The sequence below is a fragment of the Rhinopithecus roxellana genome, chromosome 9, assembly GCF_007565055.1.
Source record: "Rhinopithecus roxellana isolate Shanxi Qingling chromosome 9, ASM756505v1, whole genome shotgun sequence".
NCBI classification, from domain to species: domain Eukaryota; kingdom Metazoa; phylum Chordata; class Mammalia; order Primates; family Cercopithecidae; genus Rhinopithecus; species Rhinopithecus roxellana.
The window spans coordinates 102,661,786-102,733,874 of NC_044557.1; the positions used below are offsets into that span (position 1 = coordinate 102,661,786).

The following is a 72,089-nucleotide window of genomic DNA, read 5'->3' on the forward strand; positions in this document are numbered from 1 at the left end:
TGGTGGCAGGCACCTGTAGTCCTAGCTACTCAGGAGGCTGAGGCAGGAGAATCGCTTGAATCCGGGAAGCGGAGGTTGCAGTGAGCTGAGATCACGCCACTGCACTCCAGCCTGGAAACAGAGTGAGACTGTCGCAAAAAAAAAAAAAAAAAAAAAAAGAAAAGAAAAGAAGAGAAAAAGTAAAATACTGCCACCCACCGGAAGAGAAAAGACTGCAAACGGAAGGAAGGACAGAGATGAGGGCTTTCCAAGCTGCTATAATCCCCAGATCCTAAGCTGTCAACAGAAACATTGGCACCTTGCCAGAGTCCTCACCCCAACAGGCCAGGGAGTTGGACGGTGACATTTTTTAAACCAGCGATAAGAGATAGAATTGTTTTAAAAAGTTTAATTGGGTAATTGTGCCCTCTTGGTACTTCTCGTAGTTGATTAACAACACCGTTGTAAATCCATGGTGTTGCTCGAAGAACAGAGAGCAGCAATAATGTAAAGATACATTGCTATTTCAAACTTCTGCCTAGAATTAAGTGGATGCCTGCTTGGAAAACTAAAACTATGCATTGGTTTCTCTCTTAGGTAAAACAGACAAAAACAACAAAACACTTTAAAGAGACTTAGAATTTACAGAGCTTTGTCCCTTTTCTCAGACACTAAGAAAAATCACACATTTGATGATTTAAGCCTAAACAATGAGCCTCGTAAGATTTATTCAGACCAAAGTTCATTATACTTTAATCTGCAGACTTTTGTATTAAGAAAATGAGCGACTCGTTCATAGACTTTATTTTTAAATAGAGCAACTTTTATTTTATTCTGTTGGGATTAGGATGCCACTAATCTTCAAGATCTTTGAAGACAATTTACTTGGCTGGAGCTCATAGAATACAAGGTATATTAATAAAAAAATTTTTCGCCAACATTTAAAGTACAAAATACTTGATATATTTTTTAAAAACTAACTTAATTTTCCTGACTAAATTCTAACTTTATTTCTGTAAAGTGGAAAAAGCCAGAGATCAAGCTTCACATAGAGTATTCTAAATTGTTTCAGGTGTTGACGTGTGCCTGTGCATTTCTGTTTTTGTGTGTGGGTAGGGATCACTGGGGGAAAAGTGCTGCATGGGAATGCACCAAAATGTTTATCTCTGAGTAGCAAAGTTATGGTTGATATTTTCTTCCTTTTTTTTTTCATTTTGCAATTTGTCTATATTGAATGCTAATTATTTCACAGTCAAAAGAACTCTGTAACTTAATAAGCTTTCTAAAAATAAAAAACTTAAAGTAATTGTATAGGCCATGGCTGATGGCAATTTTTAAATATTTGCACATTCCTAATTGCTGAAACAGCCAGAATTGAAGGTGAACAGTTCTCAAACATTTTGGTCTCAGGATTCCTTTACCAGCTTATGAATTATTGATTATCCCAAAGAGTGAGTTATAAACATTGTTATTTACTGCAATAGAAATTAAAACAGAAAATTTGTTAAAATATTTAATTTAGTTAAAAATTACAATAAGCCCATTACATCACGTTACCTAAACAACATATTTTATGAAAAATAACCATATTTTCCAAAGCAAAAGTAACTTCATGAGAAGAACAGCGTTGTTCTACATCTTTGCAAATTTCTTTAATGTTTGGTTGACTAGAAGACGGGGATTCTTATCCACTTCTGCATTTCATCTGTTGGGATATGTGATTTTGATTGACATATGTGAAGAATATCTGACCTCATAACAAATATGTATTTGGAAAAGGGAGGAATAATTTAGTAACCCTTTCAGATAACTCTGGATCTTTCTTTTCTTTCTTTCTTCCTTCCTTTCTTTCTTTCTCTCTCTCTCTCTCTCTCTGTCTCTCTTTCTTTCTTTCCTTCTTTCCTTCTTTCTTTCTTTCTTTCTTTCTTTCTTTCTTTCTTTCTTTCTTTCTTTCTTTCTCTTTTTCCTTCCTTCCTTCCTTCTTTTTTCTTTCTTTTTCTCTTTCTTTCTTTTCTTTCTTTCTCTTTTTCTTTTTCTTTCTTTCTTTCCTTTCTGTCTCTCTCTCTCTCTCTTTTTTTGTTCTTCAGAGTTTTGCTCCTATTGCCCAGGCTGCAGTGCAATGGTGCAATCCTGGCTCACTGCAACCTCTGCCTCCTGGGTTAAAGCGATTCCCCTGCCTCAGCCTCCCAAGTAGCTGGGATTACAGGCATGCACCACCACGTCCAGCTAATTTTGGAATTTTTTTAAATTATACTTTAAGTTCTGGGGTACATGTGCAGAACATGCAGTTTTGTTACATAGGTATACATATGCCACGGTGGTTTGCTGCACCCATCAACCTGTCACCTACATTAGGTATTTCTCCTAATGCTCTCCTTCCCCGAGTCACCCACCCTCCAACAGGTCCTGGTGTGTGATGTTCCCCTCCCTGTGTCCATGTGTCCTCATTGTTCAACTCCCGCTTATGAGTTGAACATGTGCTGTTTGGTTTTCTGTTCTTGTGTTAGTTGGCTGGATAAAGAAAATGTGGCATGTATACAACATGGTATACTATACAGTCATGAAAAAGAATGAGTTCATGTCCTTTGCAGGGACATGGATGAAGCTGGAAACCATCATTCTCAGTAATTTTGTATTTTTAGTAGAGACAGGGTTTCACCACGTTGGCCAGGGTGGTCTCGAACTCATGGCCTCAGGTGATCCACCCATCTTGGCCTCCCAAAGTGTTGAGATTACAGGCGTGAGCCACCACGCCCAGCCGGATATTCTTTTTTTTACTACACCACTGTAGGTGCACTACACATTCATGTCTGTCCCAGGCCAAAGGGGGGGTGGAAGGGAAGTCTACTCACTGCAGTCACAGGGCACCCAGGCTGATGAGGCACCCATCATCTTAAATGTTGCCAGTCACCTCCCTAGAGGGAAAGGAGAGTTCTAGAGGATCTCATATTGGTAATTAAATCTTTTGTCCAGAAATGACACCATTACTTCTACTCACCAATGACCATAGGAGTCACTTGGCCACATCTAACTACACAAGACTGGACCTCCTACCATGGCTCAGGAAGGGCAACAACTGGAAATAGTTGGCAACTAGTCCTAATGGCCATCACAACTGTATTTCAAACGAATTTTCATAATTATATATGTGTATATACATATATATAACAATTAATTGTTGGAAAAGGTACCCAAACCGAAGCGATCTGATAAAATTAAAGCCACATCCTTTGCCCTCCCAGCTGAATTGAACACCCTCCCCAGAGATAACAACGCTAGTGTCCATGAACTCTCTCAGTACTTAATCTATTCAAGATGAGATTCACCATCCAGCAGCAAGGATGGTTATCTGGCAACCTCTTCCCAGGGTAGTTCCCAGCCAATGACTGAGCCAGAGGAAAGAGGATCCAAAGAGAGTAGGAATGAGATGAGCACTCTATGTCCAAGCAGAAGGCAGAGATGGCCAAGTGGAAGGTAGAGACAGCCCACAGGCATGCCATCCCACAGGCATGCCAACCCTCTGATCCCCGAGGCTCCATCCGGCACATGTACCACCCCAGTGCCAGTGGCTTCCTCTGAGAGTGGAACTGCTGTCCCCCGAGGAAAGAGGAGGGAAGGAAGGTGGCGAGCCTGTGCTTTCCTTAGGGAGCCCTGAGTGTCCTAGTAGGAAGTTTATTGGTGTGGGAGGTCCACATCCTGGTCCCACGGCTCTCCATGCAGACTCTGCTCCTTCCCTCTTCCTTCCCAGGCACTACTCCCCAGCAAACCTCCCGCACTCTTAACTCTGTCCCAACATCTGCTTCCTGGAGAACTCGACCTGTGACAGGAAGAAAATTAGTCCATGTCGTATCCAGAAAATACTTTATCTCAGGTTGAAGATTTTCTTCTGACTCAATTTACAGAGTTCTGGCAGGAGGTTTCATTTTTATTTAGTAGTCATTACCAGTTTTCTTTTTACATCTTCTGGGGTTGGTGTCATCCTTTAAAAAGTCTTTTTGTATGCCAAACGTATGAAAAAAAAAAAAAACACCTGTTTCCACTTTTATGTTAACATTTTAAAATATTTAAACCTTGATCCCTCTTAAGTTTTTGGTGTAAGGATTGAGGCAGAATTCCCCCTATATTTTCTCCAAATATCTGCCAGTTACCCCCAAACCAGTTACTAAATGATCCACAGACATTCCTGGATACCAATCTGAAATGCCACATTTGGATTCTTGTGTATTTAGTTGTGGTTTTTAGTTTTCTGCCTGTATCTGAATAATCTGTCTGTATCTGAATTAGTACCATACCGTTTAATCACTTTAGGCTTATAATACATTTGATTACACCTGCTGGGATATTTTTAGATTTTTCTTTTACCTTTAAGTCTCCACTGTTTCTTCTTCCAGGTTGAGCTTTAGAATCATTTTGCCAAGTTCCAAAGTTGAAAGACGAAAACAAACAAACAAAAAACCACCCACTGGTATTCTGAAGGAAATTGTGCTTAATTCATAATATATTTAGGGGGCATTGATAACTTGACAATATTGAGGCTGCCTCTCCAAGAACAGTTCTGATTTTCTATACATTCAGGTTTTCTTTTTTGTCCTTCAGGAGTGCTTGAAAGTGTTCCTCAAGGATATCTTGCAAATTTCTCACTAAGCTTCTTGTCAGGTGCTGTGATCTGAATGTGTCCCCCCAAAATTCATACATTGAAATCATAACCCTCAACTTGATGGTATTACGAGGTGGGGCCTTCAGAAGGTGATTAGGTCATGAGGGCAGAGCTCTAATGAGTGAGACTGGTGCTCTTATGAAAGAAGCTTGAGGGAGCTCATTTGACCCTTCCACCGCGTGAGGACACATTGAGATGGCCATCTATGAACTGGGAAACAGGACCCTCATCAGACCCTGACTCTGCCAGAGCCTTGACCATGGACTTCCTAGCCTCCAGAACTGTGAGAGAAAAATGTTTGTTGCTTCTAAGCAACTGTGGACTTTTGTCTACCTGAACTGAACAAACTAAGACATCCAGTATTTCACTTTATTTTATATTTATGCATGGGTACATATTTATTGAGATTTTTGTTCTATTAAGATGTTTTTCTTTCATTATATATATAATTTTTGCTATTAAGGTAGCTCTTTTCTTTCATATCAACAATATAACTGGCTACTTACTTGTCTGTTTCTAATTGTTTCAGATAACTTTTGCATCTTCCTAGTATACAAGTATCTGAAAAATTGTAGTTTTTCCCCAACCTTTTAAATGTGACTACCTCTTATTTTATTCTTTTGCCTAATTTCATCAGCTACTAATGACAATGTTACATGCCTAGTAATGGTTTGGTGGGGATACTTGTGCTTTTATGTCCTGGGAGACTACTGATTCCAGAAATTCAGAGTTAAAAATGATTCTGAATTGTTTATAGAATAAACTATGTGGTATCCAAATTTTGCCTTAAAATAATCTAGTGGTTGGGGAATAGTATTGTGTGTATGTTTATACACAAACATAGATACACATGTAAGTAGTCTGTTTTGTATATATGAAATGAGGGGCTAACCATGAATCACTGTGGAAACTGGGTGATGGATGCATGAAGCTTCACTATACTATTCTCCCTTCTTTTGTATATGTTCCTTAATAAAAAGAAATAAAAACATGAGGCTGGGAGGATTTCTGCTTTGAAAATGTTTAAGAACTTTCTGCTCTTCTCCTCTTGGCAACCACCCACTAAAACCACAAGGAGAATGATAAACAGAAACAATCACTGATGAAACTACGAGGGGTTTGTAATCCAAACCACAGGACATGAAGACGGAAAGCAGATACCTGCAACTGGAAGATGGCTTTGCAGAGCACAGGAAGAGGAACTTAGCAGAAAATAAGAGTTCATTATTAAGAGCATTTAATTCCCTAAATCCCACCTCTTCCCCATCCAGCTAGGATACTAAGGGAAAGCTGAACCAGAGAGGCTGAAATGGAGTGAGGCACAGGACTGGAAAGTGAAAACACTGAAGCTGTACCTGGGTTCTTTTTAAATTATAACATGTTTCTTATATATATGTGTATATATATAGAATGTTTAAAATATATATACAAAATATAACATGTTAAATTTAAATTAGAACATCCATTTAATGGATGGTTACAGTATTTTTTCTAGTTTCTGGTGCTCCCAGCTGTGCTGGGAGTGCTCCTTACTGACATGTAGGCTTGGGTACAGACTGCGGAGACTTCATTTCCCTCCCCAGATCCCAGAATTTTGTAGCTGTACTTAGAATGCCTGGAAAAGGAAGCCAAAGGCTCCCTCCTTGATGTCTCCCTTAGCCTAGGAAGAGCACAAATATCCCGCATTATACCGTTATTACGGACATCGCCTGGACCCATGTAACACCTGCAGATCATACAGCTGGGAGCACCAGAAACTAGAAAATATTGTAACCATCCATTAAATGGATGTTATAATTTAAAAAGAACACAGGTATAGCGTCAATGTTTTCACTTCTGAAGTGTATCTAAATATCTACATATAAATGTAACACAATCATTTGTTCATTCTTCTATTTTATGTTCTAAATTTTTAATTGATTTTTTAGAGCTGAGGTCTTGCTATATTGCCCAGGGTAGCCTCAAACTCCTGAGCACAAAGGAGTTCTATCTTCAGCCTCCTGAGTAGCTGGGACTACAGGTGCACGCCATCATACCCGGTCTCCTTTCTATTGACTTTTGGATTGTTTCCAACGTTTTGCTACAATTACACATGATGCTGCTACTTGCCTCTTAAGACTTTCTTAGGATTAGAACTGCTGGACCTCAGGATATGCAAATGCTCAACTTTACAAGATTGTGCCAAACTGTTTTCTACAGAGCTTGAACCAACTTATAACTCACCAGCAATAACAATTTATAGCTCTCTCAGCTCCGAGAGTCTCACACATGTGTATATCTGGGGATCTATCTTAGAGCTATTATATGGTATATGCTTTGAATCAGTGACCAGCAAATGGTGCTGCCTCTCCAGGTATTCTCCGTAGCCAGAATACACAGGCTCAGCAATAGAAATGGGAGGATCTTACAGTGGAAGAACCTAGCAAATACCATCTTACCCAATAAAGAAACATCACCAGTGATATTGACATCATGTACCCTATGATATGTTGTACTGGTGGGAACGGCACATCACCTTTGTAGTATCCTTTCTGATAAAACATAGCCTCAATCTGATCACACGGAAACATCAGACAAACCTACACTGAAGGACGTCTTACAAAATAACTGACCGGTACCCTTTCTAATGTCAAGGTCATGAAAGACTGAGAAACTGTTACATACATTGGAGGAGATTAATGAGGCACTGATGACTAAATTCATGCGATGTGGTATCCTGGACTGGGTCTTGACAACAAAAAGACATCAGCGGGAAAACTAGTAAAAGCCAAATCAAGTATACAGTTTAGAAAATACTAGTACCAGTGTTAATTTCTGAGTTTTCACAGACCTGCCACAGTTTACAGGTGTCCACATTAGGGGAAGCTCAGTGACGGGTACAGGGAACATCTATCTTTGCCACTTTCTGTAAATCTGAAATTACTACAAAATAATTAAGTTTTTTGTGGGTTTTTGTTTTTTTTTTTTAAGTACAGGAAAGCCACAGCACCAAACCATGGTTGTATTTAAAATTAAGACAGGAACTTTCAGAAAATTAAACACATTTTCATAGTAACTTGATCAACACCACAGTTTATTTGTAAACATGTTATATGTGTCAATAATCAAATTGACAACACTTTATAGATTTCATTGTATAATATTAACATCCTAACAGAAAACGATCCACTGTACTCAAGTTACAGTTTGGTATTTTAAAATCCTTAAATACAAATTGTATTTGAAACACTGAACACAAAAAAGAAACATGAATGGCAGAGAAAACTGAAAACATCAAGTAAAAGAAACCAAGATTCCGTCCCCCTGCAAGAAATATAAAATCATCTGATTACACAATTCAAAAAAGAAATACAAGGAAATCAGATATTTTTTAATGATATAAAGTTGCATTTCTTCAAACCCATTTTAGACGTGAAATTGTACCATATTAAATTCTATGTCTTTTTTGATATTTGTTCTTTTTTTTCTCTTGGTTTCTAAAGAATGTTTGCCAGGGTTTAAATTACATTAAAGAAGTGGGGAAAGAAAGGAAGGAACGTGGTAAAAAGTCAAATGAAATTAACTATTTGCAAAATAATTGGATATAAATTTTTCATGAAATTTCTTTGGCAAGTAACAAAATCTGCATTTTCAATTTACCTTTTTGTTGAAATGGATCAATACTTGTAAGAGTTAAGAGATTACATGAGTTAATGTATAAGTAAAACAAAGCCAAATTCACAAAGCAAAGCGCAAATATCAGTTTTTCACATTTTGCTAAAAGCTCTAAAAATGCACTCTCCCTCCTTAAGAGTACGAGAGGTCTTCAGCTCGAAATCAGATGACTGCTCTTGCCTCATTCAACACAAGAAACCAGAGGGGACCCCATGGTTTTTCAGTACTTTCCCTAAAATTCATGATCACTATTAGGTTCTATTTCTTCTTCCTTTATCTCTCAAAGGAAATATAGCAGCAAAACACTCCCATATTTTAGGCTTTAAATTCATAAACAACTGGGTTCACTGCCAACAACTACAAATGTTCAATTGTTTATTAGTGTACATGTCATTACAGTTGGTTTAGATGGTTAATATAGGAATAAATAAAATAACTACATTCAAACAAAGGAAATTAAAATGAGATTGAAGAGCCCTGATCAAAAAAAAAAATACTTACAACTTTCAGCTGAAAAACTGTAAAAGTTACATACATACATACCTAATGGCACTAGGAATGTACAATATCAATTATTGGAAAAATAAGTGAGTGACTCAGAGTCATAAGAAATTATTTAATATTAGTATTTTTTCTTTTATAGACAAACATAACATACACATGGTTTCTACCTTCTATAAGACAAAGTAGAAAAACCGTTACTGCATTTACCTCAAACACAGCACTGACTGTGCCACAGATAACATGGTCCAAAATATTCAATTCTATAGATAGGCCATGGTATTGAATGCATGGTTAAGTTTTAGGAAAGGCATATATTTCCAGAAGTAAGTATGTTAAATACACAAATATCTATAAATAACAAAAAGTTATCAGCAAAAACGTTTAGGTTATAACATTCCCAAACTTCCTAACATTTTAAGTGTTTTAGATATATGTTGTCTGACCAGTTCGTTTGGTTACAGTTTTAAACTAGCAAACCATTACCCTATAAGAGGAGCTAACTAAACTATAACACTGCACAAACTTCCCAAGGAAGGTAACTTGAAAAGTCTAAAAAGTGATTCCAATTATTCTAATTAACATTTGAGATGCTAAAAGAATCAATGACTCAAGAAACAATTTGAAATAATTCCATTTTTCTTTATCATTTTCTAAAAAAGTACTCACACAAATTTAAGATCCAGATTGTTTAAGAGTATGTTTTCAAAGTAGGTTTATCACTAAAGCATTCTGATCCAAAGACATAGTCTTAATGCTTCCAATATGTAATTCTAACCTAAAATCACAATCCTTGGTTTGAAAACATCGAAGCTAAGAAACAAAACAATAAATCAGGGTGAAAATGTGCAGCAGCTATAGCTACAAGAGTGGAAAATAAACTCTATTTTTTCCATAAAGACTCTATGAAAATATAAAGCCCAAAGTCAGTGACAACAGAAGCCCACATATAAATGGTGTTTAAAAATAGAAAGTTTTCTAAAGCGTCTCATGAGATGTCAATGAATAGTCATAATCTGAGTTAAGACCTTAAAAATCAAGGTTAAGTTATACATAACTATGCTGATTTACATACCTTCTACAATGTCCAACTGACATACATAATTTACAGACACCCACAGGAATTCATAATGCCCTATCATATCATCTCTCAATACTGGATGTTTATTGTTTTATAGTTTTACTACTTTAAGTACCAAGAAGCCTTTTCAGAGGAAGAGTTCCATCTCTTCCCTTGATCCCCCAAAGTATAGGTAACAAAATATAAAATTAAACAAGATTTATGTTTGATAAACTAACATATAAAATTACCATTGCAATTTTCATAGTGACTGCTTATAAACATAACAGTCATCATAAAGCCTATAAAGTATATACTTAGTTTTATAAAAGAAATGCAGATTGTCTCAAGGTAAAAAACATAGTGCTGGCTGCTAAAAAGCACTTTGTTGCAATAAGATGTGCAATAATGAGCAAAACTTCAGAAAACATGAATATGTTCCCCAAACTTTTTAATATTAGTTAAGCAAGAATTGCACTGCAGCAGCAGGATGCTTTTTAGTGGCTGACACTATAAAGCTAACGTTAAGAAAGAAAAAAGGCAGAAAGTGTGAGCAACAAATGGTGTAACCAAATTATTGCAAATGGAGATTAGCAATAAGAAGTGAGGAAGGTGACCGTCCACTCCATTCTGATAAGACACCATCTTTAAATATTAAGTTTTTCGCAGGAAGTGGAACACCCATGTCAGCATACGATGACTGTGAAAGCAAACTTGAAAACCCAGGCTCTGTGTGAATATCCAATGTTGAAGCACCTTCCTAAAAGATCAAGAAACAAGAGAAATGATATTTAATACTTTACCAAAACCACTTAACTCATGAGAAAGAGAGACCTTGATTACCTGAGAAGTGTTAATGGATTGCAAAGCAGTCCAGGAGATGCACAGATCGACACTGTGAGCCCGAAGCAATCAACGACAGGTATGAATATGTGTAAAAATGACTAGCAAAGTAAAACTGTAGTAAGTCCTTTTAAATAGAAATAAGAGGCTATGAGACTGTGGAAAAAGCGAAAGTTCATTTTTAGAAGACCTGACCTACCCCAAAGCGTTACCTAACAGGAGAAAAATCTCTTTAAAAAAAAAAACAAAAAACTTAACAAAGGCCAGGTGCAGTGGCTTGTGCGCCTGTAATCCCAGCACTTTGGGAGGCTGAGGCGGGTGAATCACTTGAGGTCAGGGTTCAAGACCAGCCTGGCCAACACGGTGAAACCCCTTCCTACTAAAAATACAAAAAAAATAGCTGGGCATGGTGGCAGATGCCTGTGATACCAGTTACTCGAGAGGCTGAGGCAGGAGAATGGCTTGAACCCAGGAAGCAAAGGTTGCAGTAAGCCGAGATCGTGCCACTGCACTCCAGCCTGGGCGACACTGTCAGACTCCATCTCGGGGAAAAAATAAAACAAACAAACAAAAAAACCTTACAAAACACTAAGCACCAGAATAATCCATCTACTCCACGCTTCTCAGATTCATATACTCTGCACAGATCTCTCCCCAGGACTCCAGGCTCAAACATCCACCTATCTGACACTTCGTTTCAGATGCTTCCCCATGCACTCTATACTTAGCATGCCCATCATTGAACTCTCAAATTTTTCCCTCACCTCTTCCTCCACAGTCTTCTCTGTTCACATATCCAGCTAATCAAGAAACACAAGAATCATTCATGATCCCTCCCCTTCCTTCCCTTCACAGCCCTAATCTTTTCCTCACATTTAATCACCATCAAGTTTTATCAACCTATCTCCAAAATATATCCAAATTAGTTTACTTTATTAATTCACTATGGCCAAGGCCTTCACTGCCACAACAGACAGCCCAGTATTGACAGAATTTTGAAATTTTTCAGTTTATTGCATCCTTATAAAATTTCCATTTTTGCCTATTTTTATAAAATAATCCATCAGAAATAACATCTCTCCCCTGTTTAAAAGTCTTCAATCATTTCTCTTTGCACTCAGTGTAAAATACAAGTTCTCTAACCTATGCCAGAAGGCCCTGCACACCGTGCCCTGGCCCTCTTCTTCAACCTCACCTCTTGCTTCTACCTCTCTTTCATGAGGTTTCTGCCACACTGGCCTTCATTTGTTTCTTTGTTCACTGGACATTTCCCAGACACAGGACGTACAGATCTAAGTTCTGCCAGAATATTCTTTTCCAACTTTTTGGATTCAGCTTATATGTTATCCTGTACCTACTGAAATTAGTTCTACCTGCAGATTTCATCTTTCATCTTGGCTCCTTCAAAGTACTTATTAAAATATTTTAGAACTTATGTATCTTAATATTTATCTGATTACTGTCTCCCACAACACTCTAAGGTCCATTAGTATTTTACACATCACTGTTTCCACAGCACTCAGCAAAGAGTCTGGCATAGGTCAGGGTCAAGCATTTACCAACTGAATGAATGAAGTAAAACTCCAAAATATTGATTTCATAATGTTGAATCAGATATTCTGAATAGAAACATTCTATTCTAAAAGTTTACCTATAAATCAAATCTAGAATATTCTTTCTTTCCTTGGGGACGGGGGGAAGACAAAAAGTCCAGAGCACTGGCCTTTGCTGCCACAACAGACAGCCCATCCTGGCAGCGGAGAATCGCTTTAGTTATTGGGAAGTGCACCTAGCATGGTACACGGCCCATAACAGACACTTAACACATTTCTGTTCAGTAAAGCACCATCACAGAACAAAGAGATCAAGCTTTGGTCTCCAAAGACCTGGCCAGTGAAATGTGCAAGTAAATTAACTTCTTGAATCAAATTAATGTTTATTTCATATCTTGCTGCTGTGGTGATCAAAAACAAACAGAAGTGTTGTGCATACTTAAAGCTCTGTACAAGTACCATTTGGACTTTTTGGTTTTTGTTACCTGGAATGAGTGAACAAAGTTAAGGACTTGCAGAGAGAGTTTTCTACTGGAATGTAAGAGGTTTTGAAGGCTGGAAAAAAAAAGGCAAGAAAAAGTTTAAACATAAAGGCAAGAATGAGTTTCTCATAAGAGTTTAATTTTTAGCAATTTAAATGCATCTATACATCCTGACCAATCACAAAACATTTTAAAAAACAATTTCAATGTTTCTTATCAATGAAATTTTTGCTTGTTTTAACAATAGGGAGTAGTCATACATCAAAAGTCCATTTTGAGCCGGACACGGTGGCTCACGCCCTTAATCCCAGCACTCTGGGAGGTCGAGGTGGGAGAATCACGAGGTCGGGAGATCGAGACCAACCTGACCAACATGGTGAAACCCCGTCTCTACTAAAAAAAATACAAAAATTAGCCAGGTGTGGTGGTGCACGCCTGTAATCCCGGCTACTCAGGAGGCTGAGGCAGCAGAATCACTTGAACCTGGGAGGCAGAGGTTGCAGTGAGCTGAGATTGCGCCACTGCGCTCCAGCCTGGGTGACAACAAGACTCCGATTCAAAAAAAAAAAAAGTCCATTTTGAAATAAAACATATAATGTAACTAAAATCAAAGTTATCATTTTAAAAAAATTCAACTATTAGTAAACATAAATGTGAAATGAAAGAAAACTTTTCAAATGAAGATTTAGGCACTGTGAGGAATGACAACCACGACATAACCTTCAAACAACCAAAGTAACTGCAAAAGACAGCCTGGTAACAGATTAAACACACACCAACCCACCTAAATATTTTTCAAATATGTAAGTCAGTAAAAATTATAGTGGTAATCTTTAAAGTTCTATAGTATTTCCATTTTTTATTTATGTATATTATTTTGTTTTCAGAGAATAGACGCTGAAATTGTCAACTGAGTACTCTTCATTTTCTGATAAAAGCCACATTACGCCACTTAAATGAATTATGTCCAACTTCATTTTCTGAAATAAGTCAAGAAGATCTTGACTTGTGGATTTCACCTCTCCAAGCCGCCTATCGTGACAATTAGATTCCATTATGTTCTTTCCTGCTAACCCAGTTTGCCTCAGAACCTTTACAACATTGCCTCTTAGCAGCTACTCACAACGGATCTGTGCTGGCATGTAAGATAAAACCTACATGTCATCTTTAAGGAAGAATACATATTCATTTTAGAAAATGTAGAAAGTGAAGCAAATTTTGTAAAATCACCATAATTCCACCTCAAAAACCAATCACTATTAACAGAATATAACATGAGTGTGTGTATGTTAGGAGTGAGACAAATGCAGAGACATTTTCTGCAGACATACATTTTTTAAAACTTAGGTTCATACTCCACATCGGCATGCCCGTTCCACCACACCCTCACCTCACCTAGATTACTAAATAAATATAATCAAAACATGTGCCCAAAATGTTTGCCTGTGACTAATTTCTGATCTAGTGAAATTTAATTTTGAAAAATACAGCAAAACCCTTAAACTAGTGATCTCTATTCAGTCAACAAATATATACAGAACAATTACTGTGTTCATGTGTGGAATAAAAGAAAGTAAAGATATAGTAACTATTCGCTGACTACTTAAAAACTGATATGAAAATATGACAGTGAATATAAGCAAGCCCTCACCTCTCTTTTCTGCAAAGGCCATGTGTAGCAATTTTCCTACAAACTTTCCGGTTTAATTCAGAACTGAACAGTGGAATTCCAAAGCACAGCTCAAGAGGAACCCAATCTGCTTCTGTTGTGGCACCTAAGAAAGGATACATAAATTTACTTTTTTATCATATATATTATATATAACTGACAAGGTTTCTTAACCTGAGGTTCATAGATTACTCCTGCCCCACTGATATCTACCAGTGGGCTTGGCAGGGGAAGAAGAAATTGGAGGGGGCCAGTTAATCTCTAAACAGGACAGGCATATTTTGGGTATAAACGTGTCTGAGAAGGTACACAGCTTTCATCCAATGTTCAAAGTAGTTATTTGCCCAAAAAAGAGTATTGTAAGACATCCGTAAGATGAGAGAATGAATCAAAACATTTACCACAGGAATAAGGTTATTAATAAGTTATTTTCAAGTCATAATTTTATAATACTTGAATTATTTTTCTAAGTATGTAAAAAGGCTTCCTAGAAAACTCTTATTTAAAAGTCTATTATGAATAATAAGAACAGACAAATGGCATGCAAATATCTTAACATAAAAGTTAAACCTCAGAAATTAGTCTAATCAAATTGCAAAAAGTTTTAGCGCCATACCAGAGGTTTGCTTTGTTGCTGACTCTATAGCTGCTTCCTCAATGACCATTTCAAATGACTCTGTACTCCCATTTACATCTGAGCCAGAAGCCAAATCAGGTTCTCCTTACAATTAAAGTACACACACAATATTAGGATTCTAGCAGTTAGCAGAAGCTGCCAATAAATCAGTCTTAACATGGAAAAGACTTCAGACAATAATAATGATGATAGAAAGAAAATGCATAATCCTTGGCTTAAAGAAGTGGTTTTAAGCAGGGGAGCAATTTTGATCCCCAAGGGACATGAATGAAGACACAGATGCTATTCAATGAATGCTAAACATCCGACCATACACAGGACAATCCTCCACAAAAAAGAATTATCCAGCTCAAACTGCACATAGTGCTGAGGTTGAGAAACCCCAGCCTAAAGAAACCAAAATTCAAAAAGAAGGACACAAGTTACTGAAGCCATTAGCACCCCTGTGGAAATACATAGCCTGATTATGTTATTACTCTTCACAGTTCTATTCTGACTCATATCTTTAGCACAGAAGATCCTCCAAGACCCCTCAGACCTTACCTACTTCTCTACTCTGATCTTCTACTACTGTACAACAAATTCTTTCTTTTGGCCACAGTGAACTACTGTTTCCTAATTCCCTCTGCCTGAAAGGCTGCCATCCTCCAAAAACACATTATCTTTTGTCTACCTAACTCTTCAATTTTCAAAACTCAAACTTCACCTTCTCTAGGAGGCCTTCTCTGTGCTGTGTTAGCGCTTTATGCAGACCCCATCATAGTCAATAACACCACACTGTATACTGACTCACGCATCTCCTCTCTAGGGTTTTAATCCTTGGAACAACATTGTCTTTTTTATTTCTTTTTTGTGTGTGTTTGTAGAGACAGGGTCTTGCTATATTGCCCGGGCTGGTCTCAAACTCCTAGACTCAAGCAATACTCCTGCTTTGGCTCTCCCAGAGGACTGGGATTACAGGCGTGAGCCTGTACCTGGCCTGGTCTTATTAAATTGCTCCAGCACCTAAGCAAGTATTCCATAAATGTTTGTGGAATGAATGACATAAAAAAGGACAGCTGTAATAGACATACTTTTAAATGACTGCTTAATTAACAGCCCTCTTCTCTAGAAAATGTCCCTACAATATTTGGCAGTCAACTATTTGGCCAAAGAGAAATGAGATAGGGGTAAGTACCTACCTCGACGGGAGCCAATCCAATCTACTGGATGGCAAGTAATCAATCACATTTTCTCAGAATTTCAAACTAAGAGGCTCATGAAATACTGTCAATCAATGGGAGATAATGAAAGATCTCCCAAAGTCAATGGACAAGAACTGCCACCATGGCAACCCAAACCACATATATGCCAAAATTATGCCAGAGCAGAAACAACTAGTAAGCATGAGAAGGTGATTTGGAAATGGATTTTCAAATTAAAAAAAAAAAAAAGTAAGTGGTATCTAAGAAAAATTAGCTATTGTCAATACGTAGGACAGATTGGAGATAGAAAGGAGAGGCCAGAAAGGCTAAGCAGGGAACGATTGCAACAGCAAATGTTAAAGGTTTAAACTTCAAGACCCAGACAAGAAGAGCAGTCATAGAGAATTTAAAATGAAGAGAAAGGGGATGAAATGGACATGAGAGACTTATCTAAAGCCTAATCCACAGAACTTCGAAACTAACTGAACATAGTGGAAAAAAGGAAAGAATGAGACAAAGGTAAGATTTCAGACCTAGATAATTAAGACAATGGTGACTTTTGACAGAAAAAGTTGAAAGGGAAAACTATTAAGTCAATTTTGGAAACATTTGTATAAAGAGACTAGAGTTTTGAAACCATCACCCTATAAAGCTAACTTAATGCAAAGCCTTATAAACACAGATATGACAGTAAAGAGCCCAAAAACCCCAAACCATTCTGTACCCCAATCCTATTTTCTTCATTTGAACAACTGATATTTGTCCAAATGATGTTCTAAAATATTTCCTCATGCTTCAGTGAAAGAATATTGAGTATTCAATAACTCAACATCCCCACAAAGGTCTGCAGCTTTTCATATAACACTGGGTTAAACTCAAAACCAATTATCTTAATTCAAAGAATCCCAACTATTGGCTAACCTCTCTCATCAGAAGCATCACTGAGTTTTCTATTTGCAAGTTGGCTGGAAGCATTCAACATGGTGACATATCCACAGAGATGCTGTAAGTCCACTCTGTTTCTTAGTATCTGCAATGCTTTATGAACACCCATATTGACATGAGTGAACTCTACGAACAGAATGGACATCACATTAGTGAACAGTTTCTAATAACGCAAACAGCTTAAACATACTTTATTAAACAACTCTTAGAACTACTTTTATACTTTAATACATCATAATTGATTCCAATAAAGAAGTATATAAAGTTGTTATTCTTACTGAAACTAAAGCTAACAATGTACTTGAAATCACATGCCTAAATTAATTGTATCTTAACTCAAGTTCTCATAAATATGTGAACTTATAAAAAAGAAAAATGCTCTATATTCAAATATAAAGAAATCTCTTTTTTATAATTCACACAATAATCCCCCATGGCAAAGGATCTACTAAGCAGTTTTTGAGATTTTATAAATTTTCAGATCCTGTTGTCATTATCTGCATCTCCAGGTAAACAATTATTTTTTTTCCTTAGACTTTATGAAGTATTAGACAGTTGTGTGAATGATAAAAAAGGAGAAATAGAGAAAAGTCTTCCGTCTAGGCAGATACCTACTTATTCTCTTTATTCCCAAGACAGACTAGGAGTCTTTCAAAAATCCTAAATGGGTCTTATTCTAACAGTTCTTTGTGGATGGCAAAGCACACGACAAAAAACTACCTTTTGCCAACACTCTTTAATAGCAAAGAACCTAGAACCTAAAAATTTTAAGATTTCCTGCCATGTTTTCCACCAAACTGTTGACATGAGTAATAATTTAAAAAAAAAAAAAAAAAAAAAGTCAATAGATACAATTCAAAAGGTACCTCCTTGTAGTTCTGTTTCATCAAATGGAAATGGGACATGGACAGTTTCTCCTATCCCATGCAAACCATGCCCCTAAACATAAACAAAAGTTAAAAGGTATACAAGAAACCTTCACTTCCAATCACTGATACTCAAAAGTAAATAAGATTGTGTCACATAATAGTATATTCCATATTAATACCTCATCAAAATTCTTTCAACAATTTTCTATTTTTCTACAGCAAGCAGTGATAATCTTACATGTGTAATAACCTATAAGGCAATGTTTCTCAAATTGAATGTATAGGCCAATGCAAAAAAAGGAGGCTAATTTAACAGGTAAATCAGGTGTTAGCCAAGTGAAGAGTGAATGAGACCAAGTTTATTCACACAAAGGTTAGCTAGAGTTCTGAGAAGGAAAAGTGGCAGAAGAATCCCCATAATCACATAGCGTACCACAGGTTAAGAGTGCAAAACTCAAAAACCTGCCCTGAAATAAAATATATTCAGAATAACTTGCTACAATATTATAATTACATATAATTGGAAACAACCAAAATGTCCACCAACAGGGGACTGGTTAATTAAATTAGGAGACATAACTTCAGTGGAGGTGCATAAATGAAAGAAAGCTATGACCTACAATGGAAAGATCTCCAGCTGCTAAATGGAAAAGGTAAGGAGCATATCTGTGTGCAGATACTTGCATATGCATAAAGACACTCTGGAAGGATACAGGAGAAATGAACAGATGAAATTATCTGATTTGGAAGAGAGATGGGGAGTGGAAACTTGGTAGACAGGGTTAGCAGGGGAGTAATACTTTGTTTGTCTGTTTTTTTTCTTGCTCTGCTACCCAGGCTGGAGTGCAATGGCACAATTTTGGCTCACTGCAACCTCCACCTCCCAGCTTCAAGCAATTATCCTGCCTCAGCCTCCTGAGTAGCTAAGATTACAGGCACCCGCCACCACACCCGGCTAACTTTTTTTTTGTATTTTTAGTAGAGACTGGGTTTGTCCATGTTGACCAGGCTGATCTCAAACTCCTGACTTCAGGTGATCCACCTGCCTCAGCCTCCCAAAGTACTGGGATTACAGGTGTGAGCCACTGCACCTGGGCTCTATACCTTTTAATAATATTTTATTTTTGAATCATGTGAATGTACTATTAGTTCAAAAATTAAATTTAAAAAATCTGAGTCTACCCACTTCACTCTCATGTTGCAAATGGTAATTCAGTTTCATGTATCACATTCAATTAATATTGTTCATTTGACTTAAAGCTTTGCTTATATTTAATTCCAAAATTTGACTTGAATTTGTAGTTGTGTAATAACAAGCATGAAGAATTTAACTTAACATCTACATGTATTTAGAACTGTTATAATAGGAATTTAATACTGAGGATCTGTAAATTTTTCCCTTTAAGAGAGACCCATACATTATTCAAGTTCAAGAAACCCTGATATATCCGAAGGAAAGCATACTCTTTCCGTTGTTTCATATAACAATTTAAATATATTTCTCAGAGCTCTCTTTGATTCCCTAAACCAGATGGCTGCAATAAATTACGGTTTTAACTAAAAATCTTAAATTTGTAACATGTTTAAAATTCCAATAAGGTAAATTTATTTCCATCAAATTTAATTAAAAAGGCATTTTTCTTCAGCAAAAGCAAAACTCCTTAATAAACACTTTAAAAACAGTACTGTCAGCCTGGTGTGGTGGCTCACACCTATAAGCTCAGCACTTTTGGAGGTCAAGGCAGGTGGATCACTTGAGCCCAGGAGCTCGAGACCAGCCTGGGCAACATGGTGAAACCCTGTCTCTATAAAAAATTAGCCAGGCATGGTGGCGTGAGATTGCAGTCCCAGCTACCATGGAGGCTAAGGCAGGAGGATCTCTTGAGTCTGGGGAAGTCAAGGCTGCAGTGAGCTGTGATCATGCCACTGACTTCAGCCTAGGTGACAAAGTGAGACCCTGTCTCAAAAAAATAAATAAAAACAGGTACTGTCTGCTGATTTGGTTGTTTTTCTATCCATATTTTGCATTAGCCCCCACCCAAAAAAAAAAAAAAAAAACACCTAATTTAGCTTGACCTACAGAGTACCACCTACAGAAATGACTTTGGCAACCACCACTCTCATTTTACTTTATTCAAAAAAAGATTTGTTACTATAAATTAAGACAGGGTTTCACTATGTTAACCATGTTGGTCTCCAACTTTTGGACTCAAGCAATTCACCTCAGCCTTCCAAAGTGCTGAAATTACAGGTGTGAGCCACTACACCCAGCCACCCTTCATTTTAAAGGTAAGGACAACTGAAGCTCATAGAATCACCCATTGTTCCTTCACTCTACTTCTACTGCCACTACCAACACAGTAACATTTTCTGAGATCTTCCCATGTGCTAAACACAGTGCTCAAGTCATTCTTTTCAAAAACCTTAACAAGATAGGAACTTTATCTCCAGTTTATAGGTAAAGACACAAAAGGTATTTAACTTACCCAAGATTACTAGTAAATGATGGAACCAAGATCTGAGTTTAGGCAGTCTGACTTAAGTCCATGTCTAGCCCATTCTATGATGCTATCTCCCATGACTACCCCATACTACATATTTTCCCTGCCTAATTTCATCCTCTCATGGTTTCAACTACCATCTACCAGCTGATGCTGACACACTTAATCACTCTTGTCTAACCTCTCATTTGAATTTCAGAATATTTCCAATTACCACAGGCACCACATAAACACAATGCATCAACTGCCCCATAAATGTGCTCCTCCTCCTGTGTTCCCCACAGTAGTGGTATCACCACCTCCTGTGATATCACTACCTCCCATGTTCCCTAGAGTACTGGTATCGTGGTAACACCACCTCCCGTGATATCACCTCCTCCCGTGTTCCCTAGAGTAATGGTATCACCACCTCCCGTGATCACCTCCTCCCGTGTTCCCTAGAGTAGTGGTATCACCACCTCCCGTGTTTGCTAGAGTAATGGTATCACCACCTCCCGTGATATCACCTCCTCCCGTGTTCCCTAGAGTAGTGGTATCACCACCTCCCGTGTTTGCTAGAGTAATGGTATCACCACCTCCCGTGATATCACCTCCTCCCGTGTTCCCTAGAGTAGTGGTATCACCACCTCCCGTGTTTGCTAGAGTAATGGTATCACCACCTCACGTGATATCACCTCCTCCCGTGTTCCCTAGAGTAGTGGTATCACCACCCTTCAACCGTCACAAGCCAAATACCTCAGAATCTTTCTTCCGTCTTCCCATCTCTTTCTCAGATACCTGATCAATTCTACTAACTGTATATTTGTAGTAGTTCTTAAATCCATTTTTCCTTTCAATTCTTATTACCATGTCCTTGATCCAGGCTATCTTTATCTCTTATCTAAACTACTACACACAGTTCTAACTGGTCTTCTTGTTTCAGGTGTCTCCCCACTCCCTTCCATTCTCAATATCATCCCAAGGTTGATTCCTAAAACACATTTGACCATGTTAATCCCAGTTACCCCCCTGTAATTGCTACCATCAATCTACAGGTCAACGTCTCAGCTCCACAGCAGAACACCCAAGGCACGTGGCACTGCAGGGCCCACCTACTTCTTCAGACTCATCTCTGACCACAACTCCCTCACACTCCAACTCACCCCTCAAAAACAATGAACAGCTATTGGCCCTGGCATGCTATGTCACTTCATATTCTTATTTATTTATTCCACAAACACTAACTGGACAACTACTATGACCTGAGCACTGTGCTGGGCACTAGAAAAATAGCAGCAAATTAAAAAAAAAAAAAATTCTTGCCCAGAGATTTAATCATCCTGACCCCTCCTTTTGTATTCAGCCTGGGTCTCACTTTCTCCAAGGAACCTCCCCTAAGCCCTTCTCCTTGCCCCAAGGCTGGACTGGATACTTCTTTTTAAGTCTTCCACTATATGTAATTCTATTCGATAAACTGAAACTGAGTGCTTATGCGCCTTTTCCCACCATCCTTAAATTCCTTGAAGATGGTAGGCCCTGTCTTATTTGCATATTCACATTAATTAGCACAAAATAAGCACATTCAATTGTTAAGATGGATGAACTGACAAAATCTTTACAGAGAACCTATTACGTGCCAGAAAGTGTGCTACACATTTGATACGTACATTTTCATTTCATTCTCTCAATTCTATGAGCATAAACTGCCTACCCTACCATTAGTGGCTACTATTGTAAGTGTTTGTTATTATACAATACATATTGGTATCTCCACGTTATAGGTGGGAAATAAAGTGTAAGGTTTATCACAAAAATGCCACACAGCCCAATAAGCACACGCAAAGAGGCTCAACATCATTAGCCATAGGGAAAATGTAAATCAAAACTATAATGAGATACCACTCCACACCCCCTAGGGTGGTTATCATCAAAAAGCCACATAATATCAAGTGTCTGTGGGAATGTAAAATGACGCAGCCACTTTGCAAGACAGTCTGGCAGTTCCTTAAATGCTTAAACATAGAATTAGCATATGACCCAGTAATTCCACCCCTATATATATATAGCCAAGAGAAATGAAAACATATGTCCACAGAAAAACCTGTACACAAATGTTTACGACAGCATTCTTCATAACGGCCAAAAGGTGAAAACAACCCACATGTCCACCAACTGATGGAGGAATAAACAAAACGTGGCATATCCATACAATGGAACATTATTTGGCCATAAAAAGGAATGAAGTATTGATACAACAACACGATGAACCTTGAAAACATGTTAAATGAAGGAAGCCAGTCACAAAAGACCACATGTTATATATGATTCCATGCATATAAATGCCCAGATTAGGAAAATCTGTAGAGACAAGCAGATTAGTGTTGTTTAAGACTGGGGGGAAGGAGGGGAGTAGCGGGGAGAAAATAGAAGAGTGATCACGAAAGGATGCAGGGTTTCTTTCTAAGGTAATAAAATGTGCTAAAATTGAGTGTGGTGATGGCTGTACGTATCTGTGAACACACTAAAACCCACTAAACTGCACAATTTAAACTGGTGAGTTGTACAGTATGTGAATTATATACTCAATACAGTAGTCCCCTTTTATCTGAGGTTTTGCTTCCCATGGTTTTAGTTATTATCTGTGGTCAACCAAGGTCTGAAAATAGCTGAGTATAGTATAACAAGATATTCTGAGAGAGACCACATTCATATAACTTGTATTACAGTATGCTATTTTCTTATTAGTAATTGTTCATCTCTTACTGTGTCTGATTCATAAATGAAACTTTACCATAGGTATGTATGTATAGGAAAACACATACTATATATAGGGTTACTATTGGTGGTTTCAGGCATCCCCTGGGGGTCCTGGAACATATACCCCACAGATGGGGAAACTACTGTAAAGCTATTATTAAAAAAAAAAAAAAATTGTTGTCACGCAGCTAGCAGAAGTTAGGCTGCAATGCCAACCTGGGTCTAACCTCAAAGTTCATGCTATTTCTGCCACTCCCACACTGCCAAAGGGCCAGGACTAAAATTCACATCTCTGATTTTTTACATTCAACTTTATAAATTTCAAATGACTGATATTTTATTACAACTCAATATAGAAAGCTAGAAAAATTATCTTTATAATAAAAAGTCAAAACTGATTATTTCAAATAAGATAAATGTACCTGAATTAAAACTGCAGAATGTGTTAAAGCATCATTCAACATCGTGAGCACATTTGAGGTAGGAACTACTCCAGGATCATGACCCCAAGATGTTATTAGCAATCGATCATAACTCTATTGAAAAGAAATTAACAGGTAAAATGGCATTCAGAAATAAGGAAAATATTAAGAAGTTATCTAGCGTACTGCTCACACACACAAAAAAACCATCCAAACCTCACACACATACCTGAAATATATCTGGCAGTTTTCGAAGTCTTGTACCTTTGGACAATAAAAGGGATGGTGGTCCTTGTCCAGTGATATGATAAATGTACAGTTTAAACCAGACAGAGCTGACTTCTGGGATAGCTGGTCCAATATGCTACAATCATAGAACAGTTAAGATAAAGTTATAATACAGTGTTACATAAGTGACCAAGAACAGTCTTACAAACAGCAAATCCCTTCACATAAAGGTTAACTGTAATTATCCTCATGAAAATAAATTTTGAATGTTTCACTAAAATAGTTTCAATTTTATACTGGAATTAAGAAATTACATCTTGTCACTTCAATTAAGAGAATGGACTCTGGAGAAGACTGCCTAGTTTGGAATCTTGGTTTTATCCATCCAGCCATATCACCTTAAGAAGATTACTTAAGCTCTCTGTGCCTCATTTTGCTCAATCTATAAAATAGCAATAAAGAATCTACCTCAAGAGGATGTTGTGAGGTTGTTGAAAAAGCTTAAAATAGTACCTGGAATATAATAAACTTGATATTAAAGTGTTAGCTATTATTATCATTAATCACATACAATTTTCACAAAAGGAATCACCTACCCTTCCATCCATTTTACCATTTATTCGGCAGTTCATGGATTCCTACCATGTCTGGAGGTTGTGTCAAAGAATAGGAGGAGGTTGGGGGGTGTGCACAAAGAATTATTTTAAAAAGGTTAGTTAGATGCAAATCTCTTGTTGAATATTAAAGACAAAATTGGTGTGAAGACAGGATCCTCACTGAGGCAGCTAGAACATAGGCAAATTAATTGTGTACAAGAATCCCTTCCTTTCTGCTACACCATTAAACCCTGCATTATCTAGGAAACCAGGTAAGATGTAGCACTGAAGAACAGCAACATAATCTCCACTCTGAAAATGGCACAGGCCACAACTTCCTTGTTAAGTATACAAATGAATGCAACTGATATATATATATTTTTTTCTTAAGTAAAAGTCCAGAAGGAATTTTCACATATAAATTATATAGTCAGCCAGAGTTCTAGCTTTCAAGTACCATCTTTTCTTTTCAGCTTATTCAGAATCACAGCCCCACTTCGAAGACATTTAACTTTTCCTAATTAAATTTATCTGATCCCTCAAAATGATGCCAGCTTCCTTTTTGGAGCATCCTAAAACCTTCTCTTTAAAATATTCTGTAAATGAATAAATTTTAATCTAATGTGTCACAAGTCACTAGGTGATACATATATAAAATACACCAATTACACTCCACAAATTGAACATATCATCTTACAAAGGCATAAAATACAAAATTGCTTTCTATGATTCAGTGATTTTAATAGTTGGTATCTGCAGATAGAGAAGAAAACAAAACTGATGGGACTCATGACACTACCAAGTGGATCCTCCAAGTAGGTCTTTACCTGAGGGGTGCAGCTGCTGACAGGCCGGATTTCATTGGTGAGGGGAGCCATGGAAACAAGCAGTGTGTAATTTTTGTTTAGAACTCTGCTGCAAGTTGCAGGGTCCAGACCAAGAAGGCTTTCACAGCGTAAGAGATCCAGAGGAAAACCTGAGTTATGATCAAGCACACACAGAGAATAAAAGACTGACAGTGTGAAACAAAAATGTTGAAGATGCAATATTGATAACCGACTTAAGATTCTAAATTTTCTTTTTAAGGTAGAGTAACTCTATTAAGAAGTACCAAATTTCCTAGGAGACCACCAAGATACTTTAAGATGCAAAGCTAAAACGTTTTATTCTTTGGTCTAGACAGACAATCATCTACTTCGGGTTACTTTTTACTGCAACAAGATGTACTTGTTTTACCGTACTTCCTCTCTCCATCCAGAGCCACTCTACAACAGTGGCAAACCACTGACCCTCGAACAGAGGAGTTACAGATGCTGACCCCTAGCACAGTCAAAAATCTGTATATAACTTCACACTTCCCAATGACTTAACTACTAATAGCCTACTGCTGACTGGAAGCCTTACCAATAACATGAACAGTTGATTAATACATATTTTATATGTTATATGTACTATATGCTATATTCTTACAATAAAGCTAGAAAAAAATCATAAGGAAGAAAAAATATATTACTATTAAGTGGAAGTGGATCATCATCAAGGTCTTTATCCTCGTCTTCACAGCAAATAGGCTGAAGAGGAGGAAGAAGAGGAAGGGCTGGGCTTGTTGTCTCCGAGGTGACAGAGGCAGAAGAGGTGGAAGGCGAGGCAGGAGAGGCAGGCATGCTCGCCGTAACTTTACGGAAACACACTGAAAGTTCCCTCTAACTTTCTTGTTTCTTAATGTATCTAAAAATGTCTCTATACAGTACCAATTCTTGTTCTGCCATCTGCTTTAGTTTCACTGTCTGTATCATAGAAGAGTGCACAGAAGTCAAAAGCAGTCTTGAATAATCAGAACCCTGCCAGATGCTCTAATGCCGATTTGTTTTCTGGCACTGCTTTTTCTATGTCTTCCTCATTGTCTGGCACTCATTTGGAAGCACCCATCTCCAACAAGGTGTCTATCTATTAGCTCTTGAATTTCAAGACCCATATCTTTTTTTTTTTTTTTTTTTTTTTGAGACAGAGTCTCTCCGTCGCCAGGCTGGAGTGCAGTGGCACCATTTCAGCTCACTGCAACCTCTGCCTCCCAGGTTCAAGTGATTCTCCTGCCTCAGTCTCCCGAGTAGCTGGGACTACAGGCGCCACCACCATGCCCAGATAATTTTTGTATTTTTAGTAAAGACAGGGTTTTACTATGTTGGCCAGGATGGTCTCTATCTCCTGACCTCAGTATCTCCCCACCTCGGCCTCCCAAAGTGTTGGGATTACAGGCATGAGCCACCATGCCCAGCCAAGACCGGTATCTTAAAACGCTTCAGGCTGGGCGCAGTGACTCATGCCTGTAATCCCAGCACTCTGGGAGGCCGAGGTGGGCGCATCATGAGGTCAGGAGATCGAGACCATCCTGGTCTACATGGTGAAACCCCGTCTCTACTAAAATACAAAAAATTAGCCGGGTGTGGTAGCACATACCCGTCGTCCCAGCTACTCGGGAGGCTGAGGCAGGGGAATCGGTTGACCTGGGAGGCAGAGGTCACAGTGAGCCGAGGTTGTGCCACTGCACTCCAACCTGGATAACAGAGTGAGACTCCATCTCCAAAAAAAAAAAAAAAAAAAGCGCTTCACTCCCCAACTTTCAGCCATATCCAAAATCTCTTTCATTATTTCCTAGATTAGCTCTGTTGTAAACCCTGTGAAGTCAGGTACAACATCTAGACAGTTTTCTCCAGCAGAAATTTATTATTTTAGGCTGATGGCTTTCACAGCTTTTTCTAAAACAATGATGGCATCTTCAGTGGTGTAATTCTTCCAGACTTTCCTGAGGTCCTGTTAGAGTTCTCTTCCATAGCGCAGACAATCCTTTCTATACAGTACTGTGTGTGAATAGCCTTAAAGGTCACTATGACCCCCTGATTTAGAGGCTGAATCAGAGACACTGTGTTTGGGGCAAGTAGATCACTTCAATGCCTTTAGTGTTGAACTCATGCGGGTTCTGTGTGGGTTAACCAGGACCACTGTCCAGTACCAAAAGAACTTTAAAAGGCAGTCCCTTACTGGCAAGGTACTTCCTGACTTCAGGGACAAAACATCAAAGGAACTAGTCCAGAAAAAAGGGTTCTTATTGCCCAGGCCCTTTTGCTGTGTAGCCAAAAGACTGGCAGCTGGCATTTATCTTTTCCCTTCAAGGCTCAGCAGCTTTATAGATAAGGGCAGTCCTGACCAGAAACTTGACTACATTTGCACAAAACAGTAGTAAGCCTGTCCCTTCCTGCCTTAAATCCTGGTGCTCATTTCTCTTCCTTACTAATAAATGTCCTTTATGCCATTTTTTTCCAGAATAGGACACTTTTGCATGCATTAAAGACCTCTTCAGGCAGATATCCCTTCTCCTCAATGATTTTCTTAATGGTATCTGTTTTACTCCGTTCTTGCATTGCTATAAAGAAATACCTCAGACTGGGTAATTTATGAAGAAAATAGGTTTAATTGGTTCATGGTTTTGCAGGCTGTACAGGAAGCAGAATGGCCTCTGCTTCTGAGGAGGCCTTAGGAAGCTGACAATCATGGCAGAAGGTGAAAGGGAAGCAGGCACATCTTAACATGGCCGGAGCAGGAGGAAGAGAGAGATGGGGAAGGTGCATACACTTTTCAACAATCAGATCTTGTGAGAACTCACTATCGTGATGACAGCTTTGGTGGGTGGGGGGAGGCGGGGTATTAAACCATGAGAAACTGCCCCCATGATCCAACAACCTCCCACCAAGCCCCACCTCCAACATTGGGGATTACAATTAGACATGAGATTTGGGTGGGGACACAGATCAAAACATACTAGCATCTGGGAACTCATCTGTTGCCTCTCAGTCAACAGAAACTGCTTCTCCTGCTATCTTAACATTTTTTAAGACAAACCTCTTAAAATTATTAAACCATCCTTTGCTAGCATTAAATTCTCCAGCTTAAGAGAATATTAATTATCTTTCATTTGCTTTGTCATAATGACTTTGCTTTTTCTCAAATCATATTAGAGTCTACAGGTATGCCTTTCTTACAGCAATCCTGCACTGACATAAAAGCTGCATTTTCAATATGAGAAAAAGAAAGTATTTTGCAAAAAGTGCAATGTTTTCATGCCTGTTGGCACAGATGTGCAAACAGCTTCATAAATTTCCTTCTCTTATTTAACAATCGTCTTTTACACTGATTTACCTATCCTGAAATGACTGCAGAGCTCAATCTGCAGTATATACCATGCAATTCAACTTTTTCTTGTAATGTTACGACTTGACTTTTCTCTGCTTCTTGGGAGAATTTCCAGCATCACTAGTGGCTCTCTGTATGGCTCCCCTAGTGTTATTTGAGGTTTATGGTACTGCACTAAATCAATGAAAAATATGAGAGAAGCACGAGAGATCACTTTTAACTGTAATGGGCAATTTAACGTAAAGACACATTGCTCACCCAGAGATGATCAGTGTCAGAGTATTTTAAGCAGGCACTCAAGTAGATACAACACTTGAGCTCACCACAAGAGCAACAAGAGATACCAACAAAATTATGATAGTAGTATAATATTTACTACAGGTAATTTTATGCAGTTATGGCTTAATACTATATGTTTCCATTTATTTACATTTCTCTCAACTGCAATGTCGAAGTGCAATCTGTAAATGTGTGCATTAAGTTCTGATATGTTTGAATGTCTTATAATGGATCTGTATATATTTTATGGTAATAAATGACAAAATAGACTAGTATCTACATGTATTTTATACATACATGACACATCTAACTTTTCCTTAACTTCTTCGACATCTGGTTTGCCTGCAAGTTTTTTCAAATTATCATAAATTTCCAAAAAATGTTCTAATACATTTACTCATAAAAATCAGCCCATAAGTGGATGTGTGCAATTCATAGCCATGTTGTTCACTTGTCAACTGTATTACGAAAGCCTAAGTCCCAGGAGAAGCTATGTGCTTCTCTCCTCCAGTTTCTGATCTGTACAAAGAGAATCATGGCCAAGTCCTCATTTTAGTATAGGGGCAAGAGCTCCTCATTTGGAAATGTGTACCCTAGATTTCCAGTCCATAAAGCATGAACTCACTCAACATACAACAGATTTTAAGCATTCTTATTCTTAATCCTTTTGAAAAATACCAAATCCTATTGCTCTCTAAAAAGAGATATTTAACGTTAAAAGAAACTTCCAAAGATCAAGGTAGCTATCTCCTCCTTCAAGCAAGAATACATCTAAAAATACAGATACATATACATATATAACGGCCTCCTGCAAATGCCTAGAAGCAATGAGCACAACTAACACCAGTATCTTGGTCTCTAATAGCAATCCCCCAGTAAAAGAAATTAGGCTCCTAGGACAAACGGCTGATTCCAGGACTGAGGCAGAATAAACACACAATAAGATCTTATTGCTTGGCTAGAAAGTAAAGAATTGCTTAGGGGATAAAACTGGAGGCATGTCATAAGGAGAAAGGAGACAGGAGCAAGCTTAAAGGAAATTCTCACGGCAAAATCTGAGAAAACTGGGGCACAAAAATAATTGAGAGGCAATAATGACTAATCACAGACTACTGAAAAAATAATTCCTAAATTCATACAGAGAATATGAGAGAATGCCTGTTCACAACTGTTAAATACGGCAGAAGTGCTAAAGTGGGGGAAAAATTACCAATCTCCAACCATCGAAGTACAGACTGGTTCAGGCAAGAACCACCAATGGATTCTAAATCTAGGAGGAAACAGTGATGAGGAGTGGGATATCTGCATGGCCTCAAAGTATCTCCCCACAGATTGCTTATCAGTTGTGAGGGAAAAAAACAGTTGACTATACAATGGAAAAATCAGATAATCCATTAACTGGGTGATCAAAATTAACATTACCAATGAAGGGTAGATGGAAAGCATTGGGTGTGAGGAAGGGGGATGACAGGGTGAGGTACAGGATAGCAGATCAGAGAATGTTTAACCACAAGGTCAGCATATTTTCTGGGAGGGGTCCTAAAGCAAGAGATACACCTTGCTCAGGTTGAGGGTGAGACAAAGTTCACGGGGCTAGAAGAAGGACAGAAGCTTAAACAAGCTTTGGCTAACAAGCATTTTGTTCTGACTGATAATTCAGAACAGGCAGTTGAGCCCACTGCTTATGAGGCAAAGCAAGGGAATCTGGAGGATCTGTTTCTGACCTTGTCACAGGTGAACAGAAAGGAGCGGGGAATTCACCTGTGAATCTCATCTAAGTCATATGGGGAAAAAGTGTGTCCTTGCACTAAGCCCCTTCCCAAAACACAGAAGGGTGAGGGGATGTCTTAACCTTCAGGCAAAATTCAACATTATCAATGTCAAGTATAGATAATACTTAATGTATACTAAAACAGGGAAAGTAAGAAGTCTAAAGATTTCATGGTGGTTAGAACACATTTCTGATAGCTTTACAACTGTGATTGCTTTCCTACAAATGTGGTTTAATTCCTAAACATTTCCACAGTAGTAGGCTGCCAAAGTATAAAAAGTGATTTTTATGTCTGACTTACACTAATCACAGTTAAACAATGTCTTTTTAAAGACAAAGACACCTGGGGGGAAAATCATGCTTATAAAATGAGAAAAAAATAGACCAAACATCACTTCTACTTATAACTAGTGCCCCATGCTATTTGAAATCAAGGGATTAAGGACTCTTAGGACTAAGTGACTAGCTTCATGTATAACAAGAGTTTGCTTGTATAATATCACAATGCTTTTGTTTTATAGTGGATAACAAGTACTACATGATATACTCAAAGTATAAATTATTAGTAACATAAAAAGAAAATTCCTTTTACTCAAACAAGATGCTTAAAACACCAACACTAGAGGATTTCTTTTTTTTCTTCTGAGACGGAGTCTCAGTCTGTTGCCCAGGCTGGAGTGCAGTGGCACCATCTCAGCTCACTGCAACCTCAGCATCCCAGGTTCAAGCAATTCTCCTGCCTCAGCCTCCCGAATAGCTGGGATTACAGGTGCCTGCCACCACACTTGGCTAATTTTTATATCTTTAGTAAAGAGGAGTTTCACCATGTTGGTCAGTCTGGTCTCAAACTCCTGACCTCAAGTGATCTGCCCACCTCGAGCTCCCAAAGTGCTGGTATTACAGGCATGAGCCACCACGCCCGGCAGAGAATTTCTTTTCTAAAACAGAGTAAGGTTCAGTTACCAAGACCAGTACCTGCAGAAAGCAACATTTCTCAACAGGTACCTGCAGCCCAGTACCTGCAGAAAGCAACATTTCTCAACAGGGTGAGCATGAAGCCTTAATGCCCTAAGATAACCTCTATATGGAACGAATGACCTTTTTCATGCCTTGAGAACGGTACTAATGTGCATCATCATGAGAAAAACTGAGAAATAATTCATGGCAATCAGTTTCCATGTTCTGCAATTCAGATGAGGAGCTCAGCTAAGAAGTGCTGGTAGCAAAAGTGAAATTTCATAAATAATTGCAGGTTTGGTCTTAAGGGGAGGCATTCATCAAATTTAACTTTGGAGACCCAGCAATTATTCTAAGCAATTAAATCTCCAGCTAGTGTCAGGAACAGTCTAACATTAAACCCACCTTAAAGGTTAGGATTGCACGGGACTATTTTCATAGAGAATAGGTTTAGATTTACCATTTAACTTACTTCATGGTACACTGACTATTCATGGGGAAAAAGTTTAGCCCAGATTACTAAGCAATAAATGTTTATGAGTAAATCAATACAAAGCTTAGCGTTCAAGAGAAGGTAATACAAGGGACAGGGCAATGGAAAAAAATTCAGCAGACACGGATTCAAGTCTTCCATTCCTGGCTCTTCCATTTACTAATAATATGGGCTTTGATGACTAAAAACAAGCAGAAGATTTAGCTAATATAAACTCCAATTTCTTTATCTATAATAGGATTTACACTTCATGGCTCACCAGTACTCTCTAACATTCTCAGATTCTGTGATAGGCAGGAAAGGACAATGTATTTCAAGACAGCTTTAACAGAATATTTCAAATCATCTAACGCATTACCTCCACAAAGCACTAAAAAGTCCCAGAAATTCCAGGAATTTTATATCCAAAGACATCTTCAAGACTGTGCCACTCACCACTGCTTCATCACATGATTTAGTATTTATTAACCAAAAATGGTTATCCACCAACAAATGCCTACCCGTAAGTGCTTCAGACTCTTGGCATTTGGTGATTTAATATTCTCAGTTTAAACAATTTATGAATGATCTCAAAAAGAGCCCCAGTATGCAACAATTTGCAATTCTTCAGATAAGGCATATTAAGGCTACAGAAGTGTTATCACTTGATACCAAGTGAGTCTAGCCTCACTCAAGTAAACTACCCAGCATGTGCTTCTCCTTGACCAGTGCTCTGAACCTAAACCAAGAGAAAATAGACTTTGCAACAAAACTACCACTTTTATGTCATTCACTCTAATAATCATATAATAGAGATATAAGACATTATTCAAAAGTAGTCAATCAAAAACTGTGTGTCAGCTTGTGAAGTAACAGCTGAATTCTCCCTCAATATTAAAAACTGAGCTGAAAAGAAAGCCAGATGCTAGTGAGAGAATAAATGAAAATGGAGATGATTAAGAACCTGATGTTCTTGGCTAGAAAAAATAGTCTTTAGGTAAATGAAACTAAGCAAAATTAAATGTTACAGTGGTATTGAGGACCCATGAAGCCCCAAGACACAACAACTCTTGTGAATGTCTAAGAACTTGGGCCAAGTGCTCATGCGGTGGTGCCTAAGCCTAGCTGAGCACTAGAATCATCTTTCAAAAACACAAATTCCTGGGGGCCACGCCACACCTCAAAACCGACTGGATCCAAATCCCCATCTGGGTAGAAATTCTGACACCATCAATTCAAGTAAAGTTTGGCAACCCACAACTATCACAAAACCGAGAGTGCCCAGTAGGGCAACAGCTCCATTAAAGTTCATCAATACCTTAAAATTGCCAATACTTCTTTTACTCTTTAAAAAGAATTACCTATTTCCTTTTTAAAAGTAAAATCTTTTGGTATTATAGTAGCATTTGAACAGAAGGCTCCTCTTTATTCTTTTCATTATGATGGAATCTTTCATTCTTGAAATTTTATGCTTCCTACATTAACTGTGTGCCCTTGTTCACCCCTCAGAGCTGTTGCCTGTTCTAAATTCCACCCAGCTACTTACATAAATTAACATTCTAACACTTTTGTAGGTATTGAACAGATTTAAATACTACAAATGTTAGTGGCACATGAGAAGAGAAAAACTAAAATAAGGTTAAGAAATAGTTAACAAGCAAGAAATTCACAAAACAGGTCTCTAGTTTTAAATTCAGTATGTTATCTATACAAGATATATAAGTGATGATTATATAAGTGAGCATGATCTGTTTAATTTCTTAGAAAAAGGTTTCATATGATCATGCCTTCAAAATTAAATATATTTATCATACCATAATTGGGTTGGTCTGGCTGTGCAGTTTGCGCAACTAGGTCTTTGTTATGACGCAGAAACAGTATTGTGTTTCTCAGAGTAAGTGCATGATCAAAATATCTCTGTGCTTCTCCTTCACCAGTGCTCTGAACCTAAACCAAGAGAAAACAGATTCTGCAACAAAAATACCACTTTTATGCCATTCACTCTAATAATCATATAATAGAGATATGAGACATTATTCAAAAGTAGTATATCAAAAATTTGCCCAGGCAATACTGAAACAAGTTATTAACCTCAGTTTTGGTTGAGTTCCCAATTTTACTGCATCTATGAAGATAGAAATTACTTCAATTAAGACTAACAATTTTAGCAATTGAATAATGCTAAGTTATAGCATTATATGTTACGTGTTCCATATAGGATTCAAAGAGAGTGCTTGAACAACTCTAAAACCCATATTCTGCTCCATCTAGGAAAGTACCCCAATCCAAGGTCACCAGTTTTACCTATAATTCTCATCACTTTGTTCACAATTCTGCATTACCAGTTACTAGGGACACTGGAGTCTGTGATTCAACAAAGCTGTTTACCATTGCTGAACACACAGCTTAAATTCACTCAACAAAGATTTACTTAGTCCCTCCTATGGACAGTGACCTCCCTAGGAGTAAGGATAGAGTAATGGACAAAACCCCTGCCTTCGTTGGCCTTATAGTTCAATGCATGCTCTTCTGAGCAAGTCACCTCTTAATATGTAGAGACACATATATCCCAGAAACAACACAGAAAATGGAATGATAGGTCTACCAACGGGAAAATAACTAAATTAGATTTGCATAAATTTAAAAAATCAATCTTAATCAAGATCAGACTACTTAAAAAATAGCTAAGAATCCACTTTAAAAACTAAGCCTCACACTGAAAGGCTTTCCGAAGAATGACTTTGTGATGAAAAAGAACATAGATTTATGAGTGAGTACAAGAGCAGAAGTGATCTTACAATTTGCTACATTTGATAAAAGACTAGCTAAGGTGAAAAAAAGATAAAAATCAGGAAACCAGGACTTGAAATGTGCAGTAACATAGTAAGAAATTTATTAGTAAAAGATAATATACAATAAGAAATGGGATTAACAAATAAAGAAGCATGAAGAAATAAATGGCAGTATAAAGGTGAAAGTAAAAGAGACCAATTAACAGGAAAGGATTATCTCACACATATTTCTGCACTTATAAAAGTAAAAATCCTACAGAGGAGGAGCAGTGAAAAATGTTACGGTCTTTTTTTTTTTTTAAGATATAAAGGAGTTACAGAATCATCACAAATTCTCTAAACAGCACATTTAATATACAAAGTTCATCACTAAAGCACAAAAGGCACCAAAATTATTAGTCAAGGAACAGATTAGGCACACAAACTATTTGAATACAAAGAGGACAGAATAAAATATCCAAAGAATGAAAAACACCAATAAAGGGCAATCAGATTTATTTAGAGCTAAGGAAAACTAGGGCTGTACTCACGGGGAAAAAGGTGGTTAAGAGCAAATATGGCTGAAGTCTTCAAGATGCTAAAAGGGATAGTGAGAGCGGACATAAATATGATACCCAGGGACATTGTTCCAGATTCAAGGTAAATGGAACAAAAACTTCAAATCAAACTGCTTAAGAGGTGATCTTAGAGAGTCATACCAGAAAAAAAATTGAAAAGCTATTTTAGAAAAAAGTCAACTTAAAAAATTACAGACTAAAATTTCCATACCCCATTTCTTCATTATATCAAATTATGTTAAGAATTAGATGAGGTAGACATATCACTTTAAAAATCACAAAATCAATTCACCCACTCAATATGTTTAAGTCTAAATGACTGTCAGAGTACTAAGTTGGGGATGAGGTAGGAACGAGCAAGAATACACCAAAAGCCCATCCAAATCAACAGACTGCATAACTGGCATTCTGTCAAGCAAGGAAAGATTCCAAATGCCCTAACATCCCCTAACATACAATCGAGATTTACCTTTTCCAGTTCTATGAGAAAGCTGTCCAGAGACTCATCTGAGAGTTTGCCTACTTCAAACATTGTGACTGCATGACTTTTCAAGTTCTGAAAAAAAGAAACAAAATATTAAAGTTTTACCTCTCCCTTTTTATGCTAAGCATAATATCTAATATTTATATTATCCTTTCAAATATATTTAAACTTCACGATCGGGGTGGGGGTGAGGGGCTAATTCTTCCAATTACAAAAGGACCCTCCCGAAAGTTATCATACTCCTTTAAGCCAGTTGTGCTTCAGGAATAAATGTAGTACTTTAAAAAAGATATAAAAGCATTAAATTATTTTATATCTAATATCTACTTTAAACACCTTCATATTTAAACAAGAATTGGGCTTACTGGTGAAAGATTTCCCATCATTAAGAAGGCAGTAAGAGTGGAGTCAAACAGGAATGCGATGCGCTTTGTGTGTCCTGTAGACAGACTCAGGCTGCTTACACTGGCTGTGTCAGCTGAAAAACACCGTAATTTAAAGTCAAGTAAAAGGAAATTACTCTTTGCTTACCATCTGGAGTGAAAGTATTTAATTTCAGCTTTATTTGATAACCAGAAAGTACATAATTTTAAAAAGGCACTAGTATAGTCCTAAGAGGTTCCAGCCATACCTATTTTGAAGTGCAAAGAATATTAAAAAGCATTTAACCCTAGGCCTTGTCCACTATGCTGTGTTTCCCTTTGGGCTTAGCCTCACTATTCCCTCTGGCTGAAATGGCTTTCCTTCCCTGACCAGCTGGCAGGCTCTTCTTCATTCTTAGCTCAAATAATATCTTCTCTGTGAAGGCTTCCCAAACCTCTCTAGCCAATTAAGGGTCTCTTCCTCTTTGCACCCCACAAGCATCTTAATTGGTGCCCGTATTGTTGTAATTTGTTTGGTCATACTCTATTCTCTCTCCTTAGACTTAATGCTTAGAAGAAAGGTACCATATTCTTGTCAATTGTAGACACCTAGGACTTAGCACAGTGCCCAAAACACAGTGAAATACTCGAAGACTGCGTATTGAATAAAATCTAAAACAAAACTAGAAGACAACTATTAGAGTATATGTCCGGACATATGCCGTACCTACAGACAGGCTCTATGTTAAACTGAGTTACTACTAACCTGGATCTTCTTGACTATTTGTATCGGTGTCAGTTGCCGATGAAGCTTCTTGTCCGGACATGTGCCGTACCTACAGACAGGCTCTATGTTAAACTGAGTTACTACTAACCTGGATCTTCTTGACTATTTGTATCGGTGTCAGTTGCCGATGAAGCTTCTTGTACAGGACTCCTACTTTCCCCTCCATCCCATGACAAGAGCATCTTCTGTGGATCTAAGGTACTCCTATTAATGGAGAATGCATTTGCTTTTTAAAAATCATATAAATGACCTTACATTAAAATATCTACTGAAGTTAAGACTTAAATTATGAACAATCCATTGAAATCCAGTCTTATATTCAAGCCCAAAACTAAGACGCAGCCCAAAAATGCTCTGCCTACATACAACAAGTGTTCCTAAGATCCATGGATAGGCTTCAAAAAATTCAAGAACCCTTCAAGATTTTATGTAAAATATGTATTTGTTTTTTCTCTGGGAAAAGGCTTCTTAGTTTTCATAAGATTCCAAAAAAGATCCGTAACACACACAAGATCAAAAATCACTAATATATAGGGCTCACCTCAACTGACAGGTTGAATAAATAAAATTTCTGGGCCAGGCGCAGTGGCTCACACCTGTAATCCCAACACTTTGGGAGGCCAAGGCGGGTGGATCTGTTGGGGCCAGGAGTTCGAGACCAGCCTGGCCAACATGGTGAAACCCCACCTCTACCAGAAATACAAAAATCAGATGGGCATGGTGGTGCACGCCTATAGTCCCAACTACTCAGGAGGCTGAGGCATGAAAATCACTTGAGGCCGGGTGCGGTGGCTCAAGCCTGTAATCCCAGCCCTTTGGAGGCCGAGATGGGCATATCACAAGGTCAGGAGATCGAGACCATCCTGGCTAACATGGTGAAACCCCCTCTCTACTAAAAAATACAAAAAACTAGCTGGACGAGGTGGCGGGCGCCTGTAGTCCCAGCTACTCGGGAGGCTGAGGCAGGAGAATGGCGTAAACCTGGGAGATGGAGCTTGCAATGAGCTGAGATCCGGCCACTGCACTCCAGCCTGGGTGACGGAGCGAGACTCCGTCTCAAAAAAAAAAAAAAAATTGCTTGAAACGGGAAGGTGCAAGTTGCAGTAAGCCAAGATCGCGCCACCGCACTCCAGCGTGGGTGACAGAGCGAGACTTTCTCTCAATAAATAAACAAACAAATAAATAAATTTCTATATGTAAAATTAAATGTCTTTTCAAAAGGAAACTCTAATATCTCATACTGAATAAATAAGTTACTTTAATCTGTTTACGGATGGAACATTCTTCCATGATGAATGAAGTTGATCCAAATTTATTACTTGTCCCTTCTTATGGGCAAAGCCCAATCGGCAATACATTGAAACAGCATTCTGAAAGGAATATAAAGGTAACTAATTAGCATTTAAAATAAACTAGACATCAGAATATTTGTAGAGAAAAAAACAGTGTAATAGACTAATAGTGATTCTCAAACATTTTCAGCCCATAACTGGAAACTATTTTCAGTAGACCTGCTCCTCCCTTAAGGTCTCCATAAACGTATAGGAGGAAATGTTTCCAACTCTCTGGCCTTGCCCTCCCTACATCTACCCCTAATGAAGCAGGAGTTGTTGCTTTAATGGACCTCACTACAAGATACCGTTTGGGCTGCTTCTTGCATGAGTGCTCTCTTTTCAGTCCATGTGTCTGAATCCCAATTCAGGGCCCCTTATCCTGCTCTTTACAAGTGCCCCTTTACTGTGCACACTCTCTCAGACAGCTAACAACAATCTCAATGCCTTCGTTTCTCAGTAGCTTATCAAGATAAAAATCTACTAGTAAAATCCACTCAGTTATCACATTACAAATAAATCAGCACAAAAATAACATACCTTAACCAGGGATAAATCAATCTCAAGGACATTTGCAAGCTGGAAGATAAAATTAAAATTTATTTTTACATTATTATAATCAACAGCACATTACACAGTTGTAATAGACCAATATAATCATAATTAGCAAAATTTTTAAATTATGAATAATTAGAAGACTGAATAAATTTTGAATTCAGAACTTTCTTCTTTCCCTATCTCTAAGATCCTTATAGTACAAATCCAGGCAGTGACCACAACAATTTAAGATTCCTTACACTTTAATTTTGTCTCATTTAAAATAAAATTCCTGGATAGATCAATATAGTCTACAATACTTAAGTATAAAAAGTCATATAGAAAGTTAACCAAATTATAAATTATTAACTTAAATTTTAATATACATTTATAAGAATTAACATAAGAATAATGACATTTAAGTGTAATAATGGTATAATCTCCCCACCTGGAGATTTTAAAAACATATTACCATATTAAATAATTTTATTACTTGCTTTATACAAATTTACAATCTTGAGATTATATTTTCATGAGACGTTGTCAAACTTACCTCTGCAACATTTGTATGCTCATCTATTGAAACAAATATCTTATAGAGTAGAGTTTCAAAATAATCACCTTGCACTCGATTCATTACAAAACCTTCAAGAGGTGGAACTAAAACAGAAGAGATTTTTCTCAGTGATACAATTTTATAAAACAAGAAAGTATAATTTACATATCTAATTAAAAAAAGAAACCTCTCTAAGTAATTACTAATTACTAATTACTAATTACTCCCTAAGTAAGAGTAACTTAGGGACTGAATGCAGCTTTTGATTTATTTATCCACTCCATAGCAAGTTTTCTGAAACTCTACAACAATACCTACACAGAGAAGACTCTGAAGGTAGACACAAAATCCACAGAGTTCATTTAATTCACCATGAAACTCTAAGAGTTACTGAGACAGGTAACTCAGAAATGCTGGATGACATGGACTTGGTAGAAGGGCGAGGGAACAGGGGCTGCTTCAGAAAGGGGGAGCCTGCAAAGGGTTTCTGATACGTTGTTTTTGATGCAGCACGGGTGCATAGGCAGCAGGGGTGAGTGGGCCAAAGCTGAAAAGCAAATGATTGCAAGAAAGAGTTGCTATGCTATACAAAAACCAGATGGATGCGAAGTATTGGCTCTGTCTGCCCATCATCCCTCCTCCATCCTAAAAAGGGAAATTCATTTGCATGACCGTCACATTTACCAGGAGTCACTGGGCTAACTTGTTCTTTGGGGCCTTCTATTCTGGTATCCTCCCCAGTGGGCCTCAGTGGCAACAGGGTCAAGATCCCCTCGAGCACAGTGGGCAACATAACCATCACTCTCCACCTGAATGTTCATTCATACTCACTTCTATCTCTTTGGTCCAAATGTTCTAATCTGATTTACCAAAGTGCTCTGCCCAGCCAATAAAAAACAAGCTCTATGCTTTCCTTTGCCATTCTCCCCTGTGCGTACATTTACCCTGAAAATATCCTGAGGAGGAGGAATGTCTTGGCCATAGTAGCATTTGGATATCCTTATGTCCCCTGGCCCTAATATCATCTAATTGTACCCGAAAACTTAAAAAAAAAGACAAAATTCAAATGGTCAAAATTAAGACACTGAAAAACTATAATGTACATACATTTGAGGATAGGTTATTCACTTGACAGATCTGGCTCATGTAATTTTCTAATTTAGTACTACCTATATTTCTAGTCATCTAGGTACTTTTAATGATCAATGGTTTCTTTTTAGAAATATTTTAGAAATTCCATATTTGACAACATTAATTATTTCCCTACACTATCAGCTATGTAAGTAATAATGGCATTTATTGAATGTTTACTAAGTGCTAGGCTATTACCAAGTACTTTATATATACATTTTCATTTAATCCTCCTAACTCCATGAGTTATACGGTAGTATAATTACCCCTATTTTTAAATGTATTTATTCATTCATTCATTGGCTTATTTATTTACTTATTTATTGAGACAGGGTCTCACTCTGTCACCCAGGCTGGAGTGCAGTGGGGGGATCATGGCTTACTGCAGCTTTAACCTCCCAGGCTCAACTTTTGCCCCAATCCCCCAAGTAGCTGGGACTACAGTCACAAGCCAACACGCATGACTAATGATTTTTATTTTTATTTTTGTAGAGCAGGAGTCCCTTTATATTGCCCAGGCTGGTCTCCAACTCCGGGGCTCAAGCGATCCCATGCCTTGGCTTCCCAAAGTACTGGGATTACAGGTGTGAGCCACTGTGCTTGGCCAGTTACCCCATTTTGAGAGATAAAGAAACCAAGCCACTACGCAATTAGAAATTTTCCTAGGTCAAAATTTATATCTAAGCAAAAAGAGTAAGGTGACTCTACATGAAGAAATTTGAAATAGTCTCTAATTCATCTTAAACTTCTTTTAAAAGTCTAGAGTACACCATCTGTGTAAAAATACAGCCACACACAAAAAAGAATATATACATATATGATACTTCTAGAAGGAAACAGAACTTAACAGTGGCTGCTGAAAGAGAATTGGGTGGCTAACCACAGAAGTGGAAGGCAGACTTTTTTATACCCCTTTGTAAATTTAGAATTTTGTATGTATCATAATTATTGCCTACTGAAAAATATATTCATAAATTTTTCTTTAATTATAAAAAAATGGTTTGAAGGTTCCTAAAAAAACTAAAAATAGAACTATCGTATGACCCAGTAATCCCACTTCTGGGTATATATCCAAAGGAACTGAAATCAGTGTCTCAAAGGGATATCTGCATTTCCACATTCACTGCAGCATAAGTCACAACAGCCAAGACATGGAAACAACCTAAGTGTCCATCAACAGACAAACAGATTAAAATGTGGTGTATAAACACAATGGAATACTATTCAGCCATAAAAAAGGAGAAATCCTGTCATTTGCAATGACACGAATAATACTGGAGGAAATTATGCTAAGTGAAATAAGCCAGGCACAGAAAGGCAAATACTGCATGATCTCACTTATATGTGGAATCTAATAAAGCTGAACTCACAGAAGCAGAGAGTAGGAAGATGGCTACCAGAGGTTGGGGGAGTAGAGAAGGAGGGAATGAGGAGTTGTTGATAAAAGGGTACAGTTTCAGACAGAGGAATGGGCAACTGTTAAGCATATTAAGTTCCAGACAGATGGAATCAGTTTTGAGATTTATTGCACACCACAGTGACTACAGTCAATAAAAATGTATTATTCGAGAATAAGAGTAAATTTCAGTTGTCTCACCACTAAAAAAATGACAGGTGAGGTGATGAATATGTCAATTAGTTTGATTTAATCATGTCACATTATATACATATATCAAAACATCACATTGTACCCCATAAATGCACACAACTATAATATATATAATATAAATAATATATATATGTATACACACACACACACACACACACACACACACATATAAATGCCTTGGAATAGCCAAGAAAGTTACTAAAAAAAGACTTAGAAGGAAAGTTTAGCCATAACTAATATTAAAAGTTACTCTAAGTTACAATAATCAAAACAATATTGTAGGCTGGGCACAGTGGCTCACACCTGTTAATCCCAGCACTTTGGGAGGCCAAGGTGGGCAGATCACCTGAGGTCAGGAGTCCGAGACCAACCTAACCAACATGGAGAAACCCTGTCTCTACAAAAAATACAAAAATTAGCCTGGCGCAGTGGCAGGCACCTGTAGTCCCAGCTACTCGGGAGGGTGAGGCTGGAGAATCGCTTGAAACCGGGAGGCGGAGGTTGCAGTGAGCCAAGATCGCACCACTGCACTCCAGCCTGGGTGACAAAGCAGGACACAGTCTCAGAGGAAAAAACAAACAAACAAAAAACAATATTGTATCAGCAGAAGAAAAAGGGGTATCAAAATTAGATCCAATATACAGTGGAATTTAGTGTACAACAAAAGTTATGCCTCCATTCAGCAGTAAAGAGTTATTGAAAAAACAGTGCTAGCGTTTGTCCAAATGCTATTGGTTATTCAAAGAGAAGAAAAATAAGTTGAACCCTTACTCCACATCAAATATGAAAATAAGTTCCAAACAAACTACAAATTTAAATATATACAACGAAAGTTCTCAAGATTTTCAGACTATTTCTATATTCTACAGCTATTCCATTCAAGCATAACAGAAATCAGGAAGCTATAAAAGACACATAAAATAGTTAGAAAATTTGATGAATAATGGAATAAATTTATTTAATAAAAGAGCCTTTCATGATTACTCCCTTAAAAGTATTTCTAACCTCCATTTATATTTGTATCACCAACCATAGTGCTTGTTTCTTTTGTCGTTGAAACGTATGTGAAATGCCTCTTTTGAAATCACCTTGAGGTATTATTTGTACTGAATTTGATGCCTTCCACATTGTCAAACTGCTTTTATGTGTTTATTCTAAAGTGCGGACAGCCAAAGAGGTAACATGGTGACAAGGGTAAGTTCAGCAATTAGCATCCCATGGGTCTGTGTGTACCACCAAATGCCAGCAGCTACTAAGTGAAGTATGGTAGAACACATCAACGTAATGGGGCACCACCCATCTGGCCCTTCTCTGACTGCTTTCTTCAAATGAATTTAGTTTATCTGTAAGTAATATTAAAAGTTACTCTAATGTGAGTCAGTTCAAACTGACAGTCAAACTGGACTGAAACGAACTAGCCAAAGACTAATCTTTTTATTAAAAGGTGGATCTCAAATGAATCAACGTCAGCTTATCTGATCAGAGTAGGCAATAGCGTAATACTTTCATATTGTCCAACTGTGACAGGAAACCACGACCACCTCTGTCTTCAGAAATCATTTCCTTGTCAAAATCTTTCTCATTTTAAAACTAGTATTTTGTTATAGCATCAACTATACAAACCCAAATTAGTATTTACTTTTTAAGGAGTCTTTCCAAGCTTAAAATAGGACGCAGGTCGGGCATGGTGGGTCACGCCTGTAATCCCAGCACTTTGGGAGACCGAGGTAGGCAGATCGCTGGAGGTCAGGAGTTCAAGACTGGCCTGGCCAAAATGGTGAAACCCTGTCTCTATGGGTTTTACCTGTAGAGTAAATTAGCCAGGTGCGGTGGTAGGTGCCTATAATCTCAGCTACTCAGGAGACTGAGGCAGGAGAATCGCTTGAACCCAGGAGGCAGAGGTTGCAGTGAGCCAAAATCATGCCACTGCACTCCAGCCTGGGTGATAGAGCTATACTCCGTCTCAAAAAAAAGAAAAAGAAAAAAGAATTCACATATGCACAAGGTTTAAAATGTGTTATTAAAGAATCACAAACATATGCCAACCCAAAGGTCTGGACATGCTAGAGCATGAAATCTTGTCAAGATTCAACACTGACATAAAGAAGTATTTCTGCAATAAACCCTATCACCACTACTTTGTTAATATTAGGGTCATTCTCTGAAATTTTTTGACACTATATTTGATTACACAAATATTCAATATCTAAGTATGATAAAACACAAGAACAATAGTTAAAAGATATGCCACAAGACATACTTGTAACATATAACTTGAACACAGTAAGTGCTTCTATAAATTGGTAAGAAATCTAACCTACAGAAAAAAAAGCACCACTCTGTGTTCAAGGATATTGAACATATCAGTATTGTAGTGGCAAAAAACTGGAAATAATCTAAATTACCAGAAATACAAAATGGTTTAATAAACTGATACATCCATAAAGTGTATGACAAATATACAAGGCTCTTAATATTGGTTTAACTCAGAGAAGCAAGTAAAGGAAGAAGGGAAAAGGAAATAGACAAAAAGACTACAGTAACATGAAAAAAAAATGCACTAGTACGTTAAGGGAAAATGAGAACATACAATTCTATGAGATTACCGAACACATGTAAAAACAGCTACACAATGAACAAGGATTAAAAGGCAACACAAATTTATAAAAATATTGATTTGATTTGGGATTGTTAGAAATTTACCTTGGGTTTCTATTATGTTAGTACAGTGTGTACACCAAATACAAAAATGAGAATAAGGAATTTAAGTAAAACCATCGTACTGTGTTAAAATGCAATAAAGAAGACATATTTTTCTTGAAATATCCTAACATCTAAGATCCTAGAATGGATGATATGCAGTGCTTAGTACCTGATATCCATTCAAAACACAGTGAAAAATGTTAGCACAGACTTACCTGCTATACAACTGTCATCAGATATTGGTACATCCAGATAAATAAATCCTTTGTTATACAAACCTAAAGAAACAAAAGCACCTTGTTTTAGATGGAACACTACACAACAGTGATTTTTTTTTTTAAAAACTAATTCCTGGCTTTCTGTAAAGATTCTAACAAATGAATGCTATGTGACGAAGAAAGAAGTAAAATAGAAGAGGAAAAGAATTAAAGTTTTTAAATCTCGGTTTCCTGCATATGCTCAGAAGTACAAAATTTTTCTTAACATTCAGTTGCATAAATTTCTAGTGTATGTGACTAATTATAGCCACACTGGAAAACAAAAGACTAAGGTCACATTTCAAACAGTAACATGCCTTAGAAAATAGCACTATTTGTACCTACTTGATAAGTAATTGCTAGTAATTATTGATGGTTTAAAACAAGTTTCTATGTTGACAAAAGACCATTTCTACTAACCACTTACTATGTACTACATTGTAATCTAGTGATCCAGAGAGTTGAGGACCTGAATCGATGATCTTATCAATAGCGCATTTCTCAGGCAAAGTGCATATCTAAGAAAAGCAAAATATTTTTAATTAAGTTCTGTCCAAATTAACTAATTTACAAGTCTCCTGAAATGTATTTATGTTGAAACCAGTGATTACACGTCATTAGCTCAATGAACTACATATTTATCACTCTATAATTCAAACAAAAAACTATGCACATAGCCATCAATTAAGGTGCCAAAATATGCAACATACCAACAGAATGTAGAGAACAAACTTACTGTTAAGTACCAACATTTGCGGGTGAGTAATATTTGTTCCTTGTCATTGAATTGGAATTAGATCCATCTGCCAATTCAGAATCTCTCTAATCAGAAGTTTAGTTAAACTGCACATGAATATTGTCAGTAAAAGGAAAGTTCACTAGCTTATTTGAGAGCTCCATTAGGAGGTACTTTAGACTGAAGTAAAATTTCTAAGCCTTTCGCTCATTGGATTTAGTATGTACTCTGGAGAAAATTAAATGCAGACTAAAAAGAAGCCTACATACTCATTTACATTGCTTCAGCTACACATAAATACAACCTGGTCTCTAGATGCCCTCATTACTCCACCCCTTTCCTCTAAATCAATAATATCCCTTCCAAGATGTGGTCTGACCACTAGGAATATCAACTCTCTTGATCTTGACACTATCGCCCCATAAAAGCACCTATTGCCTCAGTACAACAGTTGTTCACAGTGATTAAGAGTACAAGTTTCATGGCAAACTGCCAAAAAAATCCTGGACCTTTACTACTGCTAAGATTTGAGGTGTTACTTAATTGTTCTGGGCTCACTTTCCTCATCTGTGAAATGGGGGTGCAAATAATACATATTAAGTAAGACAATATAAAAAGCACTTGCAATAGAGCCTGGCACATCTAGCACACAGCAGGTGTTCAAAAGTGTTAGCCAACATTATTGTTAGTGGTAGCTGTGGCATCATATGTTACTTTACATGAAGCTTCTACCTAATTAACATCCCCAGATAACTGTACTTGAACCAAATCAGGTCTCCCTCACCATTAAAGAGTATCTCTGAAACTCACCAATATTCTAGTCTACTAAGATCATTTTAAATTTTAAATGTAAGTTTCACTTTCTTCAGGACAACAAAATAATGTTACTTTTTAAAAAAGTATACGCTATAATTAAAAATTGTGAAATAAACTAAAAATTAAAAATTCTTTGTTTAACTTTTAAAGATTTCTACCTTGATGTCATCTTCTGTGATATATCCAGCCTGCACCACCCACCACGCCTCTATGGCAATTTCCACCGGCTTTATTGGTAGAAGATCACGGGCTGTTTTCCTTCTGAAGAATTTCTGCAATGGTACAAACACTTGAGAATCTGCAATCTGAAAGTATCACTTTCTTCTTTCATCAATCATATCATTGTTTGTAATGGACTAAATAAATATCTTCTTAAACCTTCATGTTTTAAAATCTTAATAATTCTAGATATTAACATATTGTATGAAGAAAGTCATTCTTAAATTGTTTCAAAATAAATTATTTCAAAACACTAATTGTTAAATCCAGATTTACTTCCAGAAACTCAAGCGAAACTCAAGCAGTGAAAACTGCACTTGAAAATGCGAACACTTATTTCACCCATTAAGTGAACTCTACAAGTAGAATGAGCAAATAAAAAGACTAAGAGAATAAAAATAATTTTTAAAAATAAACGTTTTATGCATTAAAAATTTTAAATAATCATTTAAGCTATAACCTGGAGAATACTGAGGAGTTCTTTTTGTATTGTTTCTGTGTTAAGTACATTTTATTTGGTCAAAGACAAACAATTCATTATTTCTACCGCTTACAAAAACTAATCAAACTGTGTGATGAGGCCAAAACAATGAAAAAGAAAGGGAAAGTACTAACTTACTTTTGATGATCTACATTGATTCATAAGATCAATATACTGGTTTCTTCCTATGCCAAGAAGCCTTAGACCTGAAAAAAAGTCTTTCCTTTAAAAACATTTAATATATCTTGAAATCTCAACACGCTCACAAGTGACTGTAGGAAAAACCTGAGCTTATGTTCATCTTTCAATTACTAATCAAATATCAATATCAAATTAAAAGGAAGTCTTCAAACAAAACATAAAAGCTAAACTTTGGGAGAGATGAAATCAAGCTGACACTTCTAACAAATAAAAACATTTTTAAAAAGCAGAAGTCCTGCCAATTTTAGGAAGTCAAAATGTAATTCTCAGCGAAAGCTTCTTAAACAACAGAATTATGACACATTCAAAATACACACTTTGCCAATGTAAGCATAATAAAACAGCAGCAAGTTACTAAAAACTGACTTGCAAAAATACTGTGTACAAGTTTTCCTCCCACATTTAATACACACACAGCCCAAGTATCAGAAAGAACTTCATTCTCTGGAAATATATAGATTAGTTCTATTTTTCTGATTCTACCACTCTCAAATATTCCTCTCTTAGACATTTAGAGTAAATCTTACACATGCGTCTGGTATCATCTGATAAAATTCCCACTAATTATGTCGCTTACTGTTTTCATTTTTCACATATTTCAGGTTACAAACACACATTACAATATTAACAGATGACAGGATGCACAAAGACACAACCTAAACATTACCTTCTTCAGCACAATTAAATACTTACAGTCAGCAGCAGTAAAATTGGGCAATGAATCATAACTTTTCTCACTGTTCATAATATCCTTTTAAAAAGAAAAAAATTTTTAATTTGAAATCTAAAATGTCCTTAAATAAAAATGTGTATAACTACAATATTATTATAGCCAATAACAATGATTATTACAGGAAGCAGTGAGATCATAGTTTGGCTACCTAGAGCATACATGCCACCCTGTGGCACTTTCCACACGTTCCCAACCTGGTAATTAAAGGGCAGATTTTCGGGTCTGGGTTTCTTACGAGGCTCTCTACGAATCCCAGACAGCTGCCCCATAACCTCTGCCCTGTGGAAGCTATGTAAGTAATACCTCTACTAGAGCTCAGGGTTCCAGCCTCTCCACATTTCATACCTGATCCTAGATCCACACCATGAGAGACAGCCAAATAATGTGCCACAGCTCCATCAACATGCACTACCAATAAAGACTGTAACCACTTAGTGGCCTTTGATCCTGTAAGTCCCAATTCGTAGAGGACTTAAACTTTGTATCCAGCTTTTTCTACTCCAATCTGTTTCTCCAATAACAAACCCCTGCTTCCTGTGGCGACAAGGCCCATTTTCAACCCAGGAACTATACCCAATGATATAAGAACAGAAACCAGAATGCAGCAACCATGTGGATGTAACTGAAATGAAAGCTGGTAAATGAAACAAAAACTCCACCTATTTTAGCTTCCAAATGTGTGGACTACACTAGAAAAATACAGAGACGGCAGTAACTATTCTACTTCCTGATTAGCTGCCACCTTCATTGTGCTACCCTGGTTCTTCACTAAGGTACCTGGGCTATCGGGCCTCTCGCTTTCCTCTAGTATTTCCTCCAAAAGAGGAACAAGGGATGCATGGAACTGCAGAAGCAGCCCACAAAGGAGGGGCTTTTGTAGATAAGCGAATGGAGCGAACAGCAAAGGACACATCATAAGCGGGGCTAACCTCATGTTACCATAGGTTCCCAACTCCTTTAGTTCTAGGCTCCTCTCTGCTCTTCAAGTGGCTAGTGAGCCCCAAACAGGAGCACTCAAACATAAATAAAGAGCAAATGAATACTAAATAAATACTGCCAATCTTTCATAAAGCTCACTTGAAAACAGTATACAACTAGTATTAAAGTTATCCAATACTAGCCTAAAAGCTGTCTTTGGAAAAAGGCTAAAAACTAAAAGTTAGTAATTATAGAAAGAGATTAACAACCAAGACTACTAACATATTTCTCTTTTCTGGTACCTGTATTATATAATATTGGGTCTATGGGTATATATATTGGGTCTATGTCATCATTCATTTGTCAGACAGTTAGTGAATACGTAAATATATTAATTTTCTTTTTTTTTTTTTGAGACAGAGTCTCGCTCTGTCACCTGGGATGGAGTGCAGTGGCACTATCTCGGCTCACTGCAACCTCTATCTCCCAGGTTCAAGCGATTCTCTCACCTCAGCCTCCCAAGCAGCTGGGATTACAGGTGCACACCACCACGGCTGGCTAATTTTTGTACTTTTAGTAGAGATGAGGTTCACTATGTTGGCCAGGTAGTCTTGATCTTCTGACCTTGTGATCCACCCACCTTGGCCTCCCAAAGTGCTCGGATTACAGGCTTGAGCCACTGCACCTGGCTGGCCTAAATACATTAATTTTCTCAGAGCCTAATGTTCAATTCTGTCACCCACATTTTCAACCTTAATCATGTTTTAAAAAGCAATAAATTTTACACAGATTCTGCTAATATAAATGACTGATCAGTGCTACAACAGCACAAAGGGTCAACAGCACCTTCAAGAACCAGAATAGAAACAGACACCTTCCCAATGTAAAAATATCAATAAGGATAAGTACTTGTACAGTGTGGCTCAAACAGTTAACTTGCCACCAAAAGTCCTTTTTACACTTATAGTTTAGAAAGAGTGTCCACCGTAGATGACAGCTGAAGAGCTGGTGCACACCTGAAAAAGTCTCAGACATGTAGTCCCATCCCATTCCCAATGGTTCACCCACACTATAAACTCACCTCCATAATCCCAGTATAATATGAAAATGGTGTTATCCTCAAGCCCTTCACCATAATATCCGATAGATGGTAAGGGTACAGCATGAGATGATCTCGGCTGTACTTTAGCAGTTCCTCATAGTATCTGCGTTCATCTTTCTTGACATGTTTAACTGCAGAAAAGAGGGAAATTGTCCAGTTTTTTTTTCAGGTTTCTTACAGTTATATATTAACTATAAATACTTTACCAACCAACAGTAATTTAAAAGAAAAGTATGTAAGTTACAAGAGAACAAACAAAATATTCTAAGTTGGAACAAAGAAACAATTGTATCACATGAAATAGATTTTAGAGTATAGAAGTAAAACGTGTAATAGGACAGATTAGTAGAGAGTAATTCTTGCCAAATGAGAAAACAAGCAGGGAACTACCAGCATGCTCCCCCAAAAGGTACAAAACAGAGGTTTATTGAATTGTATTCTATTTTTTTTTTTTTTTTTTTTGAGACGGAGTCTTGCTCTGCCGCCCAGGCTGGAGTGCAGCGGCCGGCTCTCAGCTCACTGCAAGCTCCGCCTCCCGGGTTCACGCCATCCTCCTCCTGTCTCAGCCTCCCGAGTAGCTGGGACTACAGGCGCCCGCCTCATCGCCCGGCTAGTTTTTTGTATTTTTTAGTAGAGACGGGGTTTCACCGTATTAGCCAGGATGGTCTCGATATCCTGACCTCATGATCCGCCCGTCTCGGCCTCCCAAAGTGCTGGGATTACAGGCTTGAGCCACCGCGCCCGGCCTGAATTGTATTCTATTACTTTACAAGACAGCCAAACTGAATGCTAGTTTTCAATGAAGTCAAATCTATTTTTTAAAATTATGTGCTGTTTTTTTCATTTTTACATGTAAAAAGCCCTCTGACTTTCATGGAAAATGTTCAGGAAAAAAACAATATCAGAAATATTATGCTTAAAATAAGAGTAACAAACAGGAGCGAAAGACTACCAGAGCAACAGAACAGACTAACCAAAATAATCTGATCAACAATTTTTTTTTAGAAAGAAGAAAAAAAAACCATGGAATGAACTATGTTTAAAATGTGTCCCAATTATTATGGAAAGAGTTTTTCACATTATTTGGAAAATTTATGAAGACAACTCAAAGTCAAAAATTACTAAGAACTAGTATACTTTTTCTTTTATGGCATATTTTCTTGCCTCAGGCAAAAAGAGGACATTTGAATTAGGATTACTTTATAGATAAAATGAGTCTTTAAACAGTACTCTAAAAATAATTTTTATCAGAAGTAGAATGAAAAATCTACTTGCTAATATAAATTGTTGTTAGGTGGAATGGATCAGTGTAGAGTTTCTTAAAGTCCGTACATGGAATAATTTCAGTATTACAAAATATGTATTGAAAAGAAAGATTCACGAATGTGATAAAGCAATGGTCAGTTCCACCCCAATATAAACATGCCTCTACTTACCTAAGTTATTTCTATATCGTAACTGATTGCGGATACTGTACAGGACAACCTGCTTTTCATATTCTCTCTGTGAATTTCCAAGACTCTAGAAGAAATTTCAGAAAGATTTTAAACAACTTCCAAACTGAACAATAGTACTATTTTTCCCATAGCATTTTAAAACCACGACCCCCAGTTTTATCCTGGCATCTCTAATTTCCAGAATTAAATAAAAAATATTTTCTTAAATATTATTATACTACCTTTCCTGCTACAGTATTCAGAGCAAAAATGTAACGTATTTTCAGTCTGCCTTCAAGAGTTTACTAAAATTATCCTAAATATTTAATATCAAATAAAAACCAGTAGGTGAGTATAACTTCACTTTAGTTAATACAGAGCTAAGTTCTGCTTATAAAGATTTCCTTCCTGACTGCTATGTTAAGTGGACAGATAGATGGTTTCCTGCCCCTACATTTATTTAAATTTAAGAATGGCAACTAAGGACAGATACATCCCTCTTTGCTAATTGTTTGTAACTGAGGGTTATAATTATTAAAGATTAGGATTTCTGGAGAATTTACATTTAAATGTACATAAGATTGTTTCTTTAAAATGCAATGTCCTCTGGCCTCATTAGAAAGCATTCAGACAATTTTAGAATTCTGATCTATTTTTAATAAGCTAAAGTCTTTCTAGTTATGCACTTAGTGTTTTGTTGCAGTGTTCATGAAAGCAAACAAGTTTGCCTGATTATAGTTAACATTATTATTCACTGTGTATTATTCACCGTGTATATGTACTATTCATTGTGAGACCATAAACTTAATTTAATATATGACTGCTATCCCCCTTCTAATTTCTAGGTATGGTCTTTCCAACATGCTATAAAATGAAATTAGACATCTTAGGAAAGCAATGACAGAAAGATCAGAGGATTTAGTTCATCATATTTCTTACTCATAGGTAAGCCAAAACCAAAGAAGGTCCCTACATCTTTCACTTAAGGCAATCTTCACAATAAGACAGATGAAACTCACATCTAAGTAAAGTGACCCATAACTGGACCCATTTGTAGGTAATATTCTAAGGAAAATGGAATATGATGTGTCACATTTTAACTGTACAATTATGTGCGGGTGGCCCTTGGACAACATGGGTTTGAACTGCATAGGTCCATTTACACTGGGATTTTCTTCCTCCTCTGCCACCCTGAACAGCAAGACCAATACTTCCTGTATTTCCTCCTCCTCAGCCTACTTGATGTGAAGACAAGGATGAAGACCTCCATGATGAGCCATCTCCTCTTAATGACTAGAAAATATTATGATTTTCATAACAGCCTTTTCTTTTCTCTAGCTTATTTTATTACATTAGAACATATATTAACAACATATACAACATACAAAATATGTGTTCATCAACTGTGTTATGGCTGAGGCTTCCAGTCAACAGTATAGGCTATTAGTAGTTAAGTTTTGGGAAAGTCAAAAGTTATACATGGATTTTCAATTGCACAGGGGTGCAGCACCCCTAACCCCATGTTGTTCAAGGGTGAGCTTTCTTCCTGCATCTAGCTTAGTTTATCACAGGCTAAGCCAGAACTCACAGTAGAACCAGAATGTATGTGCTTATCTTATTTTCATCTGTCTTAACATTATAAGGGGTTAAGAGTAGATCTCATTGTAGAGAAACCACTCTACCATCCTCTTTGTAGCATCAATGCCAGGATCGTTGTACTGACAATATTTAGAGGATTCAAAATAGCACACTTTTAAAGGTTTTCTCTGTCTCTACTACTAAATGAAAGTCTCTTTCTCAGGGAACACAAATACACATGCATACTCAACACAAGCACACAATTTTGCTAAAATCTAACCTGAGGTTTTGCTCTTCTGTTTCAAAATAAGTCTCTTAATACACTACCTATCAAATTTGTAAGCTTTGGCTTTCAGCATTAAGCAATGACTGATCCTGAACGTATCAATTAATACACGAGTGAACACAAATTTCTAAAACCCACATTAAAAGTTGGCTTTATTCTTCACTAGCCAAGTACGTAATATAAATTGCTTTATTCTGAGATTCTTGGGCTCCCCTCCTACTCCTACCCCACATCTCCCACCATTCAAATTTTAAAACACTGTTGCCACTAGAGAAGGTAACTTTTTAAAAGGAAGAAAAAAAAAGGCATTTTACCCTGAGACAACTCTAGCCCTGCAGAAATACTGATCAGGTCTGACAAATGAAGCTGGGCTGCATATAAAAGGAACTACATCAGATGAAACTGCGAGGTAAGAATAAGACACTAGCTCTAAAGCACCCATCACAGATTATGCTAAAAGCACAAAGATTTTCTGAAAACTTTGCTCCTACAGACTCCAATCCCAGCATATACAGCCCCAAGTACACCCCCGAGCCCCATCAAAAAATTTTTAAAACTGACCCTTCTTGGATGATACAGAATCTTATTACAAGATTTCCCTTAAAATAAAAGGACTATTGTGAAATAGTGAAATATATAAGTGAAAGCATTTTCTTGGCCACATGATGCATGACCAGAACCTTAATATTCACCTCCTGGCACTACACCCCCAAGAGAGGAAGCGAGCAAACTAAACTAAACTATAATAATCCTTACACCAGCTTGGCACTGTGGCTCACGCCTGTAATCCCATCACTTTCGAAGGCCATCACTTTCGAGACGGGTGGATCACGAGGTCATGACATTGGTAAACTACAGAAAAAATCCTGATATAATGGCCCCATCCACAATTTTTAATGTATTTTTTAAAAGTCTATCATGACCCATACCACGTTTTTTAAAATGTCCTCTCATCCACATAAAAATGAATTAGCTTAAAATACATTTTTTAAAAATCTAAATCACCTGTCCCCAGGTTACAGAACTGGAAAATGAGTCATTTCCAAAGTAAACCCATCAAAACTTACTGGAAATGACATCAAAGTATCTAAAAATCTATAATGCCAAAAGACAAATTCTTTCCATACAAGGAATATTCCCCAAGTTTAAACTGACTGAGCTTTAGGTGCTCAGCCACAAATACTTACTAAAAGCCAAGTATGTGAGAGGTGCTCAAGGTACAAAAGCAAAGCCAGCATTGTAACCAGAAAATGCACCACAGTGGGGTAAGCTCTAATGGGTGAGGAATACAATGCAATGGTAAGATAGCCTAGGGGCAACCACCACAGATTTAGGTCAGGGAAACCTCCCAGGAGCAGTATCTGAGTGAGAATCAAAATAAGCTATTAATATAAGCAATATAAAGGAGACAGGCAGTAATAAGGTTGGGTTTGCATTTCAGAAGCCTCAACCCCAGAATAGCATGAAGAATGCAGGAGAAAGTCCTATTCTAAGAGCAAGAGACCAGAGAGAAGGCTGATACAGTAATCTCAGATGGAGCTCAGCCTAGGGAAACAGTGATTAGACTACAAAAGGTCCTTGGAAGTAAACTTGTACGGACGGGTTTTGCAACATCTACAAACGGCCAACCTTATCCTAAGCTAAAATAGCCACTGTTTCAAGTGACCTTAAAAACAAAAACACACTTAATTTCACATTTAGACCTAATTTAACTGTCCTGTGATTATTTTTAAATAGTCATGACTACGTTTTAGAAACTCTTTTGCCAATACTAATTAAAGTCAAATATTCATGTTGGATACAACCTCATCACTCACCTTTCTTCCAGTATGCTACATTAATTCTGATGAAGAGTACAGAAAAAACAGAAACAAAGAAAAGAAGAATTGTTTGTTCTTCTTGTGTCTTTGGATTTGCCACAAAACCCTAAAGTACAAAAGTGTCCTTTAAAGCCTTTATTCAAGATTAACAAAAGATATTTATTCCTTCAGGTTTGGAGCTTTGTTCTCTCAGTTAAAGATAAAAGCTACACGGGCAGCCACTGACACCCAAGAATTCAAGTTCTTTAAATTTATCTTTCTTGCTTTTTGCTATATTAAAGTGAAAGCATTTTCTTGGCCACATGATGCATGACCAGAACCTTAATATTCACCTCCTGGCACTACACCCCCAAGAGAGGAAGCGAGCAAACTAAACTAAACTATAATAATCCTTACACCAGCTTGGCACTGTGGCTCACGCCTGTAATCCCATCACTTTCGAAGGCCATCACTTTCGAGACGGGTGGATCACGAGGTCAAGATATTGAGACCAGCCTGGCCAACATGGTGAAACCCCGTCTCCACCAAAAATACAAAAATTAGCTGGGCGTGGTGGCGCGCACCTGTAGTACCAGCTACTCGGGAGGCTGAGGCAGGAGAATCGCTTGAACCGGAGATGCAGAGTTTGCAGTGAGCGGAGATCACACCACTGCACTCCAGCCTGGGCAACAGAAGGAGACTCTGTCTCAAAATAATAATAATAATAATAAATATAAATAAATAAATAATCCTTATATACTATCACTACCACCATTCCAAACTTCCCAAAAATGCCACTGCCGAGCGCCAACAGAAAACTGAATTTCACTCTCGACCACGTATAATGTGAAGGTCAATCTACGACCAGAGCAGCAGTGCCTTATCTGTAGCCCATATCACTACTTTTGTAAGACTTAAAACCACCTGCTATGTTACGTATTTATTCATTTATTTGTTTACGTCTATCTTTCTTTAGTAAAATGTAAGCTCCATGAAGGCAGTCTTTGTCTTGTTGACTGTTGCAAATTGCCTGCACCTAGAGCAACACACAGCACCTAGTAGGTGCTCAATAAATATCTATTAAACAACTGAGTAAAACAGACTAAAAAAAATCGAGCATTAACTTTCAAAAATCTCATGTCATTCTTGTTGAAACACCTCTGATAAACCTATCTTGTCTGGAGGATAAAGTCCAACAAAACAAAGCACACGAGCCCCTTCAAAATCTGGCCCTGACCACTTTCCCAAGCTCATCTGCTACCAGCCCCACGCACTCAAAAAACTTCAACTCCAAACATATCAATCCAAACTCTGGTGATACAGTCACTTGCTACTCATGAGACATGTTCTTTCACTCATACAAACTTTGTAAAATGACTTTCCCTCCCCACTGGAAAAATCTTTATTCCCTCTTATTTAACTCTTATTCGTCCTCCAAGGCCCAATTTAAGTGCCTGCCTTACAAATTCTTCCAACTCTCCCAGGATAATTTCTCCCTCCCTTTGCTCTCACATACACTACAACGGAGGTGTGTGTGAGCTGCTATCATCCTGTATCGTATTCGTTTGTTTCCCATCCCTTTTCCACCATCCTGAAATTTTGGAGGTCAAGGACCGTGTTTAAAATCTCTATCGCAGGTGCCCGGCTGAATGGAGGCTGCTGGCAAAGGCGTCAGTCGAGTCCTGTGGACACCATGCTATCAACCAACACAACGGCACCGTCCTGGCCCTGTGGTCCCACAGCCGTCCCCTCCACGCCCTGAGCTGAGGGTCTGTCTCCCCAAGACCACGGAGGGGTAAAGGAAGGGAGTCAGCCGGGAGCAGCCCGCTCGGGCCCCACGAGCAAGGCAAGCAGGTGACCGCTGGGCGGGCCGAACCCGTCAGGGTCCCAGTCCCAGGTTCCGGCCGTACCTGTCTCACGTTGGCCGGCAACTTGTTCCAGGGGTAGTTGTGCCGGATGTGGAACTCCACGTCTATGTTCATGATGCCGTGGCCGCGGCGGGGGCCGCGACCGCGACCCACACTACGCCTCCCGCCTGCCCGCCCGCAGCCTGTCAGCGGAGCGCCGCGGGAGGCCCCGTGCCTCACACTGCAGAAGGCCCAGGCTGCCCCATGGCCTAGGCTCCCCACCGTTCTGTGCGGCCCGGGCCAACAGAACACAACAGCAGCAGCGATGGGGAGGCTGGGTCGCCCTGAACAGCTCCAAGTTTCTTCCTAGTTTCGGTCCGCCGGAAATGGCTCTGGACATACGTCACTTCCGCCCGCTGGCGCGCGGCCGGAGGGGCGGGTCGCGGACTGGCCTCTAGTCACGCCCTCTAGCCACGCCCTCTACTGGCTGCGGGGCGGGGCGACGATGAGGTACCCGGAGGTGCGCTGGTGAGCGCCTCTCCTCGCGCCGGCGCGCTTCGTCTCCCGGTTTCAGTCTCTGAGTGAACGGCGATAGTCGCTTGGGTTTGCGTTGCCGTTGCTGATGACCCAGTTTCCTCAAATTGTGAAGCCGGAGGCACTGGGGTCGGTTTTCAGAGAAAAGCGACCTGGGAAGCGGGCCGGCAATGGCTGGCTTTACATTGGAGTGCGGTGAACTCACGGGGGTTCTCCACAGGCCAGCCCCGAACCCGAGCCAGTGAGACGGGGCGTGGAGGTGCGGGGGACCGGTCCAGGGCCCTGGGGGAAAGAAAGAATCTCTAAGTCAGATCTTGCACCGGGTTGAGCTAGAAGCATGGGCAGTGGGAGAGCAAAGGTCTGGTAAGCCCTCTTCCCTTCCAGGGTGCGCTGCACGTCACTGGGCTTCACTTCCCAAGAAGATACAAATTCTTACAATGCAGAGATTCAGGGAGCTGAAACTTTAAACAGTGGTGCTGACAGGTGGAGGCAGCCCACAGGCAACCAAGGAGACAGAGACCCTTGCCAACCTTTGTCATGCAGCCTGTCGGTGTCTGCTTTCTTCTGCTCCACACAAATGCCTCCAGAGTCACTTTTTAAAAGCAGAAATCCAGCATGTCTTCATTTCAGATGTAGTGATAAGGTCTTTGGGAGTAATTTCTTCCAGAAGTTGTTACACTGCCTTAGCAAACCCATGAACATTATTCCTGGTAGCAACCAGAGAGACAAGTTCAGTGTTTCTGCAACTGTTTTTCAGTTTTTAACAATGGTTTTAAATAATGTTTTATTATGCACTAGGAGATGTATACTTAGAACTTTTTGTAAGATACCTAGCTCAACACCTCAACAGCTAGCAAGTCTGATGCTTAGCAGAAACACCATTATGTCTGATGAAACAAAGGTGACAAGTACACACTGCCCTTGTTTAGATGTTTTGGTCTCCTGTTATCCAGCTATAATAGCCCAAAGATAAGTGCTTTGAATCTTATGTTTACAGACCCTCATCAGCGTAGCTAAAGTTAACTGAACTCTAACCGCGAGACATTTATTCAACAAATATTGATTCCCTGCCCGCCATGTATTAAGCCCTTGACTTGGCAATGGATTGTTATTCCTCACAACCCTGATATTCCTACAACAGTAACCACTGTTACTATCCCAGTTTGATAGAGGAGGAGACTGAGGCTTGGCAGGGCTTCGTGACTTGCTTGCAAGATCACACAGGTAGTACTGACAGAGCCAAACTGGAGCCCAAGGCTATCCTTACTCCAGAGCCATCCTTTCAGTTCCCCAACTCAGGCTCTCACTTCCTGAACTCTTCTACCTCCTATTCCAATTTAGACAATGTTCATTCAAAGTCAACAACATAAACGTCCTCTAAAATAATGCTTTACAGTTCTAAGTGTGGAAGAACCCATATTCTTCCGAAGTCTAACTTAGATCTAATGCAATATAAGTAACAATGAAAATTAAAGTCAACTTAATTTAAAAAATCCCTGTAAACTATTATTTTAGCTAATGATAGCAGTTCAGCAGATGAATGCCTGATAAACTCACTATATTGAGTTTAATGGATGCATTAAAAACTATAAAAGTGGACATGGGATAAGTAGAGGTGAACCTACACCCATTAAATTAATAAGGCAAACATGCCTTTGAAAATGCCACCCTGTAACTAGAAAAAGTTCTCACTCAGCAAGTAGCTGAGAAAAGCAGACACACGAAGGAGGAAATGGGAATGAGTCAAAGCTATGTGGATGGGAAGAATTCAAATAACAAGCCTTTATGAGTAGGAACCAGTAATGGACTTTGGCTTACTACACAGTCTTGTTAAAATATTGATCTGCCTCATTTCCCACCAAGGAACAGTCTTTGAGAGGATAGCAGTTCAAAGACGGTAAGTTAACCCACAGGGCTCCATGACCCCCTCTGCTGGGAAGTTCAAAAACGAGACTGCTTCCCCAAGCACCAGAAAGCTGAAAACAGGAGCTCACTGGACTGACTCCACGTGTAACACTCATCACAGCACCTCATCTTTTCATTTAGCAATAATGTCCTTCCCGTACGTCCCTGGCTGAGGCTCCTACTAATGTTTACTTTACTAGACCTTTGGCTTTTCAAATTCCACAGAGTTCAGAAACTGCAGAGTGTTAGAAGCTCCATCCCAGAAGCTGCCATTCGAATTAACACTGTGGGTTAAAGGGGAAAAAAAAGTGTTCAAAAGCACAAACAAGTACAATGAAATTCAGTGTTATCTGACTTTACCAGATCAGATTGAGGAAAACTGTCCAACTAACTTAGGCAATTGGCCCTTTAGAAAGACTACGAAACTATTTCATTCCCAAAATTCCAACAGAAATAATGAGCAGAAACTACCTGAAAATAGAGAGCCATCTAGTGACCCCACTCGTAGACTCAAGAGTGCCATGCCCTGTGGTAGGAATAATAATAGCCCCCAATTAGGATGTTCACATCCTAATTCCTAGAACTTGTGAATTTGCCCCTTATATGGTAAAAAGGACTTTGCAGATGCAGTTAAGAATCGTGACATGGGAAGATAATCCTGAATTATCCAAATGGGTTCAAAGTAATCACGAGGTCCTTATTAGGGGGAGGTAGGGGGTCAGAGTTAGAGAAGGTGATGTGACAGCAGAAGCAGAAATCAGAGTGATGCAGGGCCACAGGCCAAGGAATGTGAACAGCTTCTAGGAGCTGGAAGAAGAATTGGGTTCTCCAAAAGGAGCACAGCCCTGCTGAGCCATTTTGAGCTTCTGATGTCCTGAAATGTAAGATAATAACTGTGTATGATTTTATAAGGCACTAAATTTGTAGTAATTTGTTACATCAGCAATAGGAAATTAATATACTCCCCAACAGTAAAATATTCCAACACCCAAATAGCTGGTGCATCAAATGTTATAATTAAAGTCATTGTGATTCAAATGTAAATGCCCTTAGGAGGAATAATTCCTTTTAAGCCTTACTATTTTTTAAGTATACAAGAGCTGTCACATCCTTTTCTGAGAGCAAGTTTGAAAGAGATAGAAGAACTTAAAGTATAATAAAAAAAAAAAATTAAAAAAAAAAAAAAGAAAGATAGAGCTCAGGGATGAAATGAGGCTGGGGAAGCACCTGTAGGGGAGGAAATGGTGTCCAGAAAAAAAGAGAGGAAAGGGAGTCACTGTAACATTTTTCTGTTTCACAATTTTGCCTGAGTCCGACCTTAGTCGTGGGTTTCCATACTATATATGCTTTGCTCTGTTCCACGAACCATTTTATCTCCATGCCAGACGCCTTAGCCTCACTTGTTCCCACCTCCCAGTTTTTACCCTTCTAATCCCCTCCACCTTGAATGCCTTTCCCCAGACCTTTGCACAGCAGGTTCCTTTCAGTCCACCCGCTGTCACTTAGAGTGGCCTTCTCCAACTACCTTGTCCACCCTAGCCACTTCTCCCCCCAACCTCCCTCCAACCTCTTTACCGCTGTCATTACCTTGTTAATGTCCTTCATTGCAAGGAATTACTGTACAACATTATCCTGTTTGGTTCCTTGCCTGTTGTCTGTCTCTGCATGAAAGGAAGGACTTTGTCTTTCTTGTTCATCAGTATATCTCTAGGACCTAGAATCATGTATCGTATATAATAAGTGCTCAATAAATACCATTGATTGTATTGAATGAATGAACTAGTTATGTGATATCTGAGCTCTGAAGTGCTACTTCTCAGTTAAGCCTTTCCTGACCACCTTATTCAAAATCGTAACATATCTCCAACCCTCTGCACCCTCCTCCCCTGCATTATTTTTCTCCATAAAATGGAGATGGCACTTATTACCATCTAATAAAGTCAGTAAATGACTTAATCTTTAAAATTGTCTCTCCCATCGGACAGGAAGCTTCCAAACAATAGGGGCTTTTGCCTGTTTTGTTCTCTGCTGTGTCCTCAGGCTTAGGTCAGCATATAGTAGGCACTCAGTAATATCGAATGAACAATAAATGTTGCATAGGAGCAGAATTTTCATAAAAGTCCAAATTTGGGAATTCTCTTGAAACTTTAGAAAGTCCTGCAGCATCGCCCTCCTTCATACCAGACAGTGAAGCTGAGAAGAGGCTGCCTCGCTTAGGACCCAGGCTTTCCCAGGGGCCGTATTCCCCACTACTCCCTACTGCCTCCCTTTCATGGAAGCTGTCAGTTATGCTTTCTTTATTTTGGAGTGAAAAATAATTTTGTAGCCTTGTCTTCGTGGAAAGTAAAGAAAGCTTTTTAGCTAGGCTGGAAAGTTCAGGTGTCCATTGTCTCTTGACTCACACACTTCAGAAAGACTAAGACATTTGCAGTCCCCCTAAACATGCCCTACGGTTTAATCCCTTTGAATCTCTGCATATAGAATACCAGTTTCTGGAATGCTTATGCCTCCTTCTTTACCTGGAAAACTTTTCATCTGGACACTGAGTGGAATTCTGAAGAATGGAGATGTGAGGACGCAGAGATTGGAAGGGGCAAGAAAATGCAGGGACATTTTTCTTTACACTAAAGAGTTTCTAGGACTTTATTTTGCAATTGATAGAAAACAACTGAAAAACTACAAGCTTGTTTTAGAGAGTCAGAGAGATGCCCTGCCACAGAGCCTTTTGAAAGATTAACATTCTGTATCCATGTATACTACAGAGAACGTTATATTTCTGCCATTTGAAATCAGTTTGTGTTTAGGACATTTGTGCTCTGAGTTGGTGGAAATGAACATTCCAATATCAAGCTGGGCCCACCACCTCTACACAAATGCTGAACAATTGTAATAGTTAAGGTGACCACCAGGGGCTGATCTCACACAACAATTCTATATTTAAAACCTGCAAATTCCACTTTCCCGTATCTAACTGTTGACTTTAACCCAAGCCATTGCCTCAGGGTTTAAAGTCCATGAAATTCATTTTCTAATTTGTCTACAGTATCTAATAATCCTTGTTGTACTTAGGCCCGCCCACTGTGAAGTGATCCAATTGAGGTTTGTACAATCCCAAGGTCACCATTTGTGCCCCTTCATAGCTCAGGTAGACAGGATAAGTTGGTCAACTACAAAGCATGATTTATCCTTAATTGAAAATATTGTCACAGTATCCATGACAAGGAGTAAAATCACATTTTTAGTGAATAGGGAGGTATTCCACATCAGTACTCAGTTTTATTTTATTTTTATTATCCATTTATTTATTTTTGAAACGGAGTCTCACCCTGTAGCCCACGCTGGAGTGCAATGGCGCGATCTGGGCTCACTGCAACCTCAGCCTCCCAGGTTCAAGCGAGTCTCCTGCTTCAGCCTCCCAAGTAGCTGGGATTACAGGCGCCTGCCACCACGCGCCTAATATTTTGTATTTTTAGTAGAGACAGGGTTTCACCATGTTGGCCAGGCTGGTTTCAAACTGCTGACCTGGTGATCTGCCCATGTCAGCCTCCCAAAGTGCTGGAATTACAGGCGTGAGCCCCCACACCTGGCCGTCAATTTTATTTTTTAGAAAAGGTTGGACTAACTGGAAAAACAGAGGCAAAGGCATGATGAAGCCCAGTGGAAGTGAATACCTTCTGGAGAGTTCTCATATTTTTTTACATTTCTTCCTCAAATTAGTTAACGTAAGTATATGGGTAATCTTGAAGGGATAAGATGCAGAATGAATAACTTGAATGCCAGTTTTTTTAAAGAGTGAAGGTAGTACTAGGAGCATAAGAATTGCCTGAAAAGTTGTTTAAACTACAAATGTCTAAGTCTCAGAGAAGATCAACTGTGTCAGAGTTTCTGGGGTTAAAGTCTAGGTGCTGCATTTTTTTGGGGGGGGTGGATTGCAGAAATTTATTAAAATTGGAAGACATTGTTTAATTAATCTTCTCTGCCATGAAACTCCATCAGGCTGTCTACAAAGACCACTGGGAGGCTGAGGTTCACTTGCGCTCAGGAGTTTGAGACTGTAATGAGCCTCAAAGGGCCACTGCACTCCAGCTCGGGTGACAGAGCGAAACCTTTCCAAGGGATGAGCTGGGTGCTGCATTTTTAAAAAATATCCCCAGGTAATTCCAATGTACAACAAAAGTTGACCACCATTTATCAGGCCTCTTTGGGTCTCAGGTACTCAATAAGCATTTGCTAAAATGAATTTGTAAAATGAGGAGACTGAACAAGGATAACTTCTAATGTCCAGTCCTAACTCTACAACTCAGTAATTCCATGATCGCATATAATAAGTTTTGCATATGCAAAACAATTACCCAGTCTAAGCTTTTAGTGTAAGAAATAAGCAGCCATCTATTCAATATTTATGTAGACCAAGGACATAATTTCTCTACCCCTTGATAACAATCAGGAAAAGTGGGAGATAAAGAAAGAATTACACACTATTGGACCAATATGGAAATCATCTGAGTATGTGTTACACAGATGGCACTGGGCCACCTTGGATCTTTTTGGCTTATTTGGGTATATTGTTACAATGCCTTGGAACTTGGCTAAAATGAAATTGTTTTTGTTTCCTTCTACATTACACCATTCAAACTTTACACCTTTAGCAACACGTAATCTCTTAACTGTCTAACAAGAAATACAAATTTGTCTACTAGCTTAAACTGTGATTAGGGATTAAGTTCAAGTAGAGTAGGATTGTTTCGTGGCCTCTATAAACAAGATGTGAGTGAGAGATAGGACACTTTCTTGGCTACAACTACAACTAATCCTGGAAAAATATAAATTGGCTATTTCTTGGCCAGGTCTAGTAAGCATTTGTTCTCTCTGAAGAACAGAAATGTTGACTTCTTTCTTTTAGATTTAACAAAGTTATTAATTACCACGTGTTTTTAGAAATGATATAGCCTTAATGGACAATATTTTCTCTTTTCTTTTTTTTTTTTTAGGGATATAGAAAGCTAGCTGAATTGTGTACCTGGTAAAAGTAGGCCTAGGAAAACAAAAGTCAGAAAAAGATTAATCAAGAAGCCAGAGACATCTATTTGCCTTTGAGAAAATAAGGGTTATTACAAAGAAAGCCCAAGAGAAAGTCAAAGTTCAGCTTTTGAAATACAACCTAGGATTTTTGAGTCTGAGCAAGACAGTAGTCTTAAAAACCAGGCTTTGTTGAGAAAGGGTTTTCTGAATTCTTTTAGCTCCCATTGGCATATCTTGGGGAGAAACAGGGTAGGAAGTTGAAATCTTCGAGATAGCATCTCCCAGTAGAAACCATAGTCCCAGTGAGATGACTATATTTAAACAGAAAGAGGCCAAATAAGAGTCTTTCAATTGATAGATTTAAGCTTCCCCCGACTCCCACCACTAGCCAGTGTAGTGAGAGTATAAGAATGATTAGGTCCACCTCAGGAAATAAAGCAGGTGCATGTTCTTTGTGTATATGATTAGTCACGTACAAACATTTTCAACCCAAAACAACTACCAGCTTTAGTCTGAAGCAAGACCTATTTTCTGCACATGGGAGATAAGGAGCAAGACTGAATTGGAGTGATAATCCCTCCAAGATTATCTGCCTGCTAAGATAGCATCAGTATCCACACATTAGCATCCCTGGCTGTCACACAGCAGAGCCTGTCATGAGGTGAAGGAAAGCAGGATTTCACGGATCACTCAGAAAGATAAATAACCAAGAGGACCAAAACTGTGACTTACTGAAGAGCCTATCTCTGATGGGAACTGTGAATCTTTTAAAGGATCAAAGTTTTGGTGGGATTATTTGAGGCAGATAATTCTGACCCAGGCTAAAAAGAGTATAGGGATAAAGATTGCTTCATGGACTCCACCACTGAAATGAATACCAAAGATTGTGATTAATTCTCAAGTGTGAAGGAGACAGAAAGCAGTTAAATAAATATTTAGGGCTAAAGAAAAATCCCAGAGGAAAATCTCTTACTCTATAAATAAGGGAAGAGGATGGAGAGGTTGACACTGAGATTCCCCCATAACCCTGATTCTCAGAGTCCAACAACAGAAATAGTGTTTGCAGCTGATTATGCCTTGCTGCCAAATATTGATTTCTGATTCTAGAAATCTGAAATCAATCTGAGAAGGATTAATTTAACAAAATGATACCTTATTTCAGGACTGAATGGTTTCTATGTTCAAGGTGCTACATTAAGCATTTGGGAACACAGAGATGAACAAGGCATGATCTTTACCCTTAAATAATGTACAGTATAGTAGGGTTGAAAATCCAGGTATATAACCCAGTGGAATATAAAGTAGAAAGTAATGATTGGTACAAGATGCTAGTAGAAGGAAAGGGAGCTTCTCATTAAGGATTTTGGAAGCAACTATGAAAGAGGTGACTTTTATGCTGGGTTTTTAACACGGGATAGATCTGAAGGGACTGGAGGAAAAGGTGTTTTGGGTGCCAGAGACTATATGGGCAGTGTAAGGGAACAAAAATGTACACTAAAATAAAAAGAATAAAGTGACGTTCTTGCTAGACTCTGGTGTTAATGACCAGAAAGCTCCACCTATGTGATAATTTATCCTTTTATTTTTTAGCTCTTCAGTGTTTTATGATATATTATTATATCATGACCATTGTTTTAATTTTTGTCTTTAAAATCCTGATAAACATATTTAAATATGGAGAGTGTACCAAGTTTATAATCTGTCCTATGTTTACATAGAACCAAAAAAAAAATTCCAAATATGACAAAACACCAAGTCAGGGAAAGAAATGTGGACTGGCTTAAATATTTAAAGAGATTGAGGACTTTCAGAGTTTCCTGCTCTGTGTGTGGCCACTGTATTCAAGGGAAGTAAGAAGCTTATTGTTCCATTGATAAGCCATAAAGTTAAAGATTCACCACACATTGCATGGAAAACCAATAGCTGGTACAAGCTAGTACCATATATTTATTTCTGATATGAGAAGCTAAGCACACCTGCTATTAACAGATAATGACATGATACTGTGAGAGAATACACAAGGACACACACCAGAGCAACTTAGTCACACCATTGCATCATGCTGACGATTGTTAGTGGACTCTTCACTAAGACACTTCAGAACTCCCTAAACCAGTAGTTCTCAACTTGGGGCAGTTTTGTCCCCAGGGGACATTTGGCTCTGTCCAGAGACATTTTTGGTTGTTACAACTGGAGAAGGTGCTACTGGCATCTGATGGATGGGGTCAGGGATGCTCTGCTACAGTGCATAGGACAGTCCCCCACAATCAAGAGCATCTGGCCCAAAATGTCAATAGAGCTAAGGATGAGAGCCCTACTCTAGATGACAAACCACTTGGCATGAAAATGTACCGTAAAAGCATTCACTTTATGCTTCTGCCCTCTAATCCCAATTGGTGCTGAAGATATTAGGTGCAATAATTGTGCAGGAACCCATGTCCAATCTATTCATGTCGTCGTCAGGTAGAAAGTAGTGGCCTGAATTCACCTCCCCATTTGACTGTGTACTGAGCAACTTCTGGTTAATTGTTTTGTGCCTCAGGTTCCTTATTTGTAAAATGGGGATAATAATAGTAACTATCTCATAAGGTTGGTGTGATGTTAAAAAAAAAAAAAAATCATGTAAACCGCTTAGAAGAAAATCTGGCCCACAACACTAAAAAGTATAAAGTTTTGTTATCACTGTTATCATCATCAGTATTACTATTACTTGGCACAAAAAGGAATTTAGAGATTCACGTTTACCTAGACCAGTTTCCAAAACCTCAGTCATTTGAAGAATAATACGATTTTTTTAGTATCATCTAAACTATCATTTACCTAAGACTCTTTAAATTGTCACACTTTGTACAAATCTTTTGTGTCATTCACAAGTTTGATATCTTAATTGTATTTTCCTAAAATACATGAAATAATGCAGTGCTATCAAAGTAAAGTTTTTTGTATGTTCCAACTAAAATCATCTCACATGCGATCCATTGGTAGACATGCAGCAATTATTGAAAGTCAGTGGCATGCACAGCCTCAGATTTAGAAAGGAACCTAGATATCCAACCCCTTTCTATTGGATTTTTGCCATTCATTTGGCTGAGCCCACTGCCCTATAAATGTCAAATATTCTCACTCCCAACTACCTTTGCACCTAACACCTAAGCATGTGACCTCAGCTGCATTGATCAGACATGCTCGTGCTGGAGTCTGAATCTGAAGCTGGTGCTGAAAAGAAGCAGGGACTGTGTGAATCTTCTCAGTCCCAATAAGATGTGCTTCTGGGGCTGCAGGGACATCCAGCCCTGAGCAGCTGAGGTGGCAGTGATTTACTCACTTATTCAATGGTTTTTGGTGGTGTTCCTGACTCTGAAGTTCCAGACCTAGTTCTATAGCCTTCTCAGAAGTTTGTTGAGAGATCCTATATTGCTTAATAAATCTTTTTTCAAAAATCCTTAATTCAGCCAGCACCAGTTACTATTGTTTGCAAATAAAACCCTGGCAGATACACTCTTACTTTATAGATGAGGAAACTGAGATCCACAAAAGTTGTGTTCTGCACAACACAGCCATGGCTAGGTCAGGATTAGAACCCAGGCCAGTGCCTTTTTGACTTTAGCATACTGTATTTCTAGCTCGTTTATGCTGGGTCAAATCTTGACAAAATTGAGTCTGAAAAAAAAAAGTTGGCTCTTCAAAAAATGTTTTTCAATTAACACATAATAATTGTACATATTTATAGGGTACAATGTGATGTTTCAATACATGTATATATTGTGTAATGATCAAATCAGGGTAATTAGCATATCCATCACCTCAAACATTTGTCATTTCTTTGTGTTAATATTCAAAATCTCTTCTAGCTATTTTGGAATATGCATCATTGTTTGCTATAATCACCATAGTGTGCAATAGAACAGCAGAACTTATTCCTTCTATCTACCTGGACCAACCTCTCCCATCTCCCTCTCCTCTCTCCAGCCTCAGATAACCACTGTTCTACTCTTTACCTCTACAGGATGAACTTCTTTAGATTCATATGTGGATATGTCTGAGGTCATCCAGTATTTGTCCTTCTGTTCATAGTTTATTTCACTTAACATAATGTCCTCTAGGTCCATTCATGTTATTGCAAATGACAGGATCTCATTCTTTTTTATGGCTGAATAGGGTTCCATTGTGTATATTTTTAAAATTTATTTTTCCATTGATATGGTTTGGCCATGTCCCCACCCAAATCTCAAATTGTAGCTCCCATAATTCCCATGTGTTATGGGAGAGACCTGGTAGGAAGTCATTGAATCCTGAGGGCAGGTCTTTCCCATGCTGTTCTTGTGATAGTGAATAAGTCTCACAAGATCAGATGGTTTTATAGAGAGGAGCTCCCCTGCACAGGCTCTCTCTTGCCTGCCACCATGTAAGATGTGCCTTTCACCTTCTGCCATGATTGTGAGTCCTCCCCAGCCATGTGGAACTATGAGTCCATTAAACCTCTTTTTCTTTATAAATTACCCAGTCCTGGGTATGTCTTTATTAGCAGTGTGAGAACAGACTAATACATCCATTGATGGACACTTAGGTTGATTTTACATCTTGGCTATTATGAATAGTGCTGTAATAAGCATGGGAGTGCAGTTATCTCTTTGTCAAACTGATTTTATTTCCTTTCGATATGTATCCACTAGTGGGATTGTTGGATTATATGGTACTTCTATTTTTAACTTTTTGATGAACCTCCATGCTGTTTTCCATAGTAGCTGTACTAATTGACATTCCCACCAACAGTGTATAAGACTTCTCCTTTCTCCACATCCTTGCCAGCATTTATTTTTTGTCTTTTGGTAATAGATATTCTGACTGGGGTGAGGTTATATCTCATTGTGATTTTGACTTGCATTTCCCCGATGGCGAATTATGTTGAGCAATTTTTCATATACCTGTTGGCCATTTGTGTATCTTCCTTTGAGATATGTCTAGTCAGATCTTTAGTCCATTTTTTAATCTGATTGTTTTTGTTTTTTGTTTTGCTATTGAGTTAAGCTTGTTATGTATTCTAGATATTAACCATTCTGTAAGTTGTCTCTTTACTATGTTGATTATTTCCTTGCTGTGCAGAAGCTTCTTAGCTTGATGTAATCTAATACATCTATTTTTGCTTTTGTTCCCTGTGCTTTTGAGGTCTTACCCAAAAAAATTCTTCCCCAGACCAATGTCATAAAGCATTTCCCCTGTTTTCTTCTAATAGTTTATTAGTTTCTGGTCTTACATTTAGGTCTTTAATCCATTTGAAGTTGATTTTTTCAGCAGTGAGAGATAGCAATCTAGTTTCATTCTCCTGCATATGGCTAATTCAGTTTTCCCAGCACTGTTTATTAAAGAGACTGTCCTTTCCCCATGTGTGCACTTGGCAGTGTGTGTGTTGGCTATAAAAATGTGGATTTATTTCTGTTTAATTTTAATTTTAAATTTTTATTGATAATAACTGAACCTCTTTATAAGGTACATGTGATATTTTGATATGCACATTTATTGTGTCATGATTAAATCAGAGTAATAAGGGATATCCATTGCCTCAAACATTTATTGCTTCTTTGTGTTGGAAACATTTCAAATCTTCTCTTCCGGCTATCTGAAGTATACAATGAATTATTGTTAACTATTGTCACCCTAACATGAACTTATTCCCATTATCTGACTGTATTTTTGTACCCATTAGCCAACCTCTCTTGTGTGAATTTACTTCTGGGTTATCTATTCTGTCCTATTGGTCCATGTGACTGATTTTATGCCAGTGATGGTGGCAGTGGCCTGTCTGGAGCAGCAGCTGTGAGGATGCTAGCTGCAGTAGGGGAAGCATGGCAGGGGCTGTACACAGAGCTCTGTGGAGCCAGTAAGGGCAAAACAGGTGGGAGCCCACCCCCTAATGAGTTAAAGGGATGGAAATCCCATGTTCCCTGTTACAGCTGAAGCCATCCAGCTGCAGCTTCGGACCTTGGCATCCCTGCTCTCTCAGGGGCCTGGTAAGCCCCACTTCCCCCACAGGCTTAGAAGTGCCTGCTTCCTTTCCCTGGCCTCTCGTGGCTTCCTGCACCTACTCTGATTTCAGAGCAAAGTTGTGGCCCAGCCTGGGCACTGTCACAACCTGGCCAAGTGTGCATGCACTCAGGGTGGTGCTGACACGCCAGCCTCTTGCCGCCTCAGCCCCCTCTGGATTTTGGGCACTGACCAGCACAGGACAGAGACTGAGGGGGGCTGAGGGCAGCTTGGCATGGGGCTACAGGCGCCCCTATGCACGAACAGCCTGGGTACCATGGGCAACCTGTCAATGGCAGCAGGAGGGAGACAGGCTCCTAGGTGGAAAGGAGTGGGTCCCTGGTGAAGCTCCACTTTCAAGCCAGGGCCAGCATGCAGCCTGGGTGCCAGGCTGTCAGTTCCAGGTAGAGTCCATGGCCTGGAGTGAGAACTTATGGTGCTTTTTCCAGGCCTGCCCATGTCCACCCAAGGCCCAATAAGCATGCACTTCCTCCCTTCTGAGCCCATAAAAACCCCAGAACCAGTCAGACTCACACCGACATTGGAATAACCTGCCTGCAGAAAGGAGCTACCCACTGCAGGTCTCCTCTCCAATGATAGCTGGACACTCATGGGTACAACCTGCCTGCAGAAAGGAGCTACCAACGTTGAGTCTCCTGAGTGCTGTTCTGTCACTCAATGAAGCTCCTCTCTGCCTTGCTCACCCTCTAGTTGTCTGCATACCTCATTCTTCCTGGACATGGGACAATAATTCGGGATGCCCTGAATGGTGGGACTGAAAGAGCTATAACACAAATAGGGCTGAAACAGATCCCTGGTTTGCCACGTTGTGGGCAACAAGAAGGAGAGAAGAGCTGCAGCCCTTTGGGGAGCCCAGGCCTAGAGGCTTCCAAGCCAGGACTGTGAAACCCTCTTGGGGCTCTACAGTTCCTGGCATTTCCAAACTTCCCTTCTGGGCACCACCACATTTCCTGGTGCCCACAGTGGAACCCTTTTGCTGTACACCTGGTCCAGCCACAGCCTAGCACAAAGCCAGTGCTTGTGCCAGAACCTGGAGCTGCCTGCTCTGCCGCAGACAACACACCTGGCTGTACGCAGTGGCCAGACCCTGCACTCACTCAGACACCCCTTACCACTCCATACCTGGCCCACTCTTTCCAAGCATG

General features: G+C 38.5%; 1 protein-coding gene across 3 annotated transcripts; it reads right to left on the minus strand.

The window, feature by feature from the left end:
* Positions 1–7,687: 7,687 nt before the first annotated feature.
* On the minus strand, positions 7,688–57,835 carry FAM91A1 (family with sequence similarity 91 member A1). 3 transcript variants are annotated; one of them, XM_010363893.2, is made up of 24 exons: positions 57,505–57,835; positions 51,932–52,016; positions 50,475–50,626; positions 48,436–48,493; positions 47,680–47,747; positions 47,000–47,113; positions 45,717–45,807; positions 45,248–45,310; positions 39,587–39,693; positions 39,037–39,075; positions 38,423–38,535; positions 37,254–37,369; positions 36,382–36,494; positions 36,002–36,088; positions 33,998–34,130; positions 25,344–25,492; positions 23,922–24,056; positions 23,693–23,806; positions 18,031–18,103; positions 17,141–17,290; positions 15,015–15,119; positions 14,381–14,504; positions 12,733–12,802; positions 7,688–10,611 (listed from the first exon to the last, which is right to left on the minus strand). In XM_010363893.2, the coding sequence occupies exons 1-24, from the start codon at positions 57,574–57,576 to the stop codon at positions 10,426–10,428; spliced, it is 2,517 nt and encodes an 838-aa protein (XP_010362195.1). In that variant the 5' UTR covers positions 57,577–57,835; the 3' UTR covers positions 7,688–10,425. The 3 variants fall into 3 exon arrangements, with proteins under 3 accessions (XP_010362195.1, XP_030793633.1, XP_010362196.1); XM_030937773.1 differs by having other exon boundaries at positions 45,710–45,807; XM_010363894.2 differs by lacking the exon at positions 15,015–15,119 and having other exon boundaries at positions 7,689–10,611.
* Between the last annotated feature and the right edge of the window lie 14,254 nt (positions 57,836–72,089).

What these genes read in the sequence shown, in the direction of transcription:
- FAM91A1 (XM_010363893.2), bottom strand. Translation starts at nt 57,576, where the DNA reads ATGAACATAGACGTGGAGTTCCACATCCGGCACAACTACCCCTGGAAC. An exon ending in ATCAATGTAGATCATCAAAA is followed by an intron (nt 47,114 to 47,679) that starts GTAAGTTAGTAC and finishes GTACCATTGCAG; the next exon opens with AAATTCTTCAGAAGGAAAAC. An exon ending in TGATGACAGTTGTATAGCAG is followed by an intron (nt 39,694 to 45,247) that starts GTAAGTCTGTGC and finishes CTTCTGTTTTAG; the next exon opens with TTCCACCTCTTGAAGGTTTT.